Raw genomic sequence first — 58,497 nt, 5'->3', positions numbered from 1 at the left:
TCAGTTACAAAACATTCACTGAGTTCTTCCTGCAAGGCAGCTATACTGAGAAGGATAACAAACTCATTATATATATAATATATATATGTAATATATATAATATATATATATAATGTTTCAAGAAATATATAATATATGTAAAGAAATATATGATGTATGTAGAGATTGAAGAAAATACTGGATAAATATATAAAGCAAAGATGTAGTGGGAATCCTGTGAGTGCCTGGCAAACTCAGAGATACCTGATACCCAGAGGAAATACTGAGTCCAGAGAATTGGGGTGATCACAGAGGCTTCCGAAAAAAGTTTGGGCAGATGACTTTGCTGGGTGTTCAGTCAGGGAGAAGCCCTTCCCTAGGTGATCCTCTTGAATACAAGAGGGAAGAATTATTGTCTCCCATTTTATCAAAGTAAAAGCTATAGATCTTCAACAGTCTAAAAAGTCCCACATGATCAACTCCTCTCCTCCTCCTTTCTCCCCCTGACTTGTGTTCCTCTTCTCCACTTCAGTTTTTACTACTTTTGCCTTTGCTCATAATGCTCCAGCCAGACTGGCCTAATCCACAAACACCCCCGAAACTTAGGCACATGCTGCCTTAGACATTTGCACAGCTCTTTGCCATACCTGGATCATTTCACTCTACTGGGACCGCTCACTCTTCCACAAGACATAGGCATGGCCAGGGCATCCCTGGGTAGCTCAGCGGTTCAGCGCCTGCCTTCACGCCCAGGGCGTGATCCTGGGGACTTGGGATCGAGTCCCACGTCAGGCTTCTTGCATGGAGCTTGCTTCTCCCTCTGCCTGTGTCTCTGCCTCTCTCTCTCTCTCTGTCTCTCTGTCTCTCATGAATAAATGAATAGAATCTTAACAACAAAACAAAACAAAAGACATAGGCATGGCCACTTCCTGTACCTTTTCAATACAATGTTCCATAACCAGTGCTCCCAGCACTCCTCTACACACATGTTCCCCTAACTCTCCTCCAATTTTTTTCATAGTATTTATTATCTTCTAACATGTATGTGTTTGTGTAGATATATACACTTACATACATACACCTAGCTATATATGCACATGAGCGTGTGCTTTGAATTATTGTTATTTTTCTCTCTTTCCTGATAGAATATAGGCTTCCAACAGACTGGCATCTTTGTTTCCTTCACTGATGTATCTCAAATTCCTGGAACAATTCCAGGTCCAAGATAGATGCCCACAAATATTTGTTGAATTGAATCACATATTCCAAAAGTTTCCAATGAAGGAAATTTTGTAAAGATTTTATTTATTTATTTGAGAGAGAGAGAGAGAATGAGCGAGAAAGCAGATGCAGGGAGAAAGGCAGAGGAAGAGGGAAAAACAGGCTCCCTGCTGAGCCAGGAGCCCGGTGTGAAGCTCCATGTGGGGCTCCATCCCAGGACTCTGGGACCATGACCTGAGCCAAAAGCAGATGCTTAACTGACTGAGCCACCCAGGCACTCCTAATAAGTGAATTTTTAATTATAGCTCCATTTTGTGATAAATTGATAACTAATGTATTTTCCCAATTTATAAACATGGTATCCTTTTTCTTTTTCATGTATATAACCTGGAGTCACACTCACCTGTTTTTAAATTGGTCTTCAAGTACATTTAGTCTCAATCTGTGTCTTTTTTTCTTACAAAACATGTTAATAAAACTGTTATTTTAAAATGCATTATTTGGATAAAATTAATAGGAAATGGAAGATGTGTAAATACAAATGCTTTCTTTATTATTCATTTATTAATTTTACAAATATTTATTGATCACCTATTATGTTTCAGATGCCATTCTGTTAAGATAAAATGATAAAGATAAAATAGACTGGGCAAATATTAGCAGACTGGAAAGGAGCATGTATCTAATTGATTCTAGTTTCCCTTCAACTAACATTATGTTACTGTAAATAATAATTCTAAAACAGTATCTTCCCATTTGATCATTTCATCCTTAATCTCATACATTTTCTTTCTATAGATGTTGAAATTCTGCTATTTTTATTTAGTCAGCCTTTTAAGCCTTTTAAATAGATTTAAAATAATTAAAAATTTCATTTTTCTATGTACTTTTACCATTCCAGGTGCTCTTTATTTTTTGTACAGATCTAAATTTTTTTCTCCATCATTTTTCTTCTGCCTGAAGAGGTTCCTTTAACATACCTTGTAATACATGTTTGCTGATAATGAATTCTCTCAGCTTATGTTTTTTTTTTTTTTTTTTTTTTCGAAAATGTCTGCTTTCTCTTTTTGAAACATTTTTGCTGAATACAGAATTCTGGAAAGAAAGGGTTTTGTTTATTTGTTTAGAATTTTACAGATATCACACCATTGCTTTCTGTCATGCAAAGATCCATGAGAAATCTACTCTCATTCTTTTCTTTATTCCTTTTATGTGATGTATCTCGTTTCCAGCAGCTGCCTTCAAGATTACCTCTATCTTTAGTTTTCAACACTGTATTAGTATGTTAGGGCTACCACAGCAAAGAAACATAGACTAGGTGGCTTAAACAGCAGAGATTTGTTGTCTCACAGTCCTGGAGGCTTGAAGCACAAGATCAAGATGTTAGCAGGGTTGGTTTGTTCTGAGGGCCTTGAGAGAAGGATCTTTTTCAGACCTTTCTTCTTGGCTTGTAGATGGCTGCCTTCCCCTGTGTTTTCACATTGACTTCCCTCTGTACATTCCCGTGTCCAAATTTTCTCTTTCTAAAAGGACATGAGTCATATTGGATTAGTGTCCATTCTAATATCTCATTTTAACCTAATTACCTCTGCAAAGACCCTGTCACGAAATAGGGTCACATTCCAGGGTACTGAAGTTTAGGACTTCAACATATAATTTTGGGGGGGGAGGGGGCACACATATTTTGACTAGGATTCGCTGGAGTATGTTTTTTTTCCTCAAAGCTTTTTGGATCTGTGAGTCTTTGTCTTTCATTAACTTGGGTGAATTATTGACTATTGTCTCTTTCTAATATTTCTTTTGTCTTGATTTCTCTCTTTTCTCCTTCTGTGACTCCAATTTCCTTTTTACTATACAATTTTGTGTTTTCCCATGGCTTTTGGATGCCCTTTTCTTACTCTTTTTTTCATCTTAAAATTTACTGATTATTCCCTCTCATATGTTCAGTCAACTAAACTCATGGGAAGAATTCCTCATCCCTGAGATTGCATTTTTTTCATTTCTAGCATTTCTATTTGGCAATTATAGTTTGCATCTATCTGCAAAATTCTCCCATCTCTTCATGCATATATTTTCCAATATATACTTTAAAATATTAATTATAACAATCTTAGAGTTTGTCTGAATATTATAATATCTGAGCTATCTTTTAGTCTGGTTCTATTGATTGCTTTGTTTCTTGACAATGGCTTGATTCTTTTTTTTTTTTTTTTTTTTGCTTTTTGATGTGCCTCAGAATTTTTGATTGGATGCTGTATAAAAGAACACTATAGACTAAAGTGGGTAATGTTTACATCCAGAAATGTGCATGTCTTCCTTCTCTCAGGTTGTAAATTTTGGGGTGAGGAGGTAGGGAGTACAAAGGGGCAAGTTCTTGAATCAAACTAGTAAATAGTGGCATTAAGCCTGGATTTTATTAATACCATAGCTATGTTTAGTGCAGCTCAGATGTCAAATTCCTCCACTCATGGACTGTTGTGGCCTTGGAGTTAGACTAAGACAGAGAAGTTCCTCTACTTGCTGCAGTCCCTGCATATCTGCACAACAAAGAAGGTGTCTGTTCATGTTCTCTCCTCTTCTCTAGCCAAAGACTGCTTTTCCTCTTTTTTTCAGTTCAAATGCCATGATATAGCCAGAGGGTGCTTTTCAATTCTACTGCTTTTGCCCCAGTCAGAAGCGTGTCAGGTATACCTGAGCTACAGGGAAAAAAGCTTTTCAGCATTCTTGGCCCTCCTTCTGTATGCTGAAATGCTTTTAGTAGATGAGGATCTTTGGCATGAGCAACTTTCCTTCTCTCCCACAGGCAGTGGAACTATAATTTCCTGGGCATGAGTGGGTCTCCTTCTTCACCTTCAGTGGCAGATGCTTCTACTTTTATCTTTCCCTTGGCAGCACCCAGCCTTTTTTGTGTGTTACTAGGGGAAGCAGAAGAGTTTCCCATCCTGCACCCAGCAGCAGACAGCTTTTTCCTCATTAAAGGAGAAATGTCCAGAATACAGTTGGATTTCACAGCTGTGCACCTGTGCTGGACCACCAGTAGGTAGTATTACCACGTGTACTACCAAAGGGTCCTCTCTGATGTCCTTTGCTCTGTTTTCAGCTCTTCTCATGTGTATCTGGGGAAGGTCCATGGAAAAGAATGGTAAAGAAGTAAGATTCTCCTATGTCTGGAGCTCCCACAGAGTTAAGCTATTATGCGACCCCACACCCAGCCATTTAAAATTCATTTAAATTTCAGTTATTTTCTCTGACCTTCATACTTGGATGGCTGCCACCTCTTTCTCCTGTGGTCTGCCAAAGGCTAAAGCTTGAGTGTCCTACTCTCCTCAAAGATTTTTTGTGGTTCTATACAAATTTTAGAATTGGTTGTTCAATTTCTGTGAAAAATGCTGTTGGCATTTTGATAGTGATTATATTAAATATGTAATTCCTTTGGACAGTATAGACATTTTAACAATAGTTGCTCTTCTAATCCATGAACATGGAATGTTTTTTCCATTTCTTTGTATTACCTTCAATTTCTTTCATCAGTGTTTTATAGTTCTTGGAGTATAGGTCTTTCACCTCTCTGTTCAGGTTTATACCTAGGTATCTTATTATTTTTGGTGCAATTGTAAATGGTATTGTTTTCCTTATTTCCTCTTTCTGCTTCTTAATTATTGGTGTAGAGAAATGCAACACATTTGTGTACATTGATTTTTGTAATCTGTGACTTTACTGAATCCATTTATAAGTTCTCACAGTTTTTTGGTGGAGTCTTTGCATTTTCTTTATATAGTATCATGTCTTTTTTTTTTTAAATTTATTTATTTATGATAGTCACAGAGAGAGAGAGAGAGAGGCAGAGACACAGGCAGAGGGAGAAGCAGGCTCCATGCACCGGGAGCCCGACGCGGGACTCGATCCCGGGTCTCCAGGATCACGCCCTGGGCCAAAGGCAGGCGCCAAACTGCTGCGCCACCCAGGGATCCCTATATAGTATCATGTCTTCTACAAATAGTGAAAGCTGTACTTCTGCCTTACTTATTCAGATATATTTTGTTTCTTTTTATTGTCTGATTGCTGTGGCTGGGGCTCTCAGTACTACGTTGAATATAAATATTGAGAGTGGACATTCATGTCTTATTCCTGACCTGATGGGAGAAGCTCTTAGTTTTTCCCCAATAATGGTGATATTAGATATGAGTTTTTCATATATGATCTTTATTATGTTGAGGTATGTTCCCTCCAAGCCTACTTTGTTGAGGGTTTTTATCATGAATGGATGTTGTACTTTGTAAAATTCTTTTTCTGCATCTATTGAAATGATCATACACACAACTGGTGTGATGTATCATGCTGATTGATTTGCTCCCCCAGGGACTTTATGAAATGCCAGTTACCTGGTACTCTTGCAACCTTGACTCTATGATGAGTTCAAATAATAATTTTGCACATGGCTTTTTATCATCATTGGAGAGAAAGTGGAATTCTCTGTGGCCTTCCATATCCTAAATAAAAGTCAAACTTGTACTTAGGTTTTGGAGGAACACTAACAAAATGTAACTCAACCAGATGAGGTGAAAGTAGAATAATAGACTTTTCTTCTTCTTCTCTGTAATTCCACTGAAATCCTTGAGCCAAGCCAGGAAAATGGCATCCATATTTGTCTGCAATTCCCACTCTTACTTAGTTTCTATTCTAGCCTGCAAACAGTAATCAGAATAATCATTTTTAAAACATAAATCAGATCACGCCTGTGCACTGCTTTAAATTTGTCGGTAGTTTCCTACTGAACAGTAGATAAGATGTGAAATCCTTATGAATTTGCCTCATCTTTTCATGATCCACATCTCAAACTCCCCTTTCATTACTTTTCTTCTACCCTTTCCTTCTGTGTTTGAATTATCTTGGTATCTTTCCTATCTGACTCTCTATTGATTCCTTGCTTTTTCTCTGAAAAACTACAACCAACTACCTAAACTTTTGCCTTCAACACACACACACACACACACACACACACACACACACACACACACGGTTTCATATGTCTGATGCCTTCTTATCTTGTTCTTCACATCTCAGCTGAAAACCAGAGATGTCCTTTCTAATTTTTGCTCCACCAACACTATTCCCCATCTCTGCATATTGTTTGTGACACTTACCAAAATATATTTGTGTAGTACTTTGCTTGTTTGCCGTTTCGTTCACTTATGGTCTTTCCTTTCCACTGCAGTCTTCATGAGGACATGGTCCATTTATGTCTTGTTGACCAGAGCTTATGCTGCACCTCAGACAATGTTCAAAATATCATTCATTCAATAAATATGTTTCAGTGCATTTAGAAAGTAGGATACTTGATCATTATATATTATCATAGATTGTTTTATTGTATACTAAGTACATCCAAATAAATTATTTTATATTAAGTATTTACTATAAGATTTTTAAACTAATTTTACAATGTGTATATGAACTGAGAGAGGAATTCAGACAAATGATGGAATTTAACCAAATGATGGAATAGAATCTAAAAGTTAATCTCTTAGAATCTAGGCGAATTGGCACTCGAATTACCCCGAGTGAGTTTCTAGCCATTTCTTAAAAATAGAAAATATTTATGTAAAGAAATATGCAGGTGAATGTAATTTTCTTGGAATAAATATCCAGGGATATAAATGAAAGTCAGTTTGCAACCTCCTATTTCATAAGAGTCTGTTCTTCAGGGATTTTTCAACTTCATTTTGCAGAATCAAGTAGCTCAGTTATTTTGAGTAAGCATATGTACTTTTAAGTGGTTATTCAAACTGAATTGCCTGAATCTTTTAGGGTTTAGTGCTCACTAAATGTTATATAGAACCAGGAAGAAATGGATAGTAAAATTGCCGGGACTTGTCAAATTATTAACATTTTATTCTACTGTGAGCAAGAAAATAGCATCAAATATATTTATATAAGGTAGAATGGTGTCTTAGAATATATGTTATCTACATGTCTGACATATGCTTTGGGATACATTGAAAACTTGGTTTAATTTATGTTGACATATCACAAAATAGAAGATTAAAAATAATGTTTACTAATACATCTAAACAGTGTTATTTGTTAAAAGTAGCCCAGTGGCCTGAAGGATCTTGTGTCTGTAATTTATTCCTTGGCATCATTTTAAAGTCTTCCAATAAATAATAAAAAAAAAAAGAAAGAAAGAAAAGAAAGAAAAAAAAGTTTAAATCCACCCTCAAACATTTCAGAACTTTATTTTTCATTAATGCAATGAGTAAGCATGTGAAATTTTATCTCCAGAGGATTTACTTCTTTACAAAAAGCTAAGAGAGTGAATACGGAATGGTACAGATGGCTTCTTTCTGACAAACCATAACTTTTGGGACCAGATAATGTATGTAATATGAGGCAAATCCCACTGATGGCCTAGTTTTGACTTAGCTATTAAAATCATATTACTAAAGATAAAATAAAAAAGAATTAGGTGGTATTTATCTGGACCATAATATTTTTGTAATTATTAGAACTTTTAAAACAGCAGCATATAAAAGGCATTCTCATAATGATCATATTCTGTCCTCTTCATCTTAAAAATATATCAACAGCACAACTCAACAACAACAAAATCCCAACCCTATTTTAAAAAACAGAGGACTGGGATCCCTGGGTGGCGCAGCAGTTTGGCGCCTGCCTTTGGCCCAGGGTGCGATCCTGGAGATCCGGGATGGAATCCCACATCTGGCTCCCGGTGCATGAAGCCTGCTTCCTTCTCTGCCTGTGTCTCTGTCTCTCTCTCTCTCTCTGTGACTATCATAAATAAATAAAAAATTTAAAAAAAAACAGAGGACTTGAATGCATATTTCCCTAAAGAAGATGTACAAATGGTCAATGAGCACATGAAAAGATGTTCAATGTCACTAATTATGATGCAAATGGAAACCAAAATGACAATTGGACATCCTCTCACACTTATTAGGGTGGCTACTATTAAAAAAATAAGAAAATAAGATAAAATAAATAAAATAAAATAAATAAAATAAAATAAAATAAATAAAATAAAATAAAATAAATGTTGGCAAGGATATGGAGAAATTGGAATCCTTGTGCAAGGTTGAAAGGAATGTAAGATAGGGCTACAGCTACGGTAAAGAGTTTGTCAGCTTTTAAAAACTTAAATGAAGAATAAATATGCATTCCTACTTCTAGGTGTATACCCAAAGGTACCGAAAGCAGAGTGTGTAAGAGATATTTGCACATTCATGTTCATAGAAAAATCATTCACCGTAGCTAAAAGTGGCAGCAACCCAACTTTTCATCAATGGGGAAATGAATAAACAAAATGTGAATATATGTATGTGTGTGTGTGTGTGTATACACACACACATAGTGAAATATGTGTGTGTATATATACACATTTTCTCTCCTCTTCTTATATATATATATGTATAATATATATATATACACACACACACACAGTGAAATATTATTCAACTTTAAAAAGTAAAGAAATTGTGATACATGTTACAACATGGATGAACCCTAAAGACATCATGCTAAACAAAATAAACAAGTTACCAAAGGGCAAATATTATATGATTCCACTTATGTGGGGTACCTAGAGTGGCCAAATTCATACAGACAAGAAGTAGAACAGTGTTTTCCAGCAGCTGAGGGGAGAGGGAGATGGGGATTTATTGTTTAACGTGTATAAAGTTTGAATTTTGCAAGATGGAAGAGAATACTGGGGATGGATGTCAGTGATGGTTGTACAATAATATAAATGTACTTATTTCCCCTGAATTGTACACTTAAATTGGTTAAAATGGTAAATATTATGTGTATTCTACAGTTAAAAATAATCTTTTAATTAAAAATTTTTTGAAGCACAGAAAGATATATATCAACATTATCTTTTGGTATAAACTCTTTAGGCTTCTCTAAATTTTAAGATTGTGTCCATTTTACTCGTCACCTTATCTCTGAGTTTTAGCACACATTAGGCAGTCAATAAATACTTCATGATTTAACTTGATAACTGAATAGGTCTCCATATGATCCTCTTGAGACTTATATCATGTGCTTTCATTGATACTATCAAGTCCTTTCAGAAACACAGTGGTAGAAATTTCTGGTTATTTATTGCTGCTTCTCTATTTTAGGCAATTATGCACAAATAATGACAGGCAAGCAAAGACTAAAGTGATTCTGTGGTAACCCACATTTAGAACTACAGCAGTGTCCATCATGTGAGCTATTCCCAAGTGAACAATCGATAGATGGAACAGCTCTTTACCCGGTCACACAGAAGCCTGCCAGCTTAAGCTTGGCAAGGCCTTCAGAAATCAAGCTACAAGGTGAAATGCTGTTGGCTGGGGGAGGGTGGGGTTGATAATGAAGAAGAGATGACAAAGGGAAGAACAAGATAATTGTAACAAAGAAGGAGAATGTCAGCAAAGCAGAAAGGTGTAAAACTCACATAGCAGAGAGCATCTAAATCCTGGGATTATGCTAGGCATTTTGCTATGTGTCACCTGATTTAATTCTCATAGGAACCCTGCCAATTATAACCACCATTTTTACAGATGGGAAAAATCAAGATTTAGAGAAGAGAAAGGGATATCCTTGAGGTGACAGATCCAGGAAACGAACACAAGTCTTAATGGTGTAAACTAGCATTGTCCTGCAGCCATATGGGTAGCCCTAGTTCACAGACGGTGGTCAGAGAGGTGACAGGGCTTTGAAGATTTCAAGATCCTGTGAAAGAGGGATTTTAAATTATGCATTCAGTATTTCAGGGGCAGTAAGTGCCTTTCACCTGAACCTGTGTTCAACGATCATAATGATAAAAAATAATTGTACCGAATAAAAATGTTCATACATGTATATACATGAGGAAGGGCACCTCAGGCAGAGAGCAAGCTGTATATATTGTCTGTGTACAAACAGAAATTATAGCACAGTCTTTTTGTAGGAAGTGGGTTGTTATGGGGTAACTCAATTATTGAATATTTTAAAGCATTGTCCCTAAAATCTACAAGATTACACGATGACTTCTCTTGAGATAAGATTTCAGTTCTTTGCCCATCTTGCACTCATTCCAACTTTACCTTTTGTCTCCTCTTCCTACACCATTCTCTGCACCTATCTTTTACAGAAGTAACAGCTTCGTCACCTTTACAGAACTCTGGCACTTTTCCCTATATGGAGACAGCAGCAGGCAACTTTACCACCAAGTGAGGTGGAAATTTTATATGTCAAACAGGCTGGTGGGAGAGGCCCCTGGAGCCAGAAGAAGATGAACGATGCCTCTCTGTGTGCATTGCCTTGCTTCACAGCAGCTCACGGAGTAAGCATTCATTTTCTTCAGGGGCATTGCTACAAAGCACACTTCTGGAACATTCTTAAGTGTTAAGTCAAACCTCAGTCTTCCAGCAAGTCTGTCTCAGGAGTGGAGAGACGAGTTTAGGCCATGACAAGCAGAAAACTGACTTTGAAGTATTTCTCACTTACGTTTCTTCCATGTCCTTATTTGTCTTTTTTGAAGTGGAAAGTAAAAGGGAAGGGGACAACCATCTGACTGTTACATGAGGGCTTGGAGAAAGAATGCGTTTCACAGAAGAAATGCTGCAGTTAGGGAAAGCAGGAAATGTGAGCCTCAGAGCTTGCAGACACTCGCTCCCCTTCCACCCTAGGCAGCCCTCCACAATCATCTGAAATGATACATACAGTCCTGGTTCTGCCACCGTTGCCTTTTCAGTGGGAGAAAGATTCGTGACTTTTCCAAAATAGTTTCCGTCTACTTGGCAGAGTCGTCAGAATGATTAGTGAAATGATGTAATCATCAGAAAACACTACCTTCCTACCTCAGAATGACAGGAGGACATATGAGGCAGTATTCTGGGCTTTCAGGAAAGCTTGTAGAGTTCTAAAACTTAAAAATTTTAATAGCTTACACTCTAGGTGTTTGCTGTAGATTCAAACAGTAAATGGCTTTTAAAGGTAAATTGGGGGCAGTCTCGGTGGCTCAGCGGTTTAGTACTGCCTTCAGCCCAGGGTGTGATCCTGGAGACCTGGGATCGAGTCCCACGTTGGGCTCCCTGCATGGGGCCTGCTTCTCCCTCCGCCTATATCTCTGCCTCTCTCTCTGTGTGTCTCTCATGAATAAATAAATAAAATCTTTTTAAAAAAATAAGTAAAAGTAAATTGGTATTTTTTTTTCCTCCCCATCTAAAAAACATGAACATCATTTGTCCTGGTCAAATGGGTTTGTCATGTTTCAGTTGTTATAGCATCTGAAAGAAAATTCTTTGCAAACGATTATGTAATAGCAATGCCCTGTACTTTCATACACTTGCTTTGAAATCTCCTTTAAAATCTTCTATCATACCTCACTCAATCTGTTATGTTTGATTTTATGAGAACCTTATCTATGAAGCATATAATTTTGGAAGAAAATTATTAAAGAAAATAAAGGGTGCATAGCATGTAATAAGACATTAACATGGAACATATTTTTAAAGTTATTACCACGTAATAAGTTGGTTAGGTTACTTAACGACAAATTATCTATGAAGTATCTGTATTGGTTTTCCATAGTTCCTATAACAAATAGTCACAAATTTAGTGGCTTAAAATAATGCAAATGATTTATTTTATAGTTCTGTAGGTTAGAAGTCCAAAACAGATCTCACTGGGCAAAGATCAAGGTACTGTCAGAATTGTTCCTTTCTGGAGCCTCTAGGAGATAATCTATTTTATTGTCCTTTCCAGCTTCTAGAATCTCTATTCTTGGGCTCATGAAAGATCATTCTGAAAGTCAACAAAACAGGCCCAGTCCCTCTCACATGACCATCTATTTGAATCCTTTTTTCCAGCTTATTTCATTTTTTCCCACGTTTAAGGGGTTATGGGATCAGACTGGGCCCACTCAGCTAACCTAAGATAACTCAGCTAACACAAGATATGTCCCCATATCAAGGTCAGCTGACCAACACCTCAATTGAATCAGCAACCTAGTTCTCTTTTGCCACATAAAGTGACATTTGTAGGTTCCAAAGATTAAGATATGGACATCTTTTGGTGAGCATTATTCTGTTTACCATGGTATGCAATTATTTTTAGCAGAATATGATAGCTTATTATTATTATTATTATTATTATCATCCTTGGTCTAGTATACAGTTTGTGTATCTAAAATATGGGTTAAATAACATATCATGTATAGAATTATATATTCCATGCTTTATGATATAATCTATATTAATTTGAATAATACAACATTATATGTGCCCTTCTTCTAGGTATCACAGCCAAAATAATTTGTCCCCATGCCACATTTAACAGTGGAATATAAATGAGGATAAGAGAAAAAGAAATCAGTAGGAGCAGCAAATTATCAATTTCAAAGGGCTGAACGCTCCCTGACTGAAATCACTGCTGGGGATTGAACCAGCTGTCATGCAATATGGGGCAAATCACAACTTTACCATACTAGCCAAATCTGAGCTCCATGACAATCTCACCAAGACCAATTGAGACCATAGACTGGAACTGGCCCTAGGATTTTGTAGGAATCCAGACCCAAAATTTGTGTTTCATGAGTCCAGAGAGTCCCTGATCAGATTTGACCTCCAGAAGTGGTGATGCTTCAGTGTCACTCTTTATACAGAGCACTAAGGAGAGCAAAGCTACCATGGGTCAGGTCTTCTCATGGGAGTTATACAGTCTATCACTATTTGTACAAATATTACACTTCGCATATTTTTGCTTGCATCAATTATATCCTCTTCACAGCACTCAAGATAGACCTCTTTGTCCCCATTGTAAAAATGAGGAAACAGAGAGTCAATGAGTTATGAAGTTGGGATTTAAATACTGGCCTTTTTGATCCCAATGGTCATATTCCTTTCTTTATACTGCAGTGAGTCTCTCCAATCCAAAATTATGACACATCATTAAAAACAGGAAACTAAAGCAGGAGTTACTTATAAATTTATATTGCACTGAAGATAAATTTTGAATAACAGTTAACTTCTTGGGGCACCTGGGTGGCTCAATCGATTAAGCATCCAACTCTTGATTTTGACTCAAGTCATGATCTCAGGGTCCTGAGATTCAGCCTCGGCTTCAATGGAAGGTCTACTCTCTCTCCTTCTCCCTCTGGCCCTCCCCTGCTCATGCTCTCTTTCTCTATAAAACAAATAAAATAATTTTTTAAAAAATAGTTAACTTCAAGTAGTCCTCAGGTTCATGTAAGTGGAAATTTCTAGGATAATCTCAAGAGTTAATCTCATCTCTCTAAGAGGGTGGGTGTGGTAGGCTGAACAATGGCCTTCCAAATATCCACATCTTAATCCTTGGGATTTGTAAATATGTTATGCAATATGACAAGGAAAAAATAAGTTTGCAGATGGTGTTATGTTTGCTAATCAGCTGGCCAGATAGAGATTTTACTGAATTATCTGAGCGTACACAATGTAATCACAAGCAGCTTTAATTAGGGAAGACTGAGGCAGAAATGTCAGAATCAGATAAAGACTTGATTGACCATTGCTGGCTTTGAAAATGAAAGGGGTTCATGAACCAAGGAATGTGAACAGTCTCTAGAAGTTAAAAAAAAAAAAAAAAAAGAATGAAACAGATTCTCCCCTAGAGCCTCCAAAAATGAATGCAACCCTGCTGACACTTGGATTCTAGCCCAGAGAGACCCATGCTGGACTTTTAACCTCCAGATCTGTAAGATAATAAATTTTTGTTGTTTTAAGCTTCTAAAGTTTTGTGGTAATTTGTTACAGCAGCAGTAGAAAACCAATACCGTGGGTATTAATTAAACCCACTCAGGGACAAAAGAACCAGGGCTTGTAAAGGGGCTATGAGACCTATTCACTATTTCCATGACCTAGAATTCTGTCTGTGAAGGACAGAATGGCATATAGGTAAGTGGTTCTGGACCTAACATAGGAAAGAAGACAGGAGAAGTAGAAAGGCATAAGTTGGGCTTCTTGGAAGTTAAAAAGATATATATTTTTCTTTTGGATATTATAATTGAATTGTTTAGTCTTTTCTTATTTATATCGAAACCTCAATAGACAGAAAATATCACTTTCTTTGCATTCTGCATAATCAAACAGGAAGAGATAAATATTTGAAAATTGCTAAAATAAAGCAATTTTTCAAGCTGGTTGTTTTACACATAGCATCTCTAGTTCCTAAGAAATAACGTACTAAAAAATAAAGAAAAATAAAGAAATAACTTGGACTAGATGTTAATAGTACAGTGTTGACTGTATTGCCCCAAAAAAGGTAAAAGCAAAAATCCACCTCAGGGTCCTTCTACCTGTATTTCTCTATGAAGGTATATTTTCTCTCCTCAGATTTCAGGAAAAAAAAGTCTTTCTCTAGATAGAAAAATAATAACCAAAAGATACCTACATCTAAAATATTAGAAAAGTCAGAGTCACTGTGGGCTTTTATCTTAATGCTACCATTAGTGGAATTAGGTAACTGTAAGACATCAAAGCCTAAATACTAAGGTTCAGCAATTAAGATGGAGTTTGCTTTGTGGCATATCATTGGTAAAAATAACTGAAGATGGAAAAGGGTGGGCAGTTTTGAAAGAAAAGAAGAGTTAATAAAAATGGGGATGGGAGGGTGGGGGGCAATAGCCTCTATGTGGAGATGTATCTGGTGGTGCTAACAAATACCTCCACAGGCCTGATTTCCCCTGTGGTGATCTCTGAGTGCTAGAGCTGAGCAGCAGTACCCAAATGGATGGCAATAATTAGATTCTGATGAGTGAAGGACCCACATGAGGGCCAATGTTTCTGGAGGACTTAATGAAAGGAGAGGAAATCACTAGATTTCACATGGATGTAAAATGGATGCAGAGCGTCCAAGAGTTTTTTAAATGACTGGCTTCTTCCCACTCACCTAACAGCACATTTAGAGGGGGAAATATCTTGCACACTGAAAACTGATCACAACTGGAGAATTTTAATATGTGCACACTTCCAGTTGTAAGATTCAGGGTCACCCAAGAGCTATTATTCAAAGTCAGTATCAGACCATTTAATTTTCTGCTTCAGTTCCCTTCTGCTTCTCCCCCTCCAACTCCAGCCTAATGGCCATACCCCATCTTCTCTTTTTGCTGTCCTTCTGCTGTTTTTAAGCACTGTTTGTACTCTGAATGGAGTTTTATGACTGACATCTCCAGATACTGTATCTATTTTCCTTAATGAAAGCCTAGTTGTAGCAGGTGCTAATAGCTCAACAAGGGTTTTATGGTCCTTATAAAGAAAATGTGTAGAGTGGACATGGATGTACTTAGCACTCAGCTTGGTAAATAGAAAAGAGGGACATAGGCAGTACAGTTACAGCCGTGAATGATTTGTGATGACTTTCATGTCAGCTGGGGTTTTTTTTTTCCTCTTTTGTCCCTTACTGGAAGCCCCAGAATCCATTTTAAGTTAATTCCAAAGGCTAGCTCTGAAACAAATTGTATAGTGACAGGTGAAAAATTTAAGTGGAAAAAATTCTGCCAGGGGCTATAGTATGCCAATGCGTTAATCCACTTGGACAAAAGGCAGTGTAAGATGTCTGACAACACTCTTCGTTTGCCTTTAACTGTCTGGCACTTTTCTGTTTGCTTCTCTTGATGATCATATCCTGGTTCATTTGATATTACAATTGCTTTCTAAACTTCACCATTTCCTCTTACCCACATCCATTTCCAAGTTGAGAGACTTCATTTTTCCTTTCATTTCTTTTGCTTTTCCATTGATTCAGTTTCTGATTTAGCATTTGTGGCTAAGGATCAAACTTGTTGGGTTGTAGGTGAACAGACACAGGTATATGCAGTAACTGAAGAAATAATACAACCAGCTGTTCCTGCTATTAGGCCAGCAGCTGTCTCCTGCTCAGTTCATCCTGGTGGGAAAACTAATAAACCTTACAAGTTATTAAAAAAAAAAAAAAAAAAAAGGAAAAAAGAGAAGAATGTACATGCTTTTAAAGCTACTGTTCTGGGAAGAGATTGAATAGAGAATGGTTGAGTATCAAAGAATCATGCGTTTATACAGTGAAATCTGGTAGCACTCTATTTCAAGGACAATGTGACAGCTGAAAGAGAACTGGTTGTGTGTCCCTCTGATGCACAGGCACTTTCAGAAACCTAAACTTTTGGGGAGCTTTTCAGTCCTGTGAGTAGTTCATTAGCTTTTCAACTGCAAACAACTGATTCATTTCAACACCCAAATCACGAAAGAACATGACTTTGAAGTAAGTAGCTAATCCCATGGTATATCTATCATTTCGTATCAAATAAAACTCAGCTAAGGACAAGCATTCAAGTACAGGTGTCAATTAATAAAGGATGCATTGAGATTGTGAATCCCATAGTCAAGATTACATTGAAACAATGACATTAATAGTAATTAAATTAAGATAGCTTAGGTTATCTGGATTTTCTTTTGAGGATATACTAAGATCGTTCCTTAACCTTATAATATTTCCATAGCAACAGCAGAGTGTTGTAATGCATATTTGGATCATAACAATTATTTGTTGTGAGATGTATCATAATTATTTGAGTAATAGTTATCTGAGTAATAGCCACTGAGTGCTTAATAAGTGCCTAATATTTTGTTTAACCCTTATAAAAACCTAATAAAGTTGTTGTCCCTACCCTGCTTTTACAAAAATAGATGCTGTGGCTCAGAGAGTTGAAATACCTGAGATTCAGTAACATGGAGAGGGAGTTGTAGGGCTGGGATTCCAACCTAATTCCGTGAGATTCAAGAGCCCATGCTCCCTCCCTTCTGCTATTGGATCTCCTTGTATATGGGGCTCTCATTATTATGGGTTGAATTGTGTTTCCCCCAAAAGTATACTTTGGAATAGGAACTCTAAGCACATTAGAGTGCAATCTTATCTGAAGACAGGATCTTTAGAGAGGTAATCAATTTAGGATGAAATCATTAGCATAGGCCCTAATCCAGTATGACTGTTATCCTCATAAAATGGACAAGTTTGAATATAGAGACAAACACAAAAACACTATGTGAAGATAAAAGTAGAGATTAGAGTGATGTGTCTGTAAGCCAAAGAATGCCAAAGATTGCCAGGAAACCCTGGAAGCAGAGAGAAATGCAACAGATTCTTTCCATGGCCCTCAGAAGGAACCAACTCTGTTGAGACCCTCATCTCAGACTTCTAGCCTCTGAAACTATAAGATAATAAAACTGCTATTTAAACCATTCAGTTTGTAGTATTTTATTATGGTAACTAACATAAATATAAACAAACAAATATATAAAATATAAGTACATATAAAATATAAAATAATAAAATGCAATATGTTCTTTGCATTGTTCTTATTTATAAACACTTTTACAACATTTTCTTTCATTTTTTCAAAAAGATTTTACTTATTTATTCATGAGAGACACTCCAAGAAAGGCAGAGACACAGGCAGAGGGAGAAGCAGGCTCCCTGCAGGGAGCTGGATATGAGACTCAATCCCAGAATTCCGGGATCATGCCCTGAGCCGAAGGCAGACACTCAACCACTGAACCACCTAGGCATCCCAACAACATTTTCAGTTATTTAGTCTTTCAGTAAATTTTTGATGCAGTTTTAGAAATTAGTCAGTAAGGAAGCTAAAGAAAAGAATTTTAAAAATCGAATAAAACATAGAAACAGTGAAAGAATCAAACATAATAAAGGTCAATTAGTTAGCTGCTCTAGGACACGAACCTTCTTACCACTTACTTCCCACTCTACACCACCCCCCAAATATATAATGTCACAAGCACAGCAGAAGTTGGTTTTTCATTCATGTATCAATACTAGTCAAGGGAACAGGTCAGTGGTACAAGCCTACTCTCCATTTAGGGTTCCAGGCTTATAAAGGTTTTGCTCTCTTCAATCTGTGGCCTTCTAAGATCATCCTGGGGTTTATCTCCATTCTGGTAGCCAGAAGGGGGGAAAAATGGAATGCTCATGGGAGGCCTGTTGAAGCTGGGCCTGGAAGTGGAATTCTTCACTTTCACTCACATTCCAGCCATCAAGCCACCCTTAATTTTAAAGGAGGTTGGAAAATGTCCTTTGTGTAACCTGGAGAAGAGAACATGGATTTTGGTAAAAAGAAAGCTGTTATTGATGCAAATTATCAGGCCCACAATGCTGCCTAGAAATCCTAAATCATTTCCCTAGTCTATTCCACCTCATTTCCTCCTAGATGACAGAGGTTCAGCTCTCTCCTTAATCTACAACACTTCCCTCTCAGGTCTTACTTTGTGCTGATAGCCTTGTTTCCAATCTCATAACTTTCCATTGTCATGTCTGCCAAACAATCAGCATTTATACCCATACACTCAGTCTTCTCTCTTGTTATTGTTGATGATCTCCTCACAACCTTGTCAAAGGCAAACCCTCTGGTTCCTCCTTTATGGTACAACCTCACTTCTTGCCTACTCAAGTACATTACTCCAACAATTCTCTTTTCACTCCAGATTCATCAATGGTCCTCTTTCTGTAGGATCATTTTCATCAACAAACATATAATAATCTCTCCCACTAAAAATATCCATTTAACTTTCTCATTTTTCTGCTTCACTTTAGGAATTTCCTCAAAAGAGTTGCTTATACTCTCCATCTCTAACACACTCCTTCCTTTCGATTTGAAATTCATTCCAATCATTCTTACCACTCCACAAAAGTAGCTGTTGTCAAGGTCAAAAATTAATCCCCACTGCTATAATCAATAATCAATACTCTATTCTTATCTTACTCAACAGCACTTGGCACACTCTCTTACTGTTGCCTTTTTTGGAAACACTTTCTTTACTTGGTTGCCAGAACATCATCCTCCCTGGCTGCCCTCTAAGCATTAGAAAGCCAGTTGAAATTTTCATTCTTTTATCACTTCTTGATCAACTGGTCACTCAATAATCTGTTCTAGTTTTATGACTTTAAGTCCATCTTCATACTGGTATCTCTCAAATATATGTTTCCAGCTCAGACCTCCCCTCTAGACTCCAATCCATATATTTAATTGCTTACTTGACATTTCTAGCTGGAAATCTAATTGGAATCTCAAGCTAAACATATCCAAAAATGAATGCTCAATTCTTATCATTGCCCCCCACCATCAAACAAGCCTTTCCTCTTTCCTAATCTTCTCAGCAAATGGAAAGTCCATTCTTTCAATTTCTCAGGCCAAAGAGGAGTCTGATTTTCCTCATCTTTAGTTTATCAAATCTTATTGATCCTACTCTCAAAATGTATGCAGATATTTCTTACTACTGCTATTTCCATCACCTTGATCTGAGCCATCATTATCTCTCACTCAGCAGGATTATTGAAATAGCTTCTTAATTGCTTTCCCTATTTCCATATTTGCTCCCCCAAACAATCCATTCTGAAAGAAGCAGGCAGAGAAACTCGTGTAAAATGTGGGTCAGATCATGGCCCTTCTCTGCTCATACTCAGAGACCATGACAAAAAGTCAGTCATTAAATAAGCCAACCAGACCCTGCATGTTCTGGTCACATGGCTCACTTTTTCTAATCTCATCTCCCACTCTTCTACTCAGTCCACTCCAGCTGTACACCCTGATTCCAAATCTGTGAACAAGAACCTCCAAATATGCTCTTGCATCAAGAGCTCTTGTTAATCCCTCATGTGAAACTCTTTTCTCCAGATGCCTACATGGCTTGTTCCTTAATTTCTTCCAGGTTTCTGCTCAAATGTCACCTTTTCAGTGAGGCTTTTTTGCCCTCCCTACACAAAAAACAATCCTCAACCACACCAGCAAGCCTCATACCTTTCATCCTATTTTTGATTTCACTGCAGCACTTATTTTTACCATCTGACATATCATGTCTATTTTTATTTATTCCTTCAAGAAGCAAGGACTATGTCTTTTTTTCCTTAATTTCTAGTTTCCATGTCAATTGTGTGACACAATGACAATAGCTATATTCTTCAAAAAACGTTGATGGAAGTTCTATGATGAAATTGACAATTTATACCTTTTCATTTTAGACCACAGTTCAGAAGAGTGGATATTGGGAAGAGGAACCAAGAAATTGCAATAGTAGGTAGTAGTAGGCAGAGAACTTACCAGAAGACAGAATAAAAAATTAACCACAGTATTGAAAATTCAGCTTTTAGAAATTGTGTTGATTATGTAAGAAATGTTCTCCCTCTTTTCATAATGAATTATATCAGCAAAATAAAATAATTTCAAATAGAATCTAATTTTACCACACTTAGAGTCTCATTTTGGAGTAAATTACAATAATTGAAAACCTAAATTTGCTTTACAGATAAGTAAAAGTGTTCACTATTAATATTACAAAATACTTCATAAGTTTTCTTTCCCAGAATTAGTTTTCTTATTCACATTAAAGTGATTTTATTTGTAAAAATATTTTAACACAGAAATATACCTATTGTATAACATTAAATTTGCTTTAATACTTATCACTAAAGAATATAATTCACATCAATAAAATATTGCACAGAAATTCAAAATGAAATCCTTCTTAAACAGATAAAATACCGCAAATTTGAATATCATTTATTATTATTTAATAAATTTATTTTTTATTGGTATTCAATTTGCCAACATACAGAATAACACCCAGTGCTCATCCTGTCAAGTGCTCAGTGCCCGCCACCTAGTCACCCCCACCCCCTTGCCCTCCTCCCCTTCCACCACCCCTAGTTCATTTCCCAGAGTTAGGAGTCTTCCATGTTCTGTCTCCCTTTCTGATATTTCCTACCCATTTCTTCTCCCTTCCCCTCTATTCCCTTTCACTATTATTTATCAGATCTGACCTAAAACTGAAAACATAATTAAATAGGAATCTACATATCTGTTAACTGATGATTACTGAGATTCATTCTAGATTCTTCTGTATACTGTATTGTCTCCTAATATTCAGTCAACTATCAGGTATTCTAGATTCTTCTTGCTAATCGCCTCTTAAAACAAAACAAAAGCCTTGCAATTTTCTTATGACAAAGTAGAATCTCTTTATTGTTAGAAAATTGAGAGTATATGGACTGATACTTTTTATGTTTCTGTAGAAGAGAATTTTCTTCTTTTCATTTTACTTTCCTAGGCATGTATAAGTAGTGATTTTTGACTGGTTATATTACTTCTGATGATGTTCTTCCAAGTGTAAGCTTCCTCCCACCCATTCACCCACATACATTTTTTGGGGGCACCCACTGATAGATGCAAGGGCAAAAATTGCTAAGGGAAAAAGGTAGGCTTATGGGGTAATTAGCTACAATGTCTTTGATTTTTTAAGAGAATCAAAAAAAAAATAACAACAAAAGAATTTTTTGCAGTTTTACAAAACACACACACCTAGAGTGAGACATTTTACATTTAATTCTATTTAAGTGAGGCATGTTTATAAGAAGTTGATTTTGAGTTATTCAATAATCAGATGAGACATTCATTGACTCCATAGTCATTTATTGAGTATCTTCTATTTGCCAGGCACTTTGAGAGGCTATGTGTATACAGGAATGGAAGACATCCAGGAACCCTTCAACTAGTGGATGTACTGGAAAGCCAGAAAAGAGGTTCAATACCATCTGATAAGCATTATGACAGAGATGTTTGCAGACAGCTAAGGATGCAAATTGCATAATAATTATCTCTAAGGTCTGTTACAGACTTCTGTGATCTATGAGTTCTGTAGGAAAGATAGAGCCAAAATGGGTAAAGGTTTCAGAGAATAGAAATAGAGAAGACAATATCCAAATTTGGGATGTGCTTGGAAGAAAGAGACAGGATTTCAATAGGTAGCAAGCAATAGGATAGGATACTTCCTGAAAAGGAGGAGTCTGAGCAAAGAATGGAATGAAGTAGTGGAACATAGTATTTGAACAGTATGAGGTTTTCTCTGTAAGCAAATAGGAACTTGTTTATAGGAATTGCGAAACAGAGTGTGTGAAAGGCCACTATGGATCCATATTCCAGATGGTCTTCAATCAGGCTGGTACTCGATTTCATGAGCAGTGGAGATTTATTAAAGAGAAGTAAACATTTAAAGATTTTCTTTAGAAAAGGGTTTTAAACATGTGTCCAAGACACATATCTTTACTTTTATTCTCCTAGCAGAAATAATTAATGAGTTTGCTTGTAAACCAAGCACTTATAAGAGAATAGTAGGAGAAATCCCTGACCTTGAGCAGCTTATAATTTAGTTATGGAATAAGCTATAAATACATGATTGATTAAAGAATACGAGTTAAAACCATGAAGCGTTTTTATACAGATACAGACCACTATATAATTGATTTGACAATCAGTTGGCAAGAACATTAAATGTCCCTAGATATTACTTTTAGGAGAAAAATTCTAGAAGTCTTTTAAATAGTGAATATTCCCAATCAGACTGTATATCTTAAATTACTCCAGGAATTTATTCATAACAGGAAATATAAGAAGATCATTTTAGAAAATTTAACTTCCTTATTAATTTACTTTCCTACGTAAATTGATCAAAAACAAAGAAAAACTAATATTCCTATTTTCCCATTTCTACTGTTTGTTGGGAGTTTCATTTACGTTATTTCACTTAATCCTACTGATGATAAGGTTGTTGTACTATACCCATTTTTCATTTCAAAAAATTAAGGTACGGAGAGGTTAAGTGATGTGTCACTGATGATTCAGCCAGAAAGTATAAGAGTAAGGGTTCAAAACCAGGCCTCTGCAGTGGCAGATAAATGGAGATTTTATTTCTGCTGATATAACATAACCCTTCTAGAAACCTCAGCAACTTGGCTCTGAAGTCTCCTCCTTTATAGTAAATAATATTTACATGTGTACAATGCTAACTACATTTTCCAACCCTTAGGAAAAGCAAATTTTATAGTATTAAACAACTCACATTAGAAATAATTTAATTTATGGTGTATTAAAAACATAGTAAGGCCCACATTTGTTCTTCATATGTTGTAATTGCCACTTTTGGGGTTTAGTTATCTGCCAAAGGATTTATTTTGAATTCCCAAATGTAATTTTACTGCAGTATTTCAACATTTGTGAGTTTCATATTTTTTAAAGTTGCTTAGTTTGATGCTATCTGTGGAATAGCCTCCTATTTTAAAATGTAACAATCTGTCTTCAATTTATCTTGTGGCTACTTATCAATGCTATTTTAGGAATGTTATTATTTAACTCCTTATATTCATTTTATTCTAAACAGTGTCCCCCAAGTTTTTCTTTGACTTGCCAATTTCCTCCTACTTAAAAACTCAAAAATTTAGTAAAAGTCAATATCCTTTTAGTAGGATATATACTTGCATAAAAAAACTAAAGTGGGTGGGAATGGGGGACGGAGATTTAATTTTTTCACTTGTTATACATTTAAGATGCATGAAATATAAATATCACAATTTAATACAGAGGGGGAAATAAACTAGATTTTCTTTGAAGCTTGTTTCATAGCCACAAAGCAACTCAGGTAGCTTGCTCTCTGACTTTTAGATAATTGTAACCATGGAATTATGCTTCCAAAAGCAAAGATAGAAACAATAAACATCCATTAAAATTGCTACTTCTCCAAAGTTTCCCTTTTTGGTAAAGTCAATTGCATTGTAAAAACAAAAACAGTTCCACAAGGCCAAAATAGGCTGCAAACTCCATTCTGAGGCTCTCTGGTGTCTTCAGTCTACAAATCCTACTTTCCTCACCTACAGATAGTAGCACTTAGGTTTTCAGGTTCGGTGAGGAATAGAGGTAAGACCTGTAAAGCATTTGGCACAAAGGCTAGCTAATGGCAGATATTCATGTAACATGTGCTATTACTCATTCTCTTCGTATTCTGTACATTTTTTTGGAATGATAGGCTGCACACACTTGGTTCCACACTGAAGAGGCTTTTTTTTTTTTTTTTTTTTTTTTTTTTTTTACTGATCAATTTTATGATTCCTTGACTGGCCTATCCAGATCAGCTGGCAGGCCACTTTCCTGTTGTCTTCACCTTCTGCAAGCTCAAGCACAGGTGCACAAACCACCATTACCCAGAGGCCCCCAGGGTAGATAACTCGTGCAAGTAATTGGCTCTGGATTACTCATCATCTAAAGGATGCTAGTTAGTCATGCTAGTTTACGAATAGGTGCAGTTTTCCCTATGGCTGCTATTGCCAGCACAGAACGGTACCATGTTCCAGAATGGCTGAACACCTGCAACAGCTGCCCTGGGGTGAAGGATGAGGGTGAGGCCAGAATAAGCCTTTCATCTGAATTTACTTCAGACAAGGGGAATGCTAAGGCAAAAAAAGTTGTTTGGGGTCTCCAATGGCACATGCTACGTGATGAGTAGTGAAAGTGGGGCATATGATTCCACCTCAAGCACTGCCTAACCAAGGATAACCACATATTTGATAAAATAAAAGCCAGTCACTTTATCTCCTTGTATCGCAGCTTATTCAATAATACTGTTCAGAAAACAATATAGACTTGCTTATTAATGTAGGTGGTGGAAGGAGTAAGGACTCTGGAATCAGCCCCAGTTGGAGCCTAGTACAGGGCTTGGACAAATTGCCTGACCTCTTTTTTTTTTTAAGATTTTATTTATTTATTCATGAGAGACACACAGAGAGGCAGAGACACAGGCAGAGAGAGAAGCAGGCCTCATGCAGGGAGCCTGATGTGGGACTCGATCTTGGGACTCCAGGATCACACCCTGGGCCAAAGGCAGATGCTCAATCGCTGAGCCACCGAGGTGTCCCTGCCTGACCTCTTTAAACTTCATTCTGCTCATGAGCAAAATTGGCATAGTACATACTTTCATATAATACATATAATGCCTGGCATGTAGTAAATACACCATAATTAGTAGCTCTTAAGCAGTATAGTTACTCTTTGCAAGCAATCATTTTTTCCTCTAGAAAATCAGTATAACATCTGTGTGAGGCTTGTTATGACAATTAGAAATAGCATTTATAAAGTACCCTGGCAAATAGGTGATACTCAAAAAATGGTTAAAAAAAATAATCCTTTGAAGATGGAGGAAGGAAGATTCTAAATAGTGACTAAAAGAAATTGAATGCTCTATCTGATTTCCTGTGGCTTCAGTCCTCTAAAGTACAGAGCAGTGCTACCCAGCAGAAATAAAATGCAAGGCACACATATAATTTTAAATTTTCTAGTGGCCACATTAAAAAAAGAAACAGATGAAATCATTTTATTTACTGAACCCAACAAATCTAAAATATGCATTTCAACATATAATTAATACAAAGCATTATTAATGAGATACTTTACATTTTTGTTCCCCCCAAATCACCAAATCTGGTGTGTATTTTGCACACCTCAAGCATACAACACACCGAAAATGAAACTGGCAATGTTTCCCTCCATAATCCTCAAAGACACTATAAGGGATATTAGGTTTATCAAGATGGGAAAGCTGTGGGTTTGAGTATATTCTATTTAAATATTAAATACTCAGGATCCTTGGGCAGATTAGAGACTCAGGCAAATGATCCTTTGGTTATATGCAAATTGGTTGACTAACCATACTCCAGTTGACCATTAGACATAGAAACTTAATAACTATTTGCAGAATAAATAGATCATGCCCTAGACTAGCAATTGACTCTTAAACTTGGCTACTCATCAGAATTACCTATAAAACTTATTAAAAATAGGTTCACTGGCCTCAATCATGGAGACTCTGATGGTTTAGGTGTGGATTGAAGTGCCAACATTTGTACTTTTAACAAACATTCCAAACTATTTCTGACATATAAATTGTACTGGGAACAGGTACAATTCAAGAATTTTCTATTCTTGAAATCTATGCTCTGATCATAAATTATATCACCACAGGCAGCACTGAGAGTCCTCAGTGCTCCAAAAACAGACTGGGAGAATCAACTGCCCAAGTCCCTTCTCAGAGATCACCAAAGTATCTTCACTCAGTTGTTGGTGTATCAATGAGGAGAACCAAGGTTTTTCTCTAGCTGGCTCCTGGAGTAGAAGTCTGATAACATCTAAAGTCAACCTCCTAAACACTGAGTAAAAAATATATGGTTACTTAATAAAATATTTCCATTGTCAATGTTTACTGATTAATAATGAACAGCCCATTTTTGTATATGTCTACATATTACAGAGGAGAAGTAATAGGAGTTTCATACCCTTTTATGTTTTTCTTTTCCCTGCTTCTCAAGAACAGTAAAAGCCAATTTCCTATTATAATAGGAAAAAAAATTCTCAACTATTTTTATAACTTTGTGGAATAAGAGATGGAAAAATAAATTTTTATTTATGCCTATTTATCCCTCTGAGCTTAAACTAATCCTGAAGGGTTTGAGCAAAGAGCCAGCAATGCTAATACACTGGACCAACAGGTGATTTTAATTTACTTGCTATAAATTGTTGAGGGGGACCTATGCTAAGTCCGTTCTCATTAATTCATCTACAATCTCCTTTCCTCGAGTGAAAGTTACTGATTGCACAGATAGGATTCAGAATGAAAGGCTGAACTGAACAGAATATGGAATGGCAGCTTTTTGTTGACACAATTAGGATGCTCTCCCATTGGATTCAATGCATCAAAAATCCTTCAGGCTACAGAAACCATAAAATAATACTGAGGGAAATTAATGTGGTTTCCAACATTTTGTCCAACTAAAGAAATATGAAATTTATTAGTTCTTCTTTGAACATTTATAAAGAGCTAAACTTTAGTCTGAAATCTTCCAAACCTAGAACATAAGGAAACCACCTGATATCATGAAATAGGTGTCAACAACACTATGCTCTTATCAAGATGTCCCAGCTAATTAGCAGGAATTCATTCCATAAACAATTATTAATTTCCTTATACATAATCAAGACACTGTATTATTCAATACTGGGAACAAGAATAAATATGATATGGTTCTGGTCAAGTTCAAGAATTCAAAAAGAGGTAATATTCTGAGAACACATAGAGAAAATCACAAGACTTTGAAGCATTCTGTCTCCATTTGATATGTGGTTTAACCTCTTTTCTCATTTCTCTTCTATGGTTTCATACAGAGAGTAGCCTTGGGTGTATTTACTGCCTCAGTTAGGGGTATAGAACCCATCCTAAGAGACAAGAGGCTGTAAGATATAGAAAGAGGTGATGCTTCAGAGCTTAATAGGGAAAATCTGAGTGTTCCTAAATGTAGGATCAAAATTAGCCACTAGACATCACTGCTAAAATGGCATGCACTGAAAATCATGCCAAACCCTGTCCCAAGTTCCCAACTCCAGTATCTATCTCATCTCATCTAAATCTCATTTCCACCACCTCTATTGGCCCCAATTGAAGAGGCTGTGTCACAGAGTTGGCTATAAATAAAGACTAGGGTGTTAGAGATACAGAGTTCAAACTGTAGCTTTGCTTCTTACTAGTTAAGTGATACTGGTCAAGGCCTTACCCTTGCTAAACTTTAGTCCCTCATCTGGGAAATGGAGATAATAGCAACTATTCAAAATTTCGAGGATTAAAAAAATGATGACTTTACAGTCCCTGCATGGCTCAGCTGGTTGAGCTTCTGACTCTTGATTTCAGCTCAGGTCATGATCTCTGAGTCAGGGTCATGAGACTGAGCCCTGTGTCTGGTCCTGCACTGGGTGTGGAAGCCTACTTGAGATTCTTTCTTTCCCTCTCCCTCTGCCCCCCTTCTCCCTCTCTAAAAATAATAAAAATAAAAAATAAAATAAAATAGACTCTAAAATATGTTGACAGGCTCTGGTACTTACTTAGTGGTTAATACATGGCAGCTAGTCTTCTTAGTATAGGTGCCTCTACCATGTTTATGCCAACCTATTCCTGCCAAGCCCCATGATAATTCCTCAACTTCAATCAACATTGTATTTGTAGCCTTGAACCAGGAGCTTTGCCCTCTATCCTTGTCTAGATGGTCATGATCTTAACCACTCCTCCAGAGATTTTCTGATCCCAATCTCTGTTATAATTCCACATCTTTTGTGAAAGCCTTGCTGCAGTAATAACCATCCTAGTCTTTCATGTCTAATCAGAGTCGTCTGTGCCCTCATGAAAATTATAATCTAGAAGAAGATGAAAGACAGTTACAATCAGAAAAGAAATAGTTGGCAAGCTCAGCTTGGGGTGGTCTGCTCAGAGGCAATGGCATTTAAACTTGACTTTCACACGCAGAGTTAAGAAAACTGTACATCCAGAATGCAGGTAGTAATAATATTAGCAAAGGCGCTAAAGCATAAACACATGAAACATTCCGAAGTAGTAGGTGGTACCATCTGTTTTGTTCAGAAATAGTCTTCTGATTATTTCTTTTGAAAACACAGCCCATATCCTTTATCAGAAACCCTTGGGGTCACATATGTTTTGGAATTCAGATTTTTTCAGATTATAAAAGGAGACTGCAGTTTCACATACTATATATTAAAACATGCCCTATACGCTCTGGGCAACACCTAGTAATCAAACAAAGTAGTATTTCTACAATAAAACACGTGAAGTGACATACGTAAGACATAAATAGCCTTGCATCAGTTCAGACCAGGCTTCGCACACAATGAGTAATAGAAGAACATTCAGTGTTTAGAAATTTTGAAATTTCCGTATTGTGGGTAAATTGTGGACTGGGGTCTGAAGAGGGAGATGCAGCCTGAAAAGTTGGTTGGGAGTATATTATAAGAGGTTTGAATGCCTAGCTCGGGAGTCAACTTTCATGAGAAGCTGATAAGGCATCCTTACAAATAACTTCACACATTGAATTTTTTTAGTCATTTTAAATGTCTTTTTTTGAAAATATAATTGTTGTTTCTACTATATCTTATTACGTGATTTTTTTTAGCTTTTATATTAATGCGTTAATCCATCAATCAAGTCCCTCTTCTTACTCTTCTATGACATGTAACAGAACTAGTCTAAACTGTCACTTAACTATAACTCTTTCTATTCCTACTTTAAACTTTGCATATAGTAAAACTGATGGCTTTCAGTTGACAATTCTGTGAGTTTTAGCACATATAGAAATTGGTACAACCATGACCACAATGAAGATACAGAATATTGCTCCCCAAATCATCATGCAGTGATTATTTTTAGCCGAACATCACCAGGAATCATCCCCTTGTTGCTCCTTCTATCCCTCTGCAATGTAGGAATACTGGCTGTGGATTCCAACTAGAATCCCATAACTGTTGTTGGCCAAGATTCATGTGATCACTACTCCTTTGTTGCAGTGGGTCCCATTATCTGAGGGTTGCTGTCCATTAGGTCATTAGTTTTTCAAAGGTAATGTGAACTGAATTTTTTCAAAAAATTACTCAGAGTATTGATTTCCACTGACTTTTGTGAAATACAAATGCAATTCTATTCAAGTGGAACATACTGTGGAGTTCTTATAACTCCCACATTCGTTTGCACAGACCTTCTCCCATCAGACCTCCTTAAATATGTATCATTTGACTTCAGAAACAGTCTCTACGTTGGAAAAATTTATTTAGACCCAATCCATGCTATTAAATAAAGGCACCACGTTCCTTTAGGATGAATAGATGCTTAATACACACCTTAAGTCATCAGGTAAGTCGGGTAAGTGGCATCTGAAACTGTAGCTACAACACTGACATGTGATTGCTCTGTGGTTTGCCAGCAGAAGAGAAAAACTCAGATATGAAAATACTGAGTTGCTCAATGTGGTGCTTTCGTGGCTTAAGATCCTTATTTGTGCCCCCCCAACTTATTGTGTTCCAGCCTCAGACATTCCAACTCTTTACCAGACTGGTCCATCCTCATGGCTCTTTTCATCACCCTATATAGCACACACCTTAGAAAGTTGCTTAAATATAAACTTTAGAAATGAAGGTGCCCAGCTCAACCTTGTGAAGCTTGGGGAAACAACACCAATGAAGCAAACAAAAACACAACTTAGAACCTCCAGTCAAAAAATAAGATGTGTGAGATTTGGGGAAGATTAAACACTTTTTTCCTTTTTATAAATATGTTCAAGCTTCAGAGTATTCTTTTTTTTTTTCTTTTCTGATGTAGTTAAAAATAACTCAAGGAAGAAAACATTCAGTGAATTTTTGAATTTTTGTGGGAGGGTATGTGAAGGAGCCCTTTCAAGGAAGGACAGCTGAAAGGTAGGCACAGAGTTTGAATGAACTTCTCTCCTGGTAAATTGACAAGGTTTTATTTCCCTAGAGCAGGACAAAATGACACTAGAACTGTACGTTCTCTACCAGTAGAGTTCTTGTCATAGATTTTATATTAACAAAAAGAACACATATTTTATAGGCTGTGAAATTATCCAGTTTTACCTCTACAAGGCAACTGGGAGAGAAGTTTACAGGTGGAGAGGATATCATAAATGAACACTGGACTGGAAACATCACAATTAATTCAATAATTGTTTTTTATGAAGTGCTTGCTGAAATGACTGCTAGATTAAATGAGCCCCAGTAGTGCAGTAGAGTTAGCAATGTCATCTCTAACAGGGGGAAGAATGTAAATCTTATAACAGTTTACAGATGTTTTTTATGGAATATCTCTAATCCAAAAGTTCTGACAAAATGGGGCCACCCTGGTATTGTACAATGACAGTCTCCACACCGCAACAGTTCCGGACAAGTAGCAAATCACCATTAATCCCTTTGGAATTCATTGTAATGACACTAATCATGTCAAACTCATTGGGTATTAATATAAATGTTGTATATAACTCCACAGGAATCCAGAACAAAACTCAAATATCCTGCATCCATTCCCCTGAAAACAACAACAATAAATGGGCTGTGGCCTAGCTATCTGGTTATTGTGAATAAATATGCTGCTCACTATAACATCACTGATTGAATACAATCCATTTATATCAAAATACGTGCCACATGTGAACAAGAAACTGTTAGTAATTCACTGTTTTTCAGTAAGAGCAAATGCCACTTAAGAAAACAAAATGATTCAACATTAATTCTAAGTCCCTTGCTATTATGCCCTCATTTATAAGGCACCAAGAATACTACTTCCGGCAATAATGAATAAATAGCAAAGGTCCTCTCAGTGAAAATCCTGAGAGTGTGAAACAAGAGAGATGCCCTGCTCCTTCAGGGATCAAACTTACCTTGACTCCCAGACGTGTTACTGAGAGGGCATGACCATCCATGGCTGCTATAACAGCAATTCCCTTACAACTTGAAAAATTGTGCCCTGTCCCCTGGGTGCCCTGAGCTTCCCCAGCATGGTGGAGTTGGCTCAGGGCAACCTGGAATAAAAGTGTTCAAAAAGTGGAGAAAAGCCACAGAGAGAAATATAGGGAAAGGAAGCAATTTTCACATATGTGCGTTCAGGAGGCGCAGTATCTCAGAAAAGCCATAATCGGCTGAATCTCTTTTGAGACAGCTTGATTTTGAAAATTACAATTATGCTATGGTCTCCAATCATATTTGCATAGCGATTGCAATTGACAGTCACATTATCACAGCCACCCTCTGTGGAAAAAAAAAATTAAATGCCCGCTACACTGCATGAAGGGGTATCAAGCTGGTGATAGCCAACATTACTAAAGAGAATTCTACGAATTCTTTGATTTAACTCAAATAAGCATTGACTAGAGGCAGCGCTGTATACCACACTAAGCATCTCGACCGAGGCACGGCTCAAATGTATGGATTGATCCTACCTTTGGAAGTATAGAGGAGTATGCTCTAAGAACTCGGACGGAAAAGCATACAGTGGAAGCACCAGCCACAGAAGACAGGCCGAAAGCACTCTATTAGATTGATAAAATGAACTGAAATCTCTGGGTGGACACTTTTGCACTGCACCCGCAATATTATTCTTGATTTGCTAGGAAGAAAGCAATTTATCCTGTCACTTTCTGGGGACTTAGAACTAATTGGCCTTTCATAGTTATGTGATTCTGCAAATGAGCATAAAAGTGAAAGCTGACAAAGATTCAAACAGGAAATCTGAATCTGCCTATTTTCATAAGTATCTTATAATGGTTTGTAGAAAGGGACGAGATTTTGATTAGAATAGCAAATTTCTTCATGCAAAGGGAAGTGCTCCAAATTACCCATCACTGTAACAAACAGAAAGATTGCTCTTCATTCAGGCTCCTGGATGAAAGAAAACAAATGTTCTTTTTCTGACTCCCACCCCCGCTTGGTCCTCGAGATCATCCAGCGCGGTGGGCCAGCATTGTCATCAGTGGGCGTTCCTCAGGGTATGTGACCTCTCAGAGCTCGCCATCTCTTTGTTTCTCTTCCCACCCCAATCCCACTAGAAAGGGCATGCATAATACATCACATCGTGGAGACCGACGAGACAGCGTGTCTACAAATGCAGCAGCAGGAGAAAAGAAATAGAAAGAAAAATAACTGAACCCTCCTACACCCTTAATAGAAAAGAAGCTGGAAAAGATTAAGCTCAACACATTAAAAAAAAAAAAGAAAAGAAAAGAAAAAAAGTCTTCAAAGCCTGAAAAGAATGTTAAGGTATTTTCACAGTGTCTGGCACGGCCGACAGAATGAACAGCATGGAAGGGAAACCAAAGAGAAGCAAACCAGGGCAAACGGAAAGCACCATTTCTCATGCCCAAAATATACACAGTGGATTTGCTGAGGGAGGCAAACAGATCGAGATCATTAATGAAACTGAAGTCCAACGTGGCCAGAAGTCAGTTTTAGACGTTTGGGGCTGGAGCACATTTCTCCTCCCCTACCCTCCCCACCCCTCTCCTTTGATGCCCTCCCCTCTTCTCCTCTCCTTCTCTCTACTAATGACTGACCAACCACCTCTTCTCTCCCTAGCTATCCATGTGACAAAATTCACAGGAAAAGCTGCAGGTCAAGCAGACCAATCTGGGATTTACACATGTGGTTGTGCATTTTGTAGAACTCTGCAGACACTGGGTAAAACTTAGGTTTCAAAAAGGCAACTCTCCTGACTACCAGTCCTTCTGCCGTACTGAGGCACGAAAGCTCCTTTTTTCCCCTGAGCTTGAGCTTTCAAAGTTATTTTCCACTCTGATGATTATAGACAGGTCGACAGACAAAGAAAAAGGGGATTTAAAATAGGCAGTCACTACTAATATGTACTTTGCTCTTTTTGACCAGGAAAAAGGAGCCTAGGTGTCATTGCCATTTCTTAATCATCAATGTCGAAACAAAACAAAACACCGATAGCCTTCTGGAAATGCAGGCACAAACATGCATTTCTGCTGAAGAGACCAGAAGAAAAGAGACAAATCTTGCTCACAAAGTGTCCTGTGATCCTACAGAATTGGGGACAAAAGACAAGGTTTGCAATTGTGAAATTTTGAATTTGTGACAGGTATAATTGAAAAATACAAGGAACATGTTTAGAATAAGTTTGCTGTTATAACATCTATATTCTGAGAACTGATTTTTCAGTCATTGTCTTTCCTTGCAGGACGTTAAGCCCCTGTCAACTCTTCCATGTTCTAAGAAACCTACTTTTCCATTGCTTTCCAGTGTTATATTTCAAATTGCTGGTCTATTAGTGCTGCATCTTTCTTCTTTCACTTTGTATCGGGCTTGCCATATTCAAACATCTAAATTTTGCAAAAAAAAAAAAACAACAAACAAAAAAGAAGAAACCAAAGGTATATATTATCTGGTTTCAGGTTATTGTAGGAACTATTGACCAAGGGCAAGGTGAAGTGCCAATGGCATTAAATTCCAGTGGCAAAAAGGAAAATAATAAAGGGTTACTTTGGTTTATATTTGGTGAATTACTTTCCTTATCACTCGTCTTTCTCTAAATTATTTTATGTACCTTTTAAATGCGTTATTAAAAACATAATGTTTTTAAGTATGACTTTAAAGCACTAGTAACTACTATTTATTGAATGTCTGCTTTGGGCTAAATAGTATACTGTGTGTGTGCTTTACAGAAATAATTTCTCTTATTTGTAAATGTTCTACAGTCTTTGTTATCTGTTGTCTGCTTACACAAAGGAGAAACTTAGGCTCATCAAGATTGTATCTTGGCTAAGGCCACTCCACTAATGAATGGTGGCTGGTATTCAAACCCAAGCTTCTCCAGATCCTAAATTGACAATCTTTTCCCCTATATCATATCATCCTCCCCACCACCAGTTAATGTCTTAGGGAAACGAATTATTCTGCAAAATAAGATATGCATTTTAAGTTAATGGATTTATTTCTTAGAGGAGAAACCACAGAAGGTTTCAGTGACTATCCTCAGATGTGCCATAAATGAGTCAGCAAAGAACCAGAAGGTAGGACAAAGTGCTGGGCCATGGTCTAGAAATAACCCTAAAAGATTTATTGAAGACCTGCAGCACTGGCTTCAGAGATGTAGGGGAGTATGAGATGAGTTATCTGTCAACAAAGAACTTAAATTCTAGAAGGTAAAACTAGCCTAACATGGATATGAAAAAAATAGCATAGATTATAATAATGCCTAATATAGTTGGTCTTGTCAGAGAATAAGAAGATTCATACATTTATAAACTAACACATCTTTAAGCACCAAAAAAAACACTGTTTCTAATACTCAGTGTTTGATAGCATTCTAAACTCTATTACACACTTCCCTGACTTCATAAACATAGCTTATTGCACGTAATTTTTCCTTTCCTTGATGACTTGGGATTGTAACTCTGCATTTCAATCACTGTACTGTGGTGTGGAAGCGTGGTGCCTACAGGAGCCACTGAGTCTTAGAAAGCCACCTGCTTGGATACCAAGTGGCCCCAGGCTTTAGGACCTCCAAAATTTTTCTACTTCTGTATTCTTTCTCCCTGTCAGATGTCACTCCTTGCTTTCACTGATTTTCTTCATTCTAATCTGCTAGTGCCAAGCATGACATGTAAGGCCTTTTGTGACTGCATCTCTGCCTTGTTTATTTAGCTTTATCTCCTAGGGTTTTTTCCTTCTTATTAACACCATTCTCTATAATTATATTTTAGCAATTCAGAAGTCCATTAGTTCCTAAACATAAATATATACTGTTTCACACTTCTATGGTTATGCCTTGAATGTCTTTCCTTTACCTGTCTCCTTAAAAAAAAAAAGTAAAAAACAGCAAGAGCAAATATCCTTATTATTCTTTGAGCGCAAACTTAGAAATATGATTTTCCAGGGGGCGCTTCCTGGTACCATTTCCTGAGTCCAGGGTAATAAGTCATCTGACTTGTTTCTGGGCAACTCTAGCACTGGGTGTATTTTTTAGCTATACTACATAGAGTGGCAGGAGGTTTCTTTATTTATAAATCTGTTCTCTCTACTAAAACTGCAACATCTTTGAAGATTTTACATGCCTAGTGCTTATCTTGTGGTGTGGTATATAGTAGGTGCTCAACAAATGTCTGCTCACCTATTAAATGTCATCTTGATTTTTACACAAATATGTACCTCTCCTCTGGAATCAAATAAATGAGCGCTGAGAGGTTTGCCTTAGTGTTTCAAGGCAAACCTCTGGATGAAGAGTACATGGTTGTTTATAATTAATTGTGTGCTACAGAAAAAGAATACATCACAGTGAATTCTCAGTATAGAAAAAAGTCTCATGTAACAGGGCAGCCACCAGGGAAGGCTGTAGGAAAGAAGCGAAGCATGAATTGTCCCCACCCGACTTCAGTTGATGTACACAGATATCTGGTGCTGCACTGGTGGCAAATGGCTTGTCAGTAAAGTTTATGCAAAGTAAATAGTGATGTATCTCTTTGAAGAGGTTATGCTGCCTTGTCATTCTATTTAAAAAGTGTCCACCATGATGGTAACACTTTTTTTTAATAATAAATTTATTTTTTATTGGTGTTCAATTTGCCAACATACAGAATAACACCCAGTGCTCATCCCGTCAAGTGCCCCCCCCAGTGCCCGTCACCCCTTTCACCCCCACCCCCCCGCCCTCCTCCCCTTCCACCACCCCTAGTTCGTTTCCCAGAGTTAGGAGTCTTCATGTTCTGTCTCCCTTTCTGATATTTCCTACCCATTTCTTCTCCCTTCCCTTCTATTCCCTTTCACTATTATTTACATTCCCCAAATGAATGAGACCATATAATGTTTGTCCTTCTCCGATTGACTCATTTCATTCAGCGTAATACCCTCCAGTTCCATCCACGTTGAAGCAAATGGTGGGTATTTGTCATTTCTAATAGCTGAGTAATATTCCATTGTATACATAGACCACATCTTCTTTATCCATTCATCTTTCGATGGGCACCGAGGCTCCTTCCACAGTTTGGCTATTGTGGCCATTGCTGCTATAAACATCGGGGTGCAGGTGTCCCGGCATTTCATTGCATCTGTATCTTTGGGGTAAATCCCCAACAGTGCAATTGCTGGGTCGTAGGGCAGGTCTATTTTTAACTCTTTGAGGAACCTCCACACGGTTTTCCAGAGTGGCTGCACCAGTTCACATTCCCACCAACAGTGTAAGAGGGTTCCCTTTTCTCCACATCCTCTCCAACATTTGTTGTTTCCTGCCTTGTTAATTTTCCCCATTCTCACTGGTGTGAGGTGGTATCTCATTGTGGTTTTGATTTGTATTTCCCTGATGGCAAGTGATGCAGAGCATTTTCTCATGTGCATGTTGGCCATGTCTATGTCTTCCTCTGTGAGATTTCTCTTCATGTCTTTTGCCCATTTCATGATTGGATTGTTTGTTTCTATGGTGTTGGGTTTAATAAGTTCTTTATAGATCTTGGATACTAGCCCTTTATCTGATACATCATTTGCAAATATCTTCTCCCATTCTGTAGGTTGTCTTTTAGTTTTGTTGACTGTATCCTTTGCTGTGCAAAAGCTTCATCCACATGCAGAAGAATGAAACTCTCTTGCACCATACACAAAGATAAACTCAAAATAGGTGAAAGATCTAAATGTGAGACAAGATTCCATCAAAATCCTAGAGGAGAACACAGGCAACACCCTTTTTGAACTCAGCCACAGTAACTTCTTACAAGATACATCTACGAAGGCAAAAGAAACAAAAGCAAAAATGAACTATTGATGGTAACCCTTTTTGACTTCAGCTGAGTCTTTCAGATTTACTGAGAGGCAGGCCACCAAGTTCACTCAGAGATAAACTGAAGAGAAGTATAAATAAAACCAGCTATGAAGAAAAAAATGTGTTTAGGTCATTTGCAAAAGCTAGAATTTCCACCTGTCATGTCCAATGTGGGGAAGGAAAGGGTTCGGACTCTTTTTTTCCACATAGTCTCATGCCTCTTGTGGTAAGACCAGGACACCAGGAAAGGACTCCTTTTGGCCACCTCACTCCTGAAATGTGTCTAACAGTTAATATTGGACATGGTTCTCTGACCCTGGCCTTGACACCTTGCCAATCTCTCACCTCTAGTCAGTGGTTATCTCTTAGTAAACTGTGTTATTTTTTTCAAAGCTGAAAATTTCCATTTATTTTTCTCAGTAAATTTTCCTTTGGCCCTAGATTTTGCAATATTGCGAAATAAACCAGTGCCCATTAAGGCAGTGCCCCCAAAGGTTTAAGAAGTACAGGAGGAGGGATAGAAAGATTTGGGTTTTTTTTTAATCTAAACTCAACTCCAGTTGTCTTATTTGATGCAATTTTCTGTTAAAATATGCAGCACTAGAAGAAGCATTTCATGACACGGAAACCTCAGAAAAACAAAAGTTACAAACTGAAAAGCCGTTCATCAAAAAGGACAGTCAAAAAGTCCGGCGTAGCAGGTTATAAATGAATTTCCATCAGTACAGGCACAAACATAGAAACCACTTATGTAAAACACAAACCCAAAGCAGGAGACCTTGGAATTGCATGTTACAATACTCAGAGCAATTTGTTTTATGTATGTATGCCAATGTGTCAGATAGAATGAAGCCACAACCCGTACTTCTAAGTGATCCATTTCATAAAGCCATGCTACTTAGGATCCTAATGCCTTTTTTCTTTTAATCTTTTTATAAGATAATTTCCCCTGTGTTGAATGGCAAGACTTGATTTAACATTTTGTTTACTTTATCCCATTTTAGTGATACATTAGCACCGTGTTGTGGACTTGCTGGGGCTTTCATTCGGAACAAACGGCAAAATGTTCTTATTTTAAGCCTCTCACCTTCAAATTCCTTTTCTACATTTCCTTTGCTTTGCTTTTCCGACGGAACGACTCTCCACGCCTTCTTGATCAAGACAGACAACCTAATGGCTGAGTGGGCTTTAATTTCTACGCTTCTGGCATTCAAACTTGATTTGCATTGTCATATGGAATTATTTGGTATTCAGTATAAAACACTTTCTCTTTCTCTCTCTTTTCCTTCCCTTTTCTAGACAACCAACCGCTGGGAAATTATTGTCAAAGTCTTAAAATGATTTCCCAATGATTGCTTGTTAGTACAATACAATTTCTTTCTCAGTCCTGGTCCCTCTTCAGCTCTCTTGTGGGGCCCAGTGAATCCCCCTGCGCCTGCAGCGCACACACAGCAGACACACTCCAAATGTGTGGGTCTCTCTACTCCTCTCTGCAGTAGTACTTAGGGATATCTCGGTGAGTGAACAAGAGACAAGGAGGTGGGTGTAAAAAGATAAAGTAAGCGAAGAAGGATATGAATCAAGAAAAAGATGATTCTTCACAGATTTTATAAGGGCTTTCTTTATTGGTAAGGATTAACCACAAACATTCAGTTCGACCTCTCTTGAGTGTCTACTCTGTTCAAGAACATGTGACTTTGGAGGATAGAAGAAAGCAAATGGCACTCTCGCCTTCAAGATTCTCAAAGTGCAGTCACAAGGATGGATATGTGAGCAACCAGCTGTTATTTGAAGAAGACTGTTACGGGATATACATAAAAATGGGCTAAAATGAGCCCAATGGGATCACAGGCTCGTGGTAGTTCATTCTGATTAGAGGACAAAGATGGAGGGGGCATGTCAGTGCTTGTCCCGTTTCCATAGGTGGAAGAGTTCAGGAAGGGAAGGAGAAGGTGGACAGATCAAAAAGAGAGAGGAAGAAATTATCTGGAGGTGAAAAAGAGAAATGGGAATAGAAAAAAAGAAAAAAAAAAGGAACAAAATGGCAAGAAATAGGGCCAGATTTAATTTCCAGAGAATTAACCTGGGAAATACTTATAACTCAGGAGGCTATGAATCTAAGGACTTTCTTTTAAATGCCAAAGGCATAAACTAATCTATTTAATTAGAAAAATATGCTTGTATTGCACTCTGAATAATTTCCCAGAGGAAAACTTGTTTCTTTTACAGTTAAAGTTTTTGTTTAAAGCCTCCCCCACCCCCCATTCCCCTTGCTCTACCGCAGAGCCTACACCTCTTAAGCAGGTGCTCACTCCTAAGTAATTATTGTCAACCGGGATGTGAATATGACCCTTCCAAGATCTCACATTTGTTTTTTGGGTACTGAAATAGAAACACATTAACCTAGATATACCTGAGCCCTCCAGCAGGCACTTTATAATATGAAAGAAAAAAATAAAAACTCAAAAGGCATTTCTTCAATGACTCCCCAAATCTTCACAATAGCAAATAATTCAATAGAATAATACAATAGACTTTAATATCTTACAAGGTAGTGAAAATATTCAAAATAAAGCAGAACATCCCCAGCCAATTCACCATCCTCTTTCAATAAGGTTGTAGATTCTAAGAATATTCTCTCCTATAGCAATAAGGCAAGGTGCTTAGTCTTTCTGAAACCTTTATTAAGAGAGAAATAAATTCAGGTAGCCTATAGATTGAAACAAGATAAAGTCCATTTTACATGCCACACAGTCAGGGATGCACCTAAAAATTTAAATGTTTTATCACACTTTTGCTGAGTAAAGAAATTCAAGCATATTAATTGAACTAGCACAACAATTAATTTAAATAAGATGAAAATGCTCCAAATATACTTCTTGCATTTTTGATGAAAAAGATTAAAAGGATACTCAATTCTGATCTATTCCCACCTACTTTGATATAATAAGCATCAAATTGAGAATGATACACTCAAAATAAAAACCCTTGAGGTGCCTAAGGGGCTCAGTCGGTGAAGGATCCAACTTATTTTTCAGCTCAGGTCACCATCTAAGGATCCTGAGACGGAGCTCCATATTGGCCTCACTCTGGACTGGGAGCCTGCTTAGGATTCTTTCTCTCCCTCTCCCTCCACCCCTCCCCCACCACACACATGCTCCCTCTCTCTTTCTCAAATAGATCAATCGATCAATCAATCAATCAATCAGAGATCCTTACCTAAGAATGAAGCAAAAGTATACTGAAGGGTGTAACAGATAGAAAAGGAAAAGAGGGACACTGCTGAAACCTCGCAAATACTAACACTTTATAATTGAAACAACATATTTTTAAATCTTTGTAGTAGTTCTAGGGAAAATAGTAAGTTTCAAAACCAGATTAACTCATATTTTCCCTTCCTTTAATTCTAAAAACAGAAATGGCTATTCTTGGGACATAGTGCAATGTGCTCTAAAATGTAATGTGCTTTTGGGCCCGAGGAACTTTATTACCTGGAGACTTTGTGTCCAGAGTCAACCCTCTAACATTATTAAACACTGTGACCAACAATTCATTTCAAGGAGTTTCCTCACATCCAAGTGACCAGAATTTGAACCTGTGTTTGGGTGGCTAAAGGCAACATATTTCACTATAAGTAAAGAACGGGGTTTAAATCTCAAGGAAGGATTTCTTAACATCTATTTTTGCACTGAATATTAAATACACTTAGCATACTTTTATGAACAACCATGACTTACGGTTTTAGAAACATGTGCATGTAATTGTTCTGTTTTATAGGTTATTTGAATGCATACACCATAATTCTTTACACAGTCTGTATACATATGTGTAACTCAAAAACTCAATGAATATATTTCTCTAGGTTAACAAAGGTGTGATGAAAGCTTTATTTTTATTTGCCTTTGCTATTATTTACTGCTTCGCCCAAACCATAAAACCATTCTTACAACTAACAACGAGATCTGTTAAAATGATCTTACCCTAGGAATTATACAAACACGACTTGCAAGTTATTTTTATATCAAATCAACTCCAGTTTGACATGGTTTCCTCAATCACTAAAAGGCATGCTACGCTCACATAAAAGGATTGATATCCCACAAACGTGCTGCCGTGTGTTTTTTCCTGGAAAACTCAGAATAGGATCTGTCAGGTATATCCGCTAGTGTAACAAACATGTCACCCAGATTTGCATTGGGAATTAAAACATTCTGTAGCCTGACAAAAGGCTATGTGTTTCTAGCAACCGTGACGAAAAGAAGGCATTGCAATACCTAGATGTTGTGAGTTAAAAGTCCCTCATCAGACAGCTTGAAAAAGCACTGTAATCCCATGATGGAGCTTCCCTGAGTGGCAAGCCGAGCTCTGCAGAGCCGCCGCTGCATCCGCAGGCCAGTCATCCAGGCAAGTCTAATTCCATCTCCTGCAAACCCGACATTGTCTTTTATTCTTGCGTTCACATACCAGTTATATCAGAACCACAAAGGTAGGAAAATGTATGTGTAGAAGGTGAGAAATGTCACTGATATTAAAAATCCAACCCACATTTTCTCTAGTGTCAAATGCGGAACAGTAATACAGTATTTATAGAAAAATACTAGAATCACAGTGCAATAAGCAAATGATGCTAATAAACTTACAGGACAAGACCATAAAATTTATCCCCATTATTTTAATAAAAAGGATGGCACTGCTAGTGTGAGTGAGGCACCAGAGCTAGGAATATCTCCATTTATATTCCACGTTCTTCACAATCTGCCTTAAATAGTTTCACTACATTACCCCGTTTCTTAGTTTCAAAAGAATGCCCAGAAGATATTTCTAACAATATTTTGTACACCTCGAAATGGGTCTGCACAGTTTTTAATCAGAGATGTGTGACAACTGAAAAAAAAATTCTCTTCTGCATAAAATAGAAGAAATACTGTAATCAATACAATTTGGTTTGAAATGCCACAGGCTACACTTGTTTTTCAGGTATTAATGGAAAACAGGCATCAACTTATTAGCAGTTCCATAGGGCAGTATTTTAGAAATATTTCCTATCACTTAACTCTGCGCGTAATTCAGTTGTGTCATTAGCTCCACAAGCAAGGCTTTTCTGTAAGAAAGATGTGACATAAACCAAATAAAGTGCTCATCACAAATGAATATGTTTAACTTGTACAAATAAAAAACAGATTGCCTGGCAAACGTTCTAATAACTTTATGCTTTAAAGTGCAACGCCTATTAAAATTATTTATTAGAAGTGTTCTTTTTATTGACTAAGTATAACTGACATGCTGATTCAATTCTGATACATGAAATACCGTCCCACCTACATATCTCTACTTCAACATGATGAAGGGCAATGAACCACATTCATCATCAAGAAATATTAGTACTCACATTCTTCAATTTCTGTGAGACAAAAAAAAAAAATACAAATCAGAAAGTGACATAGACTACCACTATCAAGCTGCAATTTAGCCCGTTTTTTTTTTTTTCTTGGCCATCTTATTATACAGTACTACTTTTTTCATTCCTTCACTTATTTCAATTGTGCTGATATGCTAAGGACATAAGCACATCTTTAAGAATCAGAAGCAGGCATAATTAGATTCTACACCAACAAACAGAACCTGAATGCATTCTTCACACCAGAAGCTTACCTTCATGCATCTGATCCTCCCCTCCAACACAGGGGCTTGAACTTTATCGTCCCATATCCAGACAAGTAAAATGAGACCAAGGAATTAAGTAACACATTCCAGTCACATAGCAAATAGTGTCACAGGCAGGATTTGACCACAGATGTGACTGAAGCCAAATTTTATTGGTTAATCCTGTTAGCATTAGCAATGCTATAATTAATTCTGTTCACTATCTTTCTCCAAAATATAAGTAATGTGAAACGTGGCTTACAAATTAACATCCCTTGATCTCCAACGAAATGGCTTCTTCTGTTTTCTCCCTACTAAATATACAAAACCCAAAAGTGCACTCCAAGACACCATGGCCTTGAGAGCGCTCATCAAGGCATCTGTGACTCAGTCCTGGCCCTTCCGTGGAGTGAAGGGAGGGGTCAAAACACCCTGGAGCCCCATCCCGTCTGAGGAAGCACCATTTTGCATTTAGCCTGATCAGAGGGGACACCTTTTTGCAATACACACTAAGTCACCATCTTAAAAGCCATTGCCCCAAGTGCCATCAATACATTTGTATTATTTTCTAGAACGGGATGTAGGAATTTATTAGACATTTTCTTTTCTTTCTGATATCCAGTTTCCTTTCAGTCAGAACAGACATTAAATATAGGACATGGTGAAGTCCTATTGCTAGACTAGGGTCTGGAGAGAGGTGATTCAGTTTAGTCAACTTAATTCAACACTCACTTATTGATGGGAGTTACCCAACTGATGGGTCTTTGAAGGAGGAGGTGTTCTCAGGATCTTTATGGAAAAAGATGACTGGAAAGATGAATAGTGAATTGTCATATAGGAGCAGAGAATGAACTGAGAAGTGTTAAGAGCTGCTACATCTTGTCTTGGGATATCATTCTTTTTCTCTCAGGGAGACATGATGTGTAAGGAAGACGTCCAAGCAAGGTTTGAAGGAGGAGCAGAAAGTGAAATATGTAGGCGCATGCTAACATTGCTCGTACCTTTTGCTTCTGTAATGATTTTTTAAAGTATAAAAATGCTGGTGTGTCAAATATATATTCAGTGTTCAAGAATACAAATAGAAAATTAACTACAAAAGGCACACTTTGGCTAAATTCAGCTTTTTTTTTTTTTACAGTTTTGCCTAAATTCTCTCACTCATAAGTAGTAAATACCTACACTAGGTTTGTACAACCTCAATCTGAAAGTCATTTTCTTACTTTCTAGCTTTAGTGAATTTGGTCCTGTAATTTACCCTCTTTGAGTTTTGATTTTTTTTCCATCTCTCTCTTTTTTTTTTACTTATTTTTTAATAAGTCTTTTTTTAAAATTTTATTTATTTATGATAGTCACACACACAGAGAGAGAGAGAGAGAGAGGCAGAGACACAGGCAGAGGGAGAAGCAGGCTCCATGCAGGGAGCCGGACATGTGGGACTCGATCCCGGGTCTCCAGGATCGCGCCCTGGGCCAAAGGCAGGCACTAAACTGCTGAGCCACCCAGGGATCCCTTTTTTTCTCTTACGTGAAAATTATACCTATAATAGGATTTCTGTAAGGATTAAATGAGGTAAAGTATGCAAAAGCCTTCATACAAGGTCTAGCATTTAATGAGCTCTTAATAATTGGTGGGCATGACTAACTTTCGGTTTATTGGCTGGTCTGCTTGTTCTATGGAAAACATAATGTGTCTAAAATGCCTGCAAGAAATCTGACTGTACAATATTTTAAATCAGTAAACTTAGTTTGATTTCTAGTTTCCTCGAGTAAACTTTCTTGTCATTTACATGGCAAATTTATTTCTAATAAATGCAAAGAGGAAGCTGCCACCTAAAGCTCTTAGAGCTGATGAATGGAACAAAAAGAGGACATTTTCCTAATGTTAGTACATAATTGCTCTTGCTTAAAATTGTTCCCTTCAGTTTCAAACTTTGCCTGAGAAGTATCAAAGGCTATCATGTTAGGCCAAGATTTTGTACTAATTGTATATTCCATTCTTTAAAAAGCCCTACTATGAGAGGAAAAAGCGGTAGGATTTTTATAAAACAATCACAATAAATTTCCTCCTGCCTTCTTTCTCCCTCAGTGAAAATGAGAAACAGTATCATTAGAGGAAGACAAGAGGCAGGATTCATAGATAGACTGGCTCTGAAGAACAAAAGATAGCTAACAGTTAGAGATAATTCAAACAGTGGGCTTTGATGTTCTTTTTTAGCTCTCCTATTAAGTACTTCCTCTTTTTGTGCATTCCAGTTGTACCAAATATGAAAAGCCCATATACAAAAGAAACAATAAAATGCGTGTTAATCTAATAACAGAATGTCAAGAACAGAAAACCTCCCCTACACAGTGTAATTGAGATTGCCTACACCACAGACAGTTTATGATCAGAAACCTTGGGGAAAAAAGCCATCAATAGAAATAATGTTTCTACTGTGAGCTCATGGTCACAGCAAGGCTACAAGACCAGGGACATAAAGCCCTATTAATTGTACTTCCCAGGGGTCACCAAACATCTCTGTTTGCCTGCAAGAGCCCCGATTTATACCTTTTATCCAGTGTAATTATTAATAGAGTACCTTTAACTCCTTTAACTCCAAGTGTCCCACTTTGGACAATAAATTATATAGTTGTCCTAGGCTTACCCGTACTCCCTTTCACTTCCTTCTCCTTCTCAAAAAAAAAAAAAAAAAATTAAAAATTAAAAAATAAGACTAAGGGCAAGCTATTTTAACTCTTCAGGTTATGTGAAAGGGGAAGAAAAAAGTTACCCTGTTTTCTAAGCTCAGCTATTCATTTGACTACCTTTCATTTTCTTACAGCAAGGACGATTTCTAGTCTGAATTGAATTTGACATGATCCCATTCACCCACAAAATATTTTGGGCAGCACCACCCCTGCCTTTCTCCACTACCCTCTCTCTCTTATGAATTTCTGCCTGACTCTACGGCACAATGTTGAGTCTGCTTATTGAATTCTATTTGAAATTTTCAAGGAATTATATCTCACATGAGGACTCCTTAATATAATTGCTGTTTCTTTAAAAAAAAAAAATCAAATGTTCAACTTAGGTTATATAGCCAAGAATAGCAGCTCATATCAGCTGCAAGAAAGACTGAGCACCTTACAGCAAGAGCCCCTTAATCAAAAAGCAATCTTTTGGGATGAGTTAGTAGTACTTTGCCTCCAGCACTAACCAGATCCCCTACTTTCATTGTATATTTCCACAGGAGTCTAATGATGAAATATATTAGATCTTCTCATAGGTGAAGTAGAAACACACTTAAAGCATTGCCTTCTACGGGTGGCACAGGGCTTCTAAAAACAGGGAGCGGGGGAGGTCAGCAGCAATAACTGCATCCGAACCAACAATGAATTCCACAAGCAAAAGCCGTGACAAAGAAGTGGGGAAATTCCCCCCTCTCATAGGAAGATTCATGGGATATTCATGATGTGTAATACCGCAAAGGAGAGAAACACAGAACACTTTGGTTTTGTAATGAGCGGGGCTGGTGGTACAAAGTTTCATTTAAAAATAAAAGGCTTACCTTTGAGTCAGGAGGATGTCCCAGAACTTTATCCAGAAAAGCTTCACAGCTGCAAAGAAAAAAAATAGAATTCATTTGAGGAAAAATATTCTGGTACGGGAAAATAAAGATTTACATTTATCCAGTGGGCTTTATCTACTCTAGATCTACAAAAAAACAAGCATTCGATAGTGGGTAAGAATATAGAAGGTTATGGGTCCTCATCATTTGCACACAGAGGGCATGGATTGCATTTAATTGCATTATTTTATTTGTCTTTTATTTATTTTCACATATGCATATAACTTCGCATATTCATACACATACAGACACACAGAAATGTTTGCTTCCTTGTAGCATCACAGCTTTACATACACACACATACACAGCAGCACCTTCACACACGTCAAGGCTTAGGAGCATGTGTGGTAGGCACAGTATCTCTCTTCCTCAAATTGTGGTCTTAGAAACCACCCCCCAGCCACCCCCAATATGGTGGGGCCCTAAGAATAGGATAGGAGGTAATATCTTAAATTTTTGTTGTACCTTCAAAACAGCTGCAGAGTCCTTTCTGTTCTGCAAGTAGCCTAAAGTCAAACAGATAAAAATAAATCATGAATCAGGGTAAAAGGCTATAAATATGCTATATTTGTTTTTTTTCTGTCGGTTTTGTTTTTGTTTGTCTTGTTTTTAACCTTCACTGATTTGGGGGAAGTAATTAAGTGTTTTGGCATAAAAGATCTCCTGCTGGGTGATAGGCTACATGGGGAAGGGAAATTAGACAAAAGGTATTGAGTAATAACCACAAATGACTTTATAGCCCATTCTGTTTGAATGTCAATAGAATTTGAAAGCAAGATTTGCAGAAGATAATCAGCAATGACTCCCCCAAGTATAATCAGGAATTGACTATAATCAGCCATTTGCAAACTCTTACCTGCCACTATGATTTCTTATCCTACTGGGAAAAAATGGCATGGTGACCCAAAAGCTCAAAATTACGAATGGCAGAAATTTCCAAATATAAAAGCCATTCACTATCTTTCCAGAACTTATCAGCATTGAATTAATTTGGCAGATTCTTAATGACTTTGCCAAGTGATGAAGTATGCATCACATAACATTGTGTGTGCTATTATGAGCTGCTTTGAAGCTTTTAAGTCTTCAAACGGTGAAGGGAAGGTGATAAAACAAATAAATATAACAATACATTGTTCAAATAATGGCTGTATAAATAAAAATTATATTGTAAAAAAATAAAGAAAAACCCATAACTTGAAATACACCAAAAATATATAGTCTCTCATGTTAAACACTGCCCAAGAAGATGAAACCTGTGTTTGGATTTGTTCTTTAATAGTGAAATATTCAGCTAGGTGAACAAATTGAAAGAGAAACTGATAAGAAACAATAATTGTTTTATACAATATTAATTCAGTTACAATGACTTTCACCCGCATACCTAGGCTAATGAACTTAATCAAACAAGGCACTGCTGAAAATGGACTAATGGGCTTAAAATGAAAAAACCCCTGCCTTCCAAATTTAGATATGGATTTTTTTAAAGGGTCTTATTTTTGTTTCAAATTTTAATCTTTAAGAAAAGAGGAGATTCCCTGGATGGCTCAGTGGTTTAGTGCCTGCCTTCGGCCCAGGGTGCGATGCTGGAGTCCCAGGATCGAGTCCTGCATCGGGCTCCCTGCATGGAGCCTGCTTCTCCCTCTGCCTGTGTCTCTGCCTTTCTCTCTCTGTGTCTCTCATGAATAAATAAATGTAATCTTAAAAAAAAAGAAAAGATGTCACCATCTATCAGAAATCATATTTCTCAAGGGAGACAGACTATATATAATCAATGTGTCTAAATAACAGGTAAAAAAAATTCAGTCAATGATAGATTTTTTTTTTTTTTAATGTAGTCACTTCACTCACATGATATTTACCACATTACAATTCCTGGTCATGCTGAGCATTAGGAAACCCTGAGTAAGCCACGTCGATGGTTATTAAGATACTATGCTAAAGAAAAATATTTCCCAACAGGAGGTACTAATTAGATAGCCAACAGCATATAAAAAGCATCAAAATGAGAAATAATAAAAAGACAGCAATTGTGTCCAGGCTGGATGCTCCTATTTAGCAGCTGAAACATCACTGAGATACTATGATCTCTTCCTTAAATGTCCAGGGGTTTAAGCTGTTAACGGATATAATTCCAAATTTTATTCAATATAATTCGACAAATACCTATCGTGCATCTAAAATGTGCCAGAGGAATTAAAATATTCAGAGGAATCTAAAAGAGATCAATTCTAAAACGAGAGGAGTCACCCAAGCCAGGGCTTCCAGATATTTGGAAATAGGAACCATCAGGAACAAAAATATATAAATATTTTATTAAAAAGCATTCATTGATTTTTAATTACAAGCCATCTTTTAGCATTAAATTAAAAATTATTGATAAATGTAGAAATTTTCTAAATGCCACACTATTTTGAACTTTCACTGGGGACCAGAGATTCTCCTAGCAAAAAAAATAAATCTCCTGAGGAAAAAATCCCCTTAGCTAGCCATGTTTGTTCTTTCTTATTACCCCGAAAGGTGCACGGTTTGCCGAATCTTGTGCACCCTTCTTTCTGTTCATATGGCTAAAAGCAGCCTCTCATCAGTTTCCACAGTGACTCAAGGAGTGAAATGGGTTTCCTCCAGACATTCCACTTTGTTTCCATTCCCAACTCTTTGGGCAAAGCGTTGTCTAGAAACTGAGTCAGGGAAGCTGGAATGTTAGGGTATGGGAGGGTTAAGTTAGGGAGGGATGATCCTGTTCCCCTGCTAACATTTTGTGCCCTGTGGTCCTGCATTTTTTCTCGTTTTTTTTCTTCTCTGACACCTTCATTCTGGAGTGTGTTCTTTACAAGATTCCCACTGTGTCTGTACCGATCTGGAGGACTGGCTCACAGAGCTGTTAGAGTTTCATCTCTATGAAAGACCAAGACACAGTGTTGAGAACAAATTTATCCTTGGAAAGGGAGCATCAAACCACACAAATGATGTCCAAAGACAATGCTTCAGGATCAGAAGTCAGGCTTCCTCCCTCCCACACCCCTTGGGTTTTCTCCTGATTTCAAGCAGGAGGAGATTCCACTGGCCAGACACTGCTAGATTCCAAATAGAAAACAGCTACTGGAAAACTCAGAGAGTGATTTTCCTTGGGGAGAAATCCCAGCACACAGCTTCTCTGATGGTGGCACAGGCAGCAGATGGCAGCGTGAGCAGGGGTGGGAAGTCATCATTCAGAATCAGCAAATCAGCTTTGCAGCAGGTGCGAGCACAGAATAAAGTGGTAGGATTGGTGGGAGCAGCAATCCGGTTCCACAGAGCAGCCTTTATTCGGTGCCAAGGCTCACTCAATACCCCAGTGTCCGTGAGCTTCTAGATCAGAGAGAGATGGTGGCTTCTGTGGGTCCCAGACGTAAAAGCACTAGCGCTGGAGGCACAGCCATAGTGACAGCTCCCTCTACCGACTTGGGCAGTGACAGTTCAGGGGCTTTGCGGACCAGCAGTCAGAAGTCCCTCATTAATACTGCATGCCTTTGCCTCGTCCAAGGATCCTTGCCCACTCTCCTTCCTCTGGGTTGGATTTGCCTCCCATATTGTTTAATAGTGCCAAGAACATCTCTCATCATACTCTATCTTAATTGTTTAACATATCTCCATTGTTTAACTTTGCTTGTTCAAGTTAGGGGTGCTACCTGGAGACACCTGTGCTTAGCACACCTGCCACTCTATAGTAGACAGATGCTTGTTGAGTGAATCGATGACTTAACAAACAAAAGCCCAACTTGTTCCAGAAAACATCTCCACTTACACAGGAAGGTAGGCCACCTAATTCCATGTCTTTACCAGCCATGAGCTTTTGGACTTCTCAGAGGAGAGAGTGGAATTCAGGATTTGGGAATGGAGAAGACTGGGGGGAAAAAACCTACATTGCATCTTCCCTGGACCTGATTTGCCCCTGTTTTGATGAAGATTTTTATCTTCTTTGTCTAAGCCTGTGAAAGGGAGGGAAGAGAGCCTGCAGGATGTCAATATGGAGGTATCAGCAGAGATACAAGAAGGTGCATAAAAGGGCCAACTCTGGTTAGCTGAGTTTCCCCAACAGCCTACAGCCCATGGTGTGATGTGTTTTTTTGGCTCAGGAGGGAGACAGTCACCTCAATGTTTGGAGAATTTTCTCTAGGTAAATATTTATTCTAGATTTGGAAAGCAGTTAAGCATCACCACATTCTCATGAACATGTTTTCCCATTTTGAAAAAATAAACACTCTCACACAAGGCTGTAGGATACCCCATCCTGCTGGGGCTGCAACCAGATTGACTTCAGTTTCCCTCACAGACCACTAACCAAATATATGACCCATGCCACTTTTTAAACCGCACCGCGTTAAATTATTTGGCAGGACTACATCAAACATGAAATTTGTATCTCTGTCTCATTAAGAATGATAATAATTATACATCTGCCCATAATGATAAATTATTACATCAAATGCGAAGGATCGGTCTGCCTAATACTATAGGAGACACTGGCTTTGCTGAACATTCTGATATTCAAAAACTTGAAACGGCATGAGTATCACTGAAGTTCTTGGCAGAGGGGAGATAGCAGCAAAAGTAGAAAATCTTGGCCTGCTTTTCACATGTTGGGGTGGAGGGTTGCAGAGAGTTTGTGAGGGTACTGAGGCGAGGTTCTCGACAAAAGACTGCAAATAACAGCAATCCATCAAAGACTGTGGCTTATGCTGCTTTGTTTCTTTAACCACCCTCACGTAGGGAGCTTAGTGCAATTTCTTCAGGCATAAAGATAATGCAGTATGACCGGAAGAGTGTCTGATTTGGATGGACTGAAATCAAAGCCCCTGCCTATATTGGAGCAGGTCCCTTCACACCTTAGCCCTAAGTCACTACACCTATAAAACAGAATTGATGGTAATACTGCTCTGGGTAGTTATGAAGTTTTAGTAAAATACAGCATGTGGAAAAAAAAAAAAAAACCTTGGAAATATGAACACCTCCACAAATGTCAGAGTTAATACATTTGTGTCACTACCTTATTCTAGATAGATTTTCATGTTGGTTTTAAGGCAGCTAAATCAGTAAATATAACATGCTTGTCATTCAGAAGACAAAATATCTGGAAGTTGACTTCATTTTTCATGTTTCAGGTTCCATCCAGATGTTTAGGCACTTTGGAACCAGCATAATTTTTTCTTCCCGATGCATTTCATTTCTGCGAGGAAATTGTGCCAGAATTCCGCATGACTCTAATAAGTCACATTAATTCTTATCTTTTTCAGTTCAATTAATGTTGCCATTGCAAAAATCAAGATGCAATTATAATTTCTCTTTCGGGGAATTCTATCTATGTGTGAGGTGGTGGTAATGATGGCGTGGGGGTGTTGATAGGGTGTTACTTCAAAGTAGCTGTCCTGGAAATAATGAAGGAATGCATCAAGCATAGCGGAAAAAGCAATGAATCAACTACAGATGGGAAGAGGTATTTGTTAAAAATATAGAAATCTCAGGAGGATAGAGAGAAAGATTTGAGTCTATGTTCACCGCCAAATATGCATATAAAGTATAACTGTCCTTCATCCTAGAAGATCGATCTGCTAAGATCTCGCTTTCTGTGGCTAAAAGCCCCATGTGCACACTTGAAAGCTATGCTTTGGTGGGTGGCTATGAGCTGCTCTTCACATTCTGCTGTCACTCGGGGCTCCGCCTCTTCCCCTCCTAGGGTACATGCCACATTTGCTCACAGGGCAGACTCAGAAGCCAGGTCATCTGTTGGCAGCTGTTTCCCAGCCTTCTGTAGCTGTTCCACTCCGCCTCTGGAATGCTTTGCTTCTGCAAACTCTCAAGATTTAGTTCATCCATGCCCCCCCCATGATTTGCACTTTCCTCCATTTTGACATCCTCATGGACCCTCCACACAGTAGGCACTCAATATGTATTTGCTCAAGCAATTAGTAAATAAGTGAGTGAAAGAGTTCTGCTGATACCAAAGAAAAATCAGCAGTTGTATTGCACTTAGTATGATTCCTGAGTGGGTAGCTCTCAATTCGTAGTCATCTCTTCTTGCATTTCAATGGTAATATTTAATGTGCTTTAATACCTAAAAACAGCTCAATATTTTTAAAACTTAACAGAAATTAGGCTTTTAGAAATGTCATCTCTTTATTATTCTCTTCTTTGATCACCTAGCAGTATTAGAAGTATGTCACTGGGGTTATAATGTTCATACCATGGGAGCCCTGACCCCAGCCCAGCCCCAGCCCAGCCCCAGCCCCAGGAATGGAAGAGGCCTTACTTGAAATCTACCCTAGAATAGGGAGATAGAACTTGGCTAACTAGAGGCCATAGGCCAAATCCAGCCCACACAGTCGATTTTTATATGGCCCTTGACCTAAGAATTACGTTTTTACATTTTTAAATGGTGCCATATGACTATTACATGAAATTTAAACTTCAGCATCCATAAATAAAGTTCTATTGGAACAAAGCCATACCTATTCACTTACATATTGTTTATGGTTGCTACTATGAATTGTAGTTGTGATAGGCACCTTGTGGCCTACAAGTCCTAAAATGTTTAACGTCTGACACTTTGTAAAAAAAAAAAAAAAAAAAAAAAAAAAAGTTTATCAATTCCCATTCTAAAACCACAGCTATAGTTCAGTGTTGGCATTTCACACAATCCATGCAAATATTTGTTTAATAATTAAATGCACAAAGTCAGCTCCTAAACAGGAGATTAATCTGAGATTATTTTAGGAGCCCTAGTATTCAAATAACATCTATGATAACAGAAATCCTGTAATGACACATTTATTTCTTTTTTCTTTGGGAGAAATAATATGGCGTCCAGCTCTAACTTTTTTGAGACTTTCTAAAAAAAAGATTTTATTTATTTATTCATGAGAGAGAGAGAGAGAGGCAGAGGGAGAAGCAGGCTCCATGTCAAGAGCCTGACGTGGGACTCGATCCCGGGTCTCCAGGATCAGGCCCTGCCTGGGCTGAAGGCGGCGCTAAACCGCTGAGCCACCGGGCTGCCCTTTTGAGACATTTTTGTGCAAATTTGCCACAGGCACCCTCCATGGGCAATAAATTATAGAAAGCAACCCATGCTTCCAGGAAAATCCAAACCTGTCCAAGATGCAGGGCTGGGTAAATGGAGTGATGCTGGGATTTCATTCTCCATTCACCCCTTAGATTGATGTTTGGGGACAGGACACAAAGAGCACAAAGATAAGCGGTGGCTTTGGGTATCATGTAAAACCGTATCAGACTGTCTTAATGCTTCTAGTGTGACTAAGTTGCCACTCTTTTGTAGACTTGTCGGTTATGTATTTTCTTTCAAGGATTTTGATGGAGAATTTGCAGAGACAGCATGAATATGGAAAGGACTTTCAGATTCCAGGATCGAGGCAGGTTTGTGGATGAAATTCAGAAGGAAATCTTGTGACCCAACAACTTGCCCACCATTTTGCCAAGGGCCAATCAACACTGAATGTCCAGATATACTAAGCCCATTCTTAGGAACACCCTAGACTTGTACTGTATTTTTTGAGAACTAGGACCTTGCAGAAATCAACACTAGGGCAAGGTATTGTGAATATATGAATTGATCTTTCAGCTCAGCCAAATGGCTTCTCAGGCAAATAACTGCTCTCCAGACCTTTGCAGCAGAACCTGGGGAGAATTGTCATTTTAGTCTATTACAGGGGAGCAGGACTCACCCTCCCACTATTGAATGAAAACAAGAAAGTTGGCAGGTCAAAAGATTATCATAATATACAGCCTTTCAAATCACAGTGGAGATTACAGATCTGGCCACTTGCTTTCCACCCAATCAGTAATAAAACCAGTTCTCATCTTCCAAAATGGGGTTGGTTTTCTATGTTAGCCTCAAAACAAAAACATGCCGCTTAGCAGGATATCCAAGATAGCACCTCATAGCATGGCCCCGGCCAACATGCTTGTCACCAGGTTTAGTCAAGTTTTCATAAACAAACAGCTTATTGCAACTAATGAAAAGAATGCCCGATCCAGGCAAAATGAAAGCAATTTAGGTCTCTCGTATAACTTCTGGTTGCTGAGCTGCTGCTCATATCTCCTCTTTTCCCCTCAGTGCCAGATAAACCTCTGTTGGTTACAACTGGCAAAGCACAGAAAAAAAGTGGTTATAATACACAAGTGGTCAATGAGGCAGCCTTTAAGGAAAAACACTGCTGATAAGATAAACAGCTTGTGATGTCCTTAATTATAATATTTCATACTCATTTAGCCATCTCCACATCACAGAGCTAACAAAGTGGATTTCAAACAGGAAATAAGACTCCTTCCCACCAGCCCAGAGGCCTAATTATAAAATAGCAACCTACTTTTTCTGTAGTGAATACAGGGCTTTTTTTTTTCTCTCTCCTCCAACAGAATTTATTGAGCTCATTACTAGGCTGCTTATGAAGTGATTTGAAATGAGGCAACATTAAAGCATTCCACAAATCCCTTGTACTTAGTCATCCTGACACTTTATTTGAACTCAGAGCATTGATATGGGATAACTGTAGCAGCCCCACACTTCTGACTCTATTATCTGACAGGAGGTCTGGAATCCGAAAAATGATATATCATCAAACTTTCTTAATCATCACAATAATTTGTCGGAAAGAACCAGGTATAATTCGGGCAACACCAGAGGGGCTTTGCTGCTAGAAACAAGGCGAGTGCAGCATGTGTCAGCCTTAGAGGAACACAGCCACATTAATCAGGCAGCGAAAGGACCGAAGGCAGTGTATGGACGTGTGTATTTTAAGAAAAATTGACAGATAGGCTTCAAAGCCAAAAGCACTGAACTCCCTGCATGCTATTCGTACAACTCTAACTTCTGTTCTCTTGTAATCCAAGAGGCAGTTGTAGACTGACCCTCACTGGGTTATCACCGAGGCTAATACAGCACAGTTAAAAACTGTATCTGCAAAAGTTTCAAAGAGGAAAAAAAAAATCTCTGAGGAAGGACACAAAAGTCTATGGAAGTTGACTATCTGTTATGTGAAAATATGGCTCATTTTTTGCTTTTTATTTCTCTTTCCCTAACTTACTGAACCAGTAATGAATCAGAACCTAAAGAAATGTCTCCTGTTTAGAGAGGAATTATGTTTTATATCTCAGTGGATCCTATCTGTACCCTGATGTGCAGTCTGCCTTTGAAAAATGTCAGTTTTTAAGGAGAAATTTCATCAAGGAGAAGGTATGTGGGTGCATGTGTGTATCTGAAGTGGAACATCCCCAGCTTGAAAGAATAATGAATCTCAAATGCAGTAGGGCTATGTCTTTTCAACGATAGCTCTTACCAATCCTTACTACATTCTTTAATCACTGTTCAAAATCCAGAGGCCATACTTATAGGTAAATGCAGTTGTTTCATCAAGAAAACATTGAAAGAAACTTCAGATCAGTAGAAAGGACTTCTGGTTTTTCTAGCTCAGGCCTTTAAGTAGTGCTGCAACATGATGATAAGTTCTAGGGGAGTCCCATTTGAATAAAATACCAGAACATATGATGTCTACTGTTACCCCTGAGATCTTCAACATTAACAGTTAAATTTCAAACCAAATCCATTACATCTCAACTGAAAATATGTCCCTCAAATGACTTCCCTTAGGAAAACTATTCATCAGCATCCCTTAAGAAAGTATGAATGAATGGACGGTACCTGATATAATATTTTCCTCAGGAGAGAAAAGAGTCTTTGCTTTAGTCACAATCTCCATTATCCCTATATAAACCGAATGTTGACCACATGCAAGGTTTGGGACCAAGTTCTGCAGATTTTTTCAAAAGGAAATCCCATGAATTCACATCTAGAACTTCTTTTAGCTCACAGCTGTAGAATTAGAAGAAGCAAAACATGGGATTTAACATATTCCATAGTTAAACTCCAAGAGGATCAGACCCCATCATTGATAATGTAACATGCATATCACCAATAACTCTGAGATACCATGCCTGGAAAAGAGGTCTTCCTAGATTTGTTTCCTGAAGCTCTGCTCACTTATATTTTGGACACCCTGGTCTCATAAAGTCTTAAGATAATCAAGTGATTAGTGACCTCCATTTCCACTCATTTAAGCTCATCTACTAGTACAACACACCCTGGATCTCAGCATCACTCAGAGCCATTGTTCTTCCTAGAACTTGGATTATCTACCTTTGCTCCCATTCTGTTGATTCTATTAGACTTACTATTCATCATGAAATGCTTTGCTCTCTTTTCTCCCAATTTATCAATTCATATTCTTATTTTTGCTAGTGTCCTATCTAGGTTCAATCCCATAGGACTCATGTCAAACATACAGTCATTTAAGATGGTGTAGCACGATGATTAGGAACAGGGAATCTAAGTCTAAACTGTCTCCACCACTAAATAAACTGTGTGTGATTTGGGCAAATGACTTGATTTCTGTGTCTTAGTCTCTCCATCAGTAGAAAGGTAATAGATACTTCAGTGTGCCAGACACCATTAAACACTAATGATTCAACATGGAAGCTATCATAGAATTTTAAGTAGAGAACTGATACGATCAGGTATATACTAGCTCCTTCCATGACCAGCTATATGATCTTCAGCCTAACATTAATTTCTCTATGACTCAGTTTCCTCAACTTTAAAATGGACATAAAAATAATACCTCCCTAAGAAGGATTGCTAAAAATATGAGATAATAGTGAGCTTCAAATAAATATTAGTTATTAGTAGTAACCTGTGTCCATGATACACTCTTTTGTAGCACTGCAACTAAGAAAAGCTGTCCATATTCTCTAATTGTTTAAATTCTGTTACCAGTTCACTTATCAAGCTCTAGAAACCTGTTTTTCATCTTTCATTCATTCACAGAAATATTTGCTAAACCCCTAATAAGTATAAGGCCTCTACCAGGTGATGGTGATGCAGTAAAGAAGACTAACACAGGGATCCCTGGGTGGCGCAGCGGTTTGGCGCCCGCCTTTGGCCCAGGGCGCGATCCTGGAGACCCGGGATCGAATCCCACATCGGGCTCCCGGTGCATGGAGCCTGCTTCTCCCTCTGCCTATGTCTCTGCCTCTCTCTCTCTCTCTTTCACTGTGTGCCTATCATAAATAAATAAAATTAAATTAAAAAAAAAAACTGTAAAAAAAAAAAAAAAAAAAAAAAAAAAAAAAAAAAAAGAAGACTAACACAAATTCTGCCCTCCCATTTCTTGCCAAGTATCTCCTCAAAATTGGCATTCCTAATGATTATTCACAGTCCCTTCCTTCTTGGTCTCTAATTAAATATTTTAAAATATTGGACAGATTCTTTAAAGATTTTATTTATTTGAGAGAGAGAGTAAGCAAGAGAGAGAGAGCACAAGCAGAGGAGGGGCAGAGGGAAAAGGAGAATCAGGCTTCCTGCTCAGCAGGGAGCCCAATGTGGGGCTTGATCCTGGGATTCTAGGATCATGACGTGAGCCAAAGGCAGATGCTTAGCTGACTGAACTTAGCCACCCAGGTGCCCCCAGACAGTCTATTTTTATGAAAATATCAACATTTGGGCAGCCTGGGTGGCTCAGTGGTTTGGTGCCACCTTCAGCCCAGGGCCTGATCCTGGAGACCTGAGATCAAGTCCTGTGTTGGGCTTCCTGCATGGAGCCAACTTCTCCCTCTGCCTGTCTCTGCCTCTCTCTCTCTGTGTGTCTCTCATGAATGAATAAAATAAAATCTTTTTTAAAAACTCTGCTTTGCTGTAACTTAAAAAATATATCAACTTTTCCCATTCATTGACATCCATGTTGCCATATTCTTTTGGTTCTATTTTTCTGATTCTGCCATCTAACCTTTTTCTGGAACCTCAATTTCTCACAGTGCTTTATCGTGAGAATATATAGCTCTCTGTCCCTGTATTAACTTTCTCATTGAAGCTCCTCATTCTCATGGCTCCTATTATTATTTTGTGTGTGTGTGTGTGTAAATGATTCTTTACTTTTTGATTACTTTATCCTCTTACTGCTTTCCTGATTTCACTCAATGCTTCTTAATGTATATTTGTCATCACCAAAGGGGTAC

The 58,497-nt window shown here is 37.7% G+C and overlaps 1 long non-coding RNA gene across 1 annotated transcript; it reads right to left on the bottom strand.

Annotated features, from left to right (window-relative positions):
• Positions 1 to 5,225: 5,225 nt before the first annotated feature.
• Positions 5,226 to 56,523, bottom strand: LOC119874301. The gene is made up of 5 exons (XR_005367456.1): positions 56,129 to 56,523; positions 46,903 to 46,943; positions 46,378 to 46,426; positions 6,345 to 6,463; positions 5,226 to 5,885 (listed from the first exon to the last, which is right to left on the bottom strand). It is a non-coding gene; the product is annotated as an uncharacterized LOC119874301 (long non-coding RNA).
• Between the last annotated feature and the right edge of the window lie 1,974 nt (positions 56,524 to 58,497).

This window comes from Canis lupus, chromosome 12 (genome assembly GCF_011100685.1).
Source record: "Canis lupus familiaris isolate Mischka breed German Shepherd chromosome 12, alternate assembly UU_Cfam_GSD_1.0, whole genome shotgun sequence".
NCBI classification, from domain to species: domain Eukaryota; kingdom Metazoa; phylum Chordata; class Mammalia; order Carnivora; family Canidae; genus Canis; species Canis lupus.
Note: the sequence above shows the minus strand (reverse complement) of the source record. Positions and strands in the feature narration are given on the sequence as shown.